This window comes from Cylas formicarius, unplaced genomic scaffold (assembly GCF_029955315.1).
Source record: "Cylas formicarius isolate icCylForm1 unplaced genomic scaffold, icCylForm1.1 PGA_scaffold_4__25_contigs__length_36172078, whole genome shotgun sequence".
Lineage (NCBI taxonomy): Eukaryota > Metazoa > Arthropoda > Insecta > Coleoptera > Brentidae > Cylas > Cylas formicarius.
Window position 1 is genome coordinate 28,389,802 of NW_026844334.1, and position 61,076 is coordinate 28,450,877.

Genomic DNA, 61,076 nt, shown 5'->3' on the forward strand with positions numbered 1-61,076 from the left:
GTCCCGAAAAATGTAAAATTCAATACATGGATACGGACAGTTTCATTTATAATATCAAATGTTATGACGCATATGAAAGCGTTATTAAGGCCGATTTAACAAAATTTGACACGTCTGATTATCCTAATGACAATCCCTATAATATACCGCAAATCAACAAAAAGGTTTTGGGGTTGATGAAGGATGAGACTAATGGCACCATCATTAGTCATTATGCGGGGTTAAGGTCGAAAATGTATACTTTCAAAATTTTAACGGGTTCGGTAGTTAAAAAGTCAAAGGGTATTCAGTACAATATTGTAAAAAATAAAATTTCATTTGATGACTACGTAGAATGCTTAACAAATTTTAGGGAAAAGTACGCCACTCAACGAACCATTCGTTCATACACTCACAATGTATTTAGCATCGAACAAACAAAAGTTGCCTTGAGTCCTTTAGACGATAAACGTTATCTTTTGCCGAATTCATATGAAACGCTTCCGTGGGGACATTATAAAGTGCCGTAATTATTTTTTAATATATTTTTGTTACAGATTATGGTCAAACAACTTACATTAGAAAGCCTTTGTATTATAACAATTTGCGAAAATATTAGGTGTAGTGCTGATTTTTTGCTTGAGTCACCTTTGCCTTGGAAACTAACGATACTAATATTTAAATATTATTCGAAATATAGATGGAAGTACCTTAAACAATTAGCGCTCCAGTCTGATGGTAATTCTTTATTAAATTTAGAATTCATTCTGTTGAATAAGACATTTGGATCGTCTTACAGAAATAGCATTTTGGCAACTCCAACCATTGATTTTGACGGAGAATCCGCTTACTGTTTATGGGTCAGTTATTACAGGATAAAATATTCGGAAATTTTAGTTTGTAAATCTTGTCACTTTATATTTCAAGTAGTTAAAAAATTTAAAAAGAAAAATTTTAGACTTTTATTGGATCACTATCATTTACAGCTGGATATAAATAATTTGAATGATGTATATCACGATAAACAATTTTGGTGTCAAAGCTGCTTTGAAGAAGTTTTGTTCACTGTAGAAACTGAAGATGAATGTAATTTAATGCTTCACGATGAGAGGAAATATGGAAAAAAGTTACGCTTTTCTGATAGTCCATTGAACTATTAATACTGTGGTTTTATTATAACATATGTAACTGTAGATAAGACTTTTATGTATTGATTGTATTCCATTGTATTGCAACAAGAATAAACATGTATATATTTAGACGCTATTTTCTTTTTTACCACCACCACAACACCGCATAATAATTACACAGAAGTTTGTAATTGTATAATTTATTTATTATATACATTATTACTATTTTACAATTTCGTTAAATGCTAAATTATTAAATTGTTCTAGTTTTCTTTTGCACTCTTGAGCTTGCATCCGCGCCACTTGCAAGTCTGTATTAAAAAGCGCAATTTGTGTTTCAATTTCGTTGATATTGCACTCTAATCCCGACAACTGAGACGCCAAGTTTCTTTTTAAATTGAATGCCTCACAAATGACACTTTTTTCTCTACCGTCCGTGAACACTTCGAGCCAATCAGCGGATGACGTTGGAGCTGCAAACGCTTCACTTGTGGTAGTTTTCTTCTTCTTCTTGCGGGATACGACCGACGCACTTTGTTTTCGTTTGGTCGCAGATTTTTTGGTTTGTTGCTCTACAGGAACGAAGCTGGACGGGAGCACTTCTGATGAAGGAAATTGCAACTCGAAATTTTCCAATAAATTATACAATTCGTTGGATGTCACAATTTTCTCTTGAGCCATCATATACACGTATTTATGTCAGAACTTCTAAATCGAGACTAAATTTATTTCAAAACGTCTACGTTGTCTACCCACGAATCGTGCGACTTATCCAATCCCAACCAGCGCACGAGAACCATATTGCCTCGTCTGCGCAACACCTTTTCGACGAGATATAAGTCCGGGTTAACTGTCTTCTGCAATTCTTCTTCATAAAATCCGCCCATTATGGGTTTACCCTGCATATCTTGAAGCAAATACGTTACGGGGTTAGTAACCCGTACTTTAACAATTTTAAACAATTCCGTGGTCCAATTCGGTGTATAACCTTTGTTGAAAACGTGCTTGACTTTGCTGATTCTAACGATGTCGCCGACTTTAAGTTTACGAGGACCGAATATTTTTATGCTACTATACGCGGTTTTCAAAATTCTCTTTTCGTTGCTCTTACTCACATCGATGGGTTTCGTACCCGTCGTTCTATGTTTTGTGTTCAACTCCAACCATTGATTTTGACGGAGAATCCGCTTACTGTTTATGGGTCAGTTATTACAGGATAAAATATTCGGAAATTTTAGTTTGTAAATCTTGTCACTTTATATTTCAACTAGTTAAAAAATTTAAAAAGAAAAATTTTAGACTTTTATTGGATCACTATCATTTACAGCTGGATATAAATAATTTGAATGATGTATATCACGATAAACAATTTTGGTGTCAAAGCTGCTTTGAAGAAGTTTTGTTCACTGTAGAAACTGAAGATGAATGTAATTTAATGCTTCACGATGAGAGGAAATATGGAAAAAAGTTACGCTTTTCTGATAGTCCATTGAACTATTAATACTGTGGTTTTATTATAACATATGTAACTGTAGATAAGACTTTTATGTATTGATTGTATTCCATTGTATTGCAACAAGAATAAACATGTATATATTTAGACGCTATTTTCTTTTTTACCACCACCACAACACCGCATAATAATTACACAGAAGTTTGTAATTGTATAATTTATTTATTATATACATTATTACTATTTTACAATTTCGTTAAATGCTAAATTATTAAATTGTTCTAGTTTTCTTTTGCACTCTTGAGCTTGCATCCGCGCCACTTGCAAGTCTGTATTAAAAAGCGCAATTATGCGGGGTTAAGGTCGAAAATGTATACTTTCAAAATTTTAACGGGTTCGGTAGTTAAAAAGTCAAAGGGTATTCAGTACAATATTGTAAAAAATAAAATTTCATTTGATGACTACGTAGAATGCTTAACAAATTTTAGGGAAAAGTACGCCACTCAACGAACCATTCGTTCATACACTCACAATGTATTTAGCATCGAACAAACAAAAGTTGCCTTGAGTCCTTTAGACGATAAACGTTATCTTTTGCCGAATTCATATGAAACGCTTCCGTGGGGACATTATAAAGTGCCGTAATTATTTTTTAATATATTTTTGTTACAGATTATGGTCAAACAACTTACATTAGAAAGCCTTTGTATTATAACAATTTGCGAAAATATTAGGTGTAGTGCTGATTTTTTGCTTGAGTCACCTTTGCCTTGGAAACTAACGATACTAATATTTAAATATTATTCGAAATATAGATGGAAGTACCTTAAACAATTAGCGCTCCAGTCTGATGGCAATTCTTTATTAAATTTAGAATTCATTCTGTTGAATAAGAGATTTGGATCGTCTTACAGAAATAGCATTTTGGCAACTCCAACCATTGATTTTGACGGAGAATCCGCTTACTGTTTATGGGTCAGTTATTACAGGATAAAATATTCGGAAATTTTAGTTTGTAAATCTTGTCACTTTATATTTCAAGTAGTTAAAAAATTTAAAAAGAAAAATAATCAGCACTACACCTAATATTTTCGCAAATTGTTATAATACAAAGGCTTTCTAATGTAAGTTGTTTGACCATAATCTGTAACAAAAATATATTAAAAAATAATTACGGCACTTTATAATGTCCCCACGGAAGCGTTTCATATGAATTCGGCAAAAGATAACGTTTATCGTCTAAAGGACTCAAGGCAACTTTTGTTTGTTCGATGCTAAATACATTGTGAGTGTATGAACGAATGGTTCGTTGAGTGGCGTACTTTTCCCTAAAATTTGTTAAGCATTCTACGTAGTCATCAAATGAAATTTTATTTTTTACAATATTGTACTGAATACCCTTTGACTTTTTAACTACCGAACCCGTTAAAATTTTGAAAGTATACATTTTCGACCTTAACCCCGCATAATGACTAATGATGGTGCCATTAGTCTCATCCTTCATCAACCCCAAAACCTTTTTGTTGATTTGCGGTATATTATAGGGATTGTCATTAGGATAATCAGACGTGTCAAATTTTGTTAAATCGGCCTTAATAACGCTTTCATATGCGTCATAACATTTGATATTATAAATGAAACTGTCCGTATCCATGTATTGAATTTTACATTTTTCGGGACCCAAATTTGGAAGCATGTAATTATAATGAAACTCGTACATGGTCGTTTTCGACAAATCCAATATGGACATTCCAATATAAAGTGGCTTATTAAAGCAAAGTTCCGATTTTTTTAATTCTATAAGCAACAAATTGTTATCAAGTATGGTTCTACTGTGAAATCTAGGACTAGAAATTAAATTTTTCGCACCGTAGCGACCATCCCACGCTTTAACAAATTTAACAATACGATGCTTGCGAATGTTTTCCATTGTTTTACCGTAAGCGGCATTATTAAACAATTTGTATAAATTTATACCAAATTTTGTCTTTGCTTGGGTTCTTAATTTATTATTATGATCGATATAACATTTCAACCAACGAGATTGGTTAAATTTTAATATTTTGTGAATTTTCTTTAGTACGAGACCGTTTTTGAGAGCCTGTTTTAAATTGCGATAGTGTATGACGTATTTTTCTTTATTATACAAAGTAGTCATTAGTTTTGGTAACTTTGAATTGGGGGGCACTCGATGTTCGGCACAAAATGGAAAATCTCTATGTGTGTCATGTAATTTCTGCGGGTATTCCAGGTCTACCTCTAGGATATATCCTTGGGAAGATTCATCTGGAATGTTCATGACATTAAATGAATCAATCTCTTGATGAGACATCCAGTCGAATCCTCCGTAAGGAAGAGGCTCGCACATGGCCTTGCCATAGAGGTTATTGACGTCAAAGTACATGATATAGGAATCATCCCTGGATGAATCGTAGTTGGGCATATATTTATTGTTGGCCTCCGCATATCTACCAACACACACCGAAATTCCACCTCGTATAGCCCGCTCGATAAACATAATTTGGTCAATGTCGCGCAAAAGTTCTAAACGACATTTTGTGAATCTAAGCATGCAATCCCATGTATACCCGGGCATACTGAAATACCACGCCGGATCCAAAACGTGTGTTGCCATACAAGTTTTTCGAAAATTTTCGAATATATCTGCCAGAAGAATAACGTCGGTTTTTAAATACAAATCTGAATACTCGCCTAAATTTTTTATTTCAAACGACTGCCAAACACTTTGTGCGTGGGAATATTTTTCTTCACTAATATTGCTTTCACTTAATTTATTATAGAATTCTTCAATCGGGGGTAAAGTTGTTTCATTTAATTTGTCTATATGGTCGATGTAATCGTAACAAAAAATACCTTTTTGCGACAGTAAATTTAATTTTGATTCGTCGAGATCGGAAAATTCTTTTCTTAAAATATATAGTTCATTTTTATCCATACTGGAAACTAAATTATCCAGAGATGCTCCCAAAAATCTAAACGAATCTATAAATCTAAATTTTATGTTATAATCAGGTTCGAAATATGTAAAAGAGATGTATTTTTCCTTATTAACCGGAACTATGGATACATAGCTTTTTTTTGCTAAAACCGGAAGCAGGAAGTGGCTATCGTATCCAGAAAGGTTCTGGAATACTACGGGCACTACAAATATTTTTTTAAAATTTAAATTACAAGCCTGATGGGCAAAACCTCTAAATTTACCAGTAAAATGATCATGGTCACGAACAATAACATCTTCTTTTAAAAAAGGTTTTTCACAAATATGACAATGACTCGACCTTTGATCTAGACTAATTTCACTATCCATTGGTATAATATCCTTAAATTTTGAACGAACAAATTTTGATAAATTAGATATTTCCTCCACGAACCAATCAATACAATCTAGACCACGATAACTTTTGAAAAATGATATTGAATCATCATAAGAACATTTAAAGTAATATGCAGCACTGTAAGCTTCGTGCTTTTGGTATTTCGAGGTTTTATCTGAAATTTTCAAATTTACTTTTCTCAATTGACTCTCAAAATCGGCGTAAATTACAAACGGAGTCCTTTGTTTATATATATGGTTTCGAAATTCAACGTAATCATATTTGGGAAAAGACACTTTATACTCATTGAAACTGGAACATATTGTTTCGTGGTCATGTAGACGAGTTTCGTTATTGAAATAATTCAAACACCTATCGCAAATGTATTTCTTGTGATTATATTTACTGAGCTGTGAGGAAACTAATCGAGACAAATTTTTAATGTAACAATAGTGATATTTTATTTCTTCATAATCATTATCTTGCGGATCAGGATCAAAATCATTAACTTTTGGATAATATTTATTTTGTATTAACAACAAATTTGAATGTTTTTCGCGTTTTTCTTTTGTTAATCGTGCAGGTAACACGGAATAAAAACTAGTTTTTTCATTTTTATTAAGCTCTAAGATATAAACATTGATGGAAATATCATTGTCTTTTTCAAATTTGCTTATTTTATTCATTTCCATAGGTGTTTGTAAATTTTCAGTTTTCAAAACACTTTTGTAGTATGGATATGAAGAGGGTAAATACTGACGAAAACGTGCTGGAAAGAGTCCGCATACAACTGACCAATAAAAACACGCTTGATCGTCATTTCTAATGTTAATACAAGCCCTTTTATTCGCAATTTCTTTAGGCAACTCAACGAAGGATGACCCGTTACCCATTTCAAATTTATTAATGTTAATCTCTAAATAAATAATATTATTTAAAGCCCACCCGGAATCACGTTCCTGAAACTCTGACATTTGATTTAAAATTTTATCTTGCACATTTTCAACAAACCAATCATTCAATTCTGTTCCTAAATCAACTACAGCATTTCCGGTACTCAGATATTTAACATCAACTTCGCCTTGGACATCATTTTTTGCCTTAATAAATTCACCGCAAAATGTGGTATTTACTTTCAGCAATAAAAATTTCTTTAAAATTTGACTAATTTTTTGTTGAAATATTGGACGAGAATCGTTTAAAAATTGAATTAAATCTTTATGAAGTAAATTAATTATGACACCAGTCTGAACTCTTCCCTGGAAACACGACGCTACCGATTCCCATACAACCATTTCATTTGTGTTTGTCTCGCGGCTACTACTTTGTAATCCCAATCCAAAATGCTTATGTTGATAATTAAGAATAATTTTTCTAATAGCTTTCAGATGTTGAATTGTAGTTTGTAATTTTCTTTTTAACCCAATAGAGAAATCCTTTTCGTTAGAAACGATTTGGTTGCAAGATTCAATATTTTTATTTAGTCTCCTAAGCCACACATCACTATCTCTAAGAGTGAACTTGTCGGAAATATGCTTTTTTAATTTTTGTAAGGTTAAAATTAAGATTTGCGCTCTATGAATGATCTGCTTTACGCGCATCGTGGTTTATTAAATATATAACAGTAAATAAGACTTACCCTGTATAATATGTTGATTAATTTTGAATTATTTTGAATTTCTTTAAAGAGTTGGGCTTTCCAATATCTTTGGATCCCTCGTAGACCAGTTTGTACTGCCCCGACGCAAAGTGTTCTAGTCTCGGACGGAAAGCTTCTGTCACGCGAGTAGGAAGAAATACTACGGAATTTTCTAATTGCAGCAACACGGAATTGCCAAATTTTGTATTAACAATTTTGGCTCTAGTAATTTTAAACGGAACGCCTATCGGCAATTCATGCAGTTTGACAATCGGCTGCTCAAAATCACCTTCTGCAAGACAGGTTTGATTCAGTTGACTTAAGTCCATCTATAAATTATTATTAATTATTTTATCTCAAAATTAAAAAAATAAAAAAAACTTACGCTTAAGATTGCTGCTATTCTATTTGCGGTTACGGGTTGAGAGTACTAAGATGATCTTTAGGACCTTTATAAAATAATAACAAATGTTAAAGAATTAAAATAAAACAATAAAAAAGGTACTTACTGCTTTTTTGTACGAACACCAAACCACTAAGTTAGCTTCCACGTTGCACGAATAATACCAAAAACAACTACTGACAAAACAGAGAAAAATGAGATGTATTTATACGGTGCGAGAATACTTTCTAAAAGTTAACAAACGAAGACACCTCCACATGCGTTGCAACAAATTTTTCCCATTACGTTAATCCCACGGAGCAAATATAAAGGGGGCAATTAATTATTATTCTCAACAAGCAAAACAACTCGACATTTAGACTCGGCGCGTTTTGAAATTCCACATCCCATACGGAGATTGTAAAAAATGAAAGCAAGTTGGCCTTGATCTTTTGCGGCAACATACGTTCGTCCAACGTCCGAAACGGTTGCGTTCCCGTGTGAAAGCGTGTTGACCCTGAGACTCCTACCTGCACGGTTGTCTGGCGACAACATCGCGTCTATTCAAATCGGCGTTGGTGCTTGTGGGTAGAAGACCTTTCGACTTTTAATTCAACCATGGAAGGGAGTGCATGTGTATAAATACGTTGCATGTGTATTATAGACTATATTCAGTGCAATGAATACAGAAGTGCGATGTCCATTTCCCTACGACCCTACAACTGGTAAGTTTTATATTTTAATTACCTTTATACAGTGCGCGTCTTTTCTTGTGGGTTTCAGTTTGGGTTATCACTTTTTTGGTTAGTTTCTACCTGTTTTAAAATATGATACTCATCTTTTTTACGTTGCATAATAACCGATTTAAATTGAGTGTTTTTAATAGCTTTTAAATGACAGTGAATGGAAAAGGGAATTTTGGCTTTTAAAAAATAAACAATTTTTAAATTTGTTTCAAAAATGTGCGTTTTATGGGGAAAACGCGAAATATGTTTTATTTTTTGTACTAAAAAATTGCAGTTTGCCTTTTTGACAATAATAATCGAATTAAATTGAGCGTTTTTAATATCTTTTAAATGACAGTGAATAGGGAATTTTGGCTTTTAAAAAATAAACAATTTTTTAAAAATTATTTGATGACCCCCCACTTACTGAAAGTTTTGTTTCAAAAATGTGCGTTTTATGGGGAAAACGCGAAATATATACATATTTTTGTTTATTTTTTGTACTAAAAAATTACAGTTTGCCCTTTTGACAATAATACACGTACATTTAAATGACAGTGAATTGAAACGTGAATTTTGGTATGCGCGTATAACTTAAAAAACAATTTTTAAAATTATTTGATAACCCCCCTTTTTGGAAGTTTTGTTTAAAAAAAAAAAAATGTGTGTTTTATAGGAAACGCTACATATCATACTTTGTTTTGTTCTAGAAAAAATCGCGGTTTGTCCGTATGACAAGTCGCATATTATGTTGGCGCATCGCTTAGGGCGTCACATATTCAAATCACACAAAGAGTACCGGGGGTTAGAATTCCCGGTACGACATGAAACGACAAGGGAACATCACCAGCAGCAGGAGCAACCCGGTGGATCAAAAGAAACAAAGGAGCAGCAGGAGTACCCGGGTGGGTGGTCGACGGAGTGGGACGGCGAGGAGTGCACTTCGTATTTAGATTTCCTCCGGGAACGGGAAGAAGAACAACGCAAGGAACAGGAACAATGGGATGGTCGACTGAATCGACATAAAAAGAAGAAGAAACTCCTCGCCAGACCAATTTTATAAATAAAATAAAATAAAATGTATTAAAATTCAAGTTTATTTAATTATCCTCCCGATCCACCGCGTCACCGCGCCGCACCGTCACCGCCCTCTACCGGGGGGGCCTACGACGGTCGGAGCGCGCGACATCTAGCAGCGACGGGCGGAACCGGGGCAAAACAGGACGCTACACAAGCGCGCGACATCTAGCAGCGACGGGCGGAACCGGGGCAAAACAGGACACTACACAAGCTGGGTGGGGGGCGGAGCGCACTCTGGTAGACAGGGGGGACACTAGGACGCCACGCGCGGGGGGCCCCCGCTGCGGGGGGGTTAGGAAATTGAGGTTATGTACGGTTTCTGTTGCTTATATCGGCACTATACATCTACTGAGGGTCCTTGGAACACCCGTGCTCTCGTTGGAGCACCCGTATCTCCTTGAAGCCCCGTACTCGCCTTAGAGCACCCGTACCCCCTTTAGGAGGGCTCGCGTTTCGGAGGCTTCTGGATTGACGTATTCGGGGAGGATCCAAACTTCGAAGTTCCTGTGTTCTCTGGATATTGGAGCACATTTGAATCATTGCTTGACTAAAGGCTCACTTGATAGATCTGCGCGAGGTCAGACACCCCCTGTAGACTGCACTCTTCGGGAATAAACGAGGTGACGTCCAGTTCGATGTAAGCGCTACGCGAGATATTGTTAGGCATACCCTTTTTTTTGTTTTCCGTTTTTGTTACGCTCGGTAATTTAATCGATACCTTTTTTGCTATACCGACACGGAAATTCAATAATCATGTAGTTTTACTCTCGAAAATTTGTGTACAAATGCTTTGAAAAGTTATGTATAATTATTTGCGGGAAGTTGACGTACCGGTAATACTGAGTATGATCGTGGTCGAATTTTTTTTATTTTAATAATTACCTATATTGCCCCTGTAAGCCTGTGTTGACCTTTTTTTTTTCCTTTGTGTATTTCTATTATTTTGGGAATTTCGTATTAAACGGGCTGTCAACTTGTTGCGGGGACGGCAATTGAATTTTGCGGAGTTTAGGTCGGTATGTCGCGGATTTGTAGTTTCTCATTATCGACGCGTAATAAATAACGTGGACCAGTTTTCATCTGTCTTCTTTTTTTGTCCCCTTAACCTTCACGACTATCTTTTATCGATTGCACCAATTTAAATTTAATGGTAGTTAGTTAATGTTCGCTTTTTTTTGTAAAACATCGGGTTCCTCACACCATCTGAGAGACTGGAAGGTCTGCTACTTCCTGGCGCCCTAAGGATAAATAGTGCTATATTTTCTTTATTATTCGTGGACCCCCCCCCCCCATCGCTCCAGAACTCTGAGCACTACGGGTAACTAATTTGCAAGCACCCAGCGACCCAGTTTTGCAAGAAATTCAATCTTTTTTCTTTATCTATTCATTTATTTACCCTTTTTTTTCTTTTTTTTCCCTTTTCTGACCAGTATTTCGCGTTGATTTTATATACGAGAGATGTCGCGCGTTAATAGTTCAGGTTTTGGTCGAAAGATGTCACCCGTAGACATTCCAGATTCTCAAGCAACCCTTTAATTTATTTCAGCCAGTATCCGAGAGATGTCGCGCATTAATAGTTCAGATTTGGGTCGCCAGATGTCACCCCTAGGTATTACAGATTCCCAACCAACCCTTTCATTTAGTTTGACGAGAGCTGTCGCTCATTAATAGCTCAGGTTTTGATAGCCAGATGTCACCCTTAGTGGGGTAGGGGGTAGTTTTTGTGCTTGTGCTTTTTTTTTGCAATTTTTTTTCACCCCCTGTACTCTACGTCGCGAGCCCGGCCGACGGCGTCCCGTTTATATCGCGGGGCGAGATGCTTAGGTCACCGAGGTCGAGCGTAATCTACGTAAATAATAAACGCTGTTAACGTTTTGTTATAGTAATGACCGGATCCCCGACCCGAATAGGTTTCGTATCTCTAGATGCGATTCGCGGTTCGTTTTTTTTTTGCTGATTAAATAATAAGTTGCAGCGAAAAAGGCGGGACAATTAGGCCGCCCGAGTCGCGCATAATTAAATTATTTGTTGTCAATTATTTTTTAAGAAATGAACTATAGTGCCCACACGGCACGTCGCAAATACGCCGCTTAAGCGAGCGGGAGGCGAACCCCGCCGTCGCGTTTATATCGCGGAACGAGATGACCAGGTCACCCAAGTCGCGCGTAATCTGTGTAAATAATAAGACGCTGTGAATGTTTGGCGATAGCAATTATATTACGCCTCATCTTCATAATTAAGTAAAACGTAGTACCTTCCACTTCGTGTTCAAACTACACGCATTTTAAAGATATCGATTTTTTTGTGTTCCCTGCACTCCGCTACCATCGGTCCGTTATCCCGGCGTGTTATTCTTTCATTGCGTGTCAAACTGCATGCGTCTCGCGTGGTTTGCTCGGCCGAGCGTTTCGCGTTGCGTAGTTACGAACGTATAGTGTTTTTCTGTATCCGGTATCCAGAGGAAGAGGAGGATAATGTTAATTTAAAAATAATTAATTGTTTTACGTTAAGAACTGACTGATTTAGAAGCCACGCAGGTGCAGAAACATGACGACCAATCTGATAAGCGGCATCGACGGCACGACGATGTGGCCAAATCCGCTAAACAGGGTCACGGTGATGTTGACAAATTTTCCGATCAAAGGCACGAGGTTGTTGCCAAATCTCAAAAAAGTTTTGAGTGTGATGGTCCCAGCCGCCGCCATGGTACGTGGTTTCGTAGCCAAGTTCCAGTTTGCGTAAAAACTGCGATGAGAGGTCCGAGGACGAGACCTCTCTAGCATCGTTGGCAAAGCTTTTACGGCGCGATCATCATACAGAGCGAGATTCTGTTGCTTTCTTTGTTAGTTCATATACGCGCGAGGACGATTCTGGTTCTTCTCGAATTCGAGAGGATCATGTAATTTGTGACCAAGCATCATTTATCACTGGCGATCGAAGCTCTGAATCTGATAGTGACATCAGTATGGATCAGGAGGTATTATTCCTTTTGAAAAGAATGTTATTCAGGCGTCTAACTTGAGTCCATCAATTCCAAAAAACCTTTCAAAAATATGGTCCGGAATTTCAAAAAAGGGACTTGGTGACGAGGAAAGGCAAGAGTTAATTAGGAAATTTCCTCACCCGGGGAACTACATTTCCCTAGCTCCCCCTAAGCTTGGTAGTAGGCAGTAGTTCGAAGGTACAAAATGTTGTGTGATATCCAGGTGGAGATTAGCGCAGCCATATCGGCTATTGGTTTGACGGTTACTAACCTTCTAAAATCAAGGGGGTGGGGTGTAGCACCCATTCTGCAACTAGGCGAATCTGGGCGGTTGTGATTTATTACACCAAGAGACGCTTTCTCGTAGAGAGCTCGTAGCCCTGAACTTTAACAGGAGTCTAAAGAATGATGAATGATGAATGAATGGCTGTTTCGAAAGGGCCTAGAGGACAGGCTCATATCCTAAGCGTCCTTTAAACCCTAAGAGTTCGCCTCGGAAAATCCGACGGTTTCACAAAACACAGTGAAATCGCTGGTCGACTCAGATTTTGTTATCAAGTCTGGTCATGTCTAAAGACAAGTGTGTTTTGTCTTGGATTCAGGGCATCAAAATACCTTTCGCACGACCGCCATTGCAATTTTGTGCATCACGTGAGCTTAAATAGAGTTTACGTGAACAAAAACTGATCCAAGATTCAATTTGTGACCTTTTAGAGAATGGCGCTATAGTCAAGTTAAATCTTGTAAAGAACAATTTATGTCGGAAATATTCCTTACTCCAAAACTAACCAAAACCAGATGGTTCACAGAGGTTTAACCTAAATCTCAAAACATCTTAATGAATATATAAATGCTAACCACTTCAAAATAGAGGATCATAAAATTGCTATAAAACTAATAAATACACATTGTTTCATGGCAACACTGGATCTTAAAGATGCCTATTTTTTAATGTCGGCTAACAAGGCAGATGGGGAATACCTATGGTTTCGGCTAAGTAAATCACTATATGAATTACATTCAGGTTAAATTGTGCTCGTCTAATTCTTACAAAACTAATGAAACCTATCTTAAGCTTTTTAAGGGAAAAAGGATTTATCTCTGTGTTATATCTAGATCACCTTTTATTATTAGGAAACACATTTTAGGAGTGTGAACGTAACGCAGAAAACTGTTAAAATATGGGAATTTTTAGGGTTTATTATAAACTTTTCTAAAAGCACTTATATCCCTTACCAGATTTGCACCTTCTTAGGTTTTACCTAAAACCTAGTTAATATGACGCAGCTTAAAAAACAAAAAATTATCAAGCTTTCTATAAAACGTTTAGAACGTAAAAAATGCAGAATCAGGGAATTTGCTCACTTTATTGGTGTTTTGATCTCGGCTTGTCCGGCAGTTATGTACGGATGTTTATACAGAAAAAAATTTGAAATAGTAAAAGCAATTTCGCTTATAAAATCTCGGGGAGACTTTCCCTCCGTTGATATTCACTCTGACGCGTCGACAATTGGTTGGGCCAGTTACTGTGAGGAAAAAAGGGCTCATGGTTTCTGGAACAAGGGCGAAATGGAGGAACATATAAACTATCTAGAACTCCTGGCTGCATTTTTTGCTATAAAATACTTTGCCAGTAGCATTTCTAATTGTAATATTTATGCCGGATAGAAAACACTACAACAAAAGCAACTCGAATGGGTTCCGTTCGTTATCCTAAACTTAACTCATTAGCAAGAAAAATATGGCAATGATGCGAAAAAAGGAAAATTTGTGTAGATGCATCGTATACTAAATCTCTGGATAATATTGAGGCAGACAAGGAATCTAGTCAGTAGGAAACTGAAACCGACGGGGAGTTAAATAATGAGGCATTTCAAAAAATATTGACTTATTTGCTTCAAGAGTTAATAAAATATGTAAATTGTTTATTTATAGGCTCAGAGATCCAAAATGTTATGGGGTAGATGCATTTACAATTAACTGGTCAACTTTTTATATTACATTGTTTGCATAAGATAATTGAAGATAAAGCAAAGGACATTTCCGGTGTAGTGCTTGTTAGTAAATTAATTCATTTTACCCCAAGTAAAGATTTACTTCTCTCTTATGATAGGGCTGCTCACCCATATACCTATTTAAAAAAAATTTCGATTTATTTTCACTTTAACAGAAAAAGTAAACAATATTTAGTGACTATAACTACAAGTAAACTTATCTTGTTTCTAATTATCATTATTTATACCTTTATTGATCAACAGTACAATACACCACTTACAGATCAAATATCTTAAAAATATTAATATCATTACCCTAAACATAATAAAACATAGTAATACTACCGTTACCCTGCAAAACTTATCCCTACCAAAAGCGAACGAAGTTTGTGTGAAAACTAGTATTTTTTAAATAAAGGAAGTTGGTAGCAGAAGTCTTATCCGGCAAGGATTGCAGTTAGGCGGAGTACCTGACATATCACTGGATATTTGTGTGGCTTCTATTACCAGTGGTACCATTAAGTAATATAATCCCTATTTAAAATTTTGGTGAGAGTTTTCCAAGCAAGAAAATCTAAATGTATTTTCAGTGTCTGTACTAGATGCCTTAACATTTTTCACATTGTTTTTTAATAAAGGCGCTTCTTACGGGACCTTGAACTCATACAGATGTGGAATAGCTCAAATAGCAACATTATATTTTGCTATTGATTTTAGGCTAAAAAGATTTTTTGAGGGAGTCTTTAATTTGCGTCCCAACAAAACCAAATACAGCTCTACTTGGGATCCGCATAATGTTATTTTGTTCATCTGAACCGTGTCCGTGTAAATTAAATTATTATTATTAATAACATTTCCTTACAAAAATTAATTTATGTTAGCAGCACTATTAGCGTTTAGTACCGGACAAAGGGTTCAGACGTTGGCTGGTATTGAAATCTCTAATATAGAGATAGCTGACGATGGCGTCACCATTTAAATCACTAAACGACTCAAAACGTCTGGTTTAAATAGATTACAGTCAACTCTAGTTTTGCCATTTTATAAGGCAGATTCTTCATTATGTGTGGCTAGGTGTTTAATGCAATATTTAAAGAAAACGCAAAAATTAAGAAACTCCCAGTGCAATTCACTATTTACCACTTTTAAAAAGCCTTTTAAAAATGCAAAACCTAACTCCATTAGTAGATGGAGTAGACAGTTGTCAAATGTAGTGGTGTTGATAAATCCATATTTACTGCCCATAGTACACGGCATGCAGCCATATCCGCCGCGGCTCGTAAGGGAGCAAGTATGGATATAATTAGGTTGGCAACAGGTTGGACTGAAAAGTCAAAAACATTTGCTAATTTCTATCGACGCCCTTTTTTAAAAAAGTCAAATTTTGCAGAGACTGTTCTGGGCTCTTAATATCTAATTACTCTTTAGATGTATTTCGGTTTAAGTTACAAAGGTAGCCTTTTGTTTACTATTGAACAATCGTTTATTACCATGCTTTTGTGATAATTTCGTTTCATCCAAGAATAGACTATATATTTATAATTGTTGCAAATTTCTTTAATCATCTACGTTTTACTTAATTATGAAGACGAGGCGTAATATAATTAACAGATCAAACGAACTTACCTGAAGTGAAGTTCGATCTGAATTATATGAAGCCTCGTCGAAATAATTAAGTTCCTCCCAACCCATAACCCTAGGCATACAATTATAAACACTTGGTTTGCTTTAAAAGAATGAGGTAAGACGCCGGGATGACGGACCGATGGTAGCGGAGTGCAGGAAACAAAAAAAAATCGATATCTATAAAATGCGTGTAGTTTGAACACGAATGGAAGGTACTAGGTTTTACTTAATTATTTGGACGAGGCTTCATATAATGCAAATCGAACTTCACTACAGGTAAGTTCGTTTGATCTGTTAATTATAGCGAAGATACAGAAGCGGCGTAAACAACTAATCGTTTTGCGATCAGCCAGAAAAAAATGATAGACCGATATATTTAGGAATTAAACGAAAAAATGCGTAAACCAAACACGGGTTACTAATAAAATTATTTATTGATTATATATATTTACATTTCAATATAAATTCACAGCGTTAAAAAGCCGGTGCTTTTTTGACGTAATTTTTTCAATATCTTCTCTTTCGAGAAAAATTTGCGATCGCCCATTTTTTAACAGCCTCAAATCACAAAGCTCTTCTTCGTTCCAATACATCTCCTCTTCGTTTAGAAAATTTAGAAAATCCAAGAACTCTTCTAGTTGAAAATCCATATGTTCGTCTCTGCTGGTGAAACGAACGCCAGTGTTGCAAATTTCGAACAGCATATTTTCGTCGATCTTAACAACGGCAGTGAACACTTTTTTTTTGCTGCGTTAAGTTCACTTTTCGAGTCACAGTCGATTTAAGAGTTTCGGAATATATGCGAACAATTTATACATTCATGTAGCCCTAATTGCGAAGATGGGCGGAGCATTGAATTTTTGCCAACTTGTATAGGCACTTTGATAATAAAAGGAAACAAGTACACGTCATTAGATACAGTGGAATTGACATCTTTTGGAGGTCTGACCCAAAATTTTCTTCCTTATCGCTGCGGTAGTTGCTATTATTGCAAAACAATCGTTTGCCATTCGCCGTGGTCGCCGAAACTGCGATCAAAGAAAACCAAACGGACTTTGCAATTTAGGTACTGAGCGGTGACGTTTGGTAACTCCAAAAATTTGTAGCTTATCTTAACCGTCATGGGATATAGCTGACTCCATTCTTCCGGTCAAACGCCAGGGATTTTGTCAATTTTAAAACAAACGTACTCTTCGATCACCCCATCGGGTTTATTTACATAGAACATATTTTGTACCACCGCTACTAATAAAACATATCTCGTAAGGCGCACATACAAAATCTACCACGCATATGAAATGTGCGCTGAGGCCGATCCAATTCAAATTTGAGCGGTATCAGCCAACTGTTGTCAAATTTTTCAATATTTCAATATTAACAATCAAAAAATCAAAAAAATAATGTCCGCTGTTTCAACCAACCGCCTAATCAATTCGTCGATAAGGTTATATTCTATAAGACGTGTACTATATTTTAATCCGTGGTGAAAACGCTCGAGCCAACGTACGCTTCGCTTATCAATATGAGTCAGCGTTAAAAAATCTCTTTGCGGTTTCATAATGTAGTGGGCCATTTGATTTCCGTGATAAATTGAAATTTCGTTTGCGACGAAACATTCACCGTCCTTTAGATTAAACCCTTGTATATCTAGCGCCACGATCCGTTTTAAAGTCCTTTACATTTGTTTTACGATTTTAGTGAGCGGATTGTAATCAAATTCTTTGTCATGTAAAATGAGACAATAAACCGATGTATCCTTTTTGATATTAGCGCCAGTTTCAAATTCAATTCGTATTACCACCGAACCGGTTAGTAAAGACTCTCTTTGATGAGAACAATCGATGTGTGTAATGGGATATTTTTATTTGAAATGCTGCGGTGTGCAAATTGGTTCGTTGGACATTCCGTAATAAGAATGCCTAAAGTTGGCAAACATCATACAAAGTAGAATACTTGTTTTCTTTAAAATTTAGATTTAAATACTTTTATCTTAGTTAAATCGACGTCATCAAATTGACTCATATCCTTTTCTACTTGATCTTTCCTATTTTCGTGGAATGCGATAATGATATGACGTGGAGTATCTAGTTTATTTGTTGTTTTTACGGGCTAAGTGTGAGTTGTGGTTTCGGACAGAGATGAATATTCAATAATTTCCCAATATCTGAAATCGATTGTTATCACCTTATTAGACTCCATGATTTTCGTTAGAGCAAGTTCTTCAGCAATATTTGTTAATATATCTTTTTAAGCGAAACTAGTTGTTTCGGGAGTTGCGGTTTTTGGTTCATTGTCGTCTATAAATATCACCTCGTCTAAATTTAATACAATTTTTTGATAATCTTCGAAGAATCCAGAACGCATTTTCAACGGAATAGAGACATTAAATTTTCCGTGGTCATGTTGGTGTTATAAGAAAGATGAGATTTTAGCGTTGACGCCAAACCAGCGTTCCTCACTGCGTCCACGGTGACGCCATTAAGTTCGTACCGAATCGCTCTGAAGAGAAAAGCAATTCCATTGTTAATAAATCTCAATTTTCCTCTGTACTTGTTATCTTCATTAGTAAGGACACTTTCGACAAATTTTCACAGGGTCAAGTGAAGGAATCTAGTTCCTGAATAGGTATGCGTATTTCATCGTTATAGTCGAATTTTGAAGAAACAAATAGTTGATAGGTATGAAACTCTGAACTTACGATGGAGTTGTCGATATAGAGTCATTTTAAGAGCACTTGGAATCCCAATGATTTCTAAAAGTTGCGGTTTATGCGTGTTAAATATTTGCCGTTTCTAATGGCACTGGATTTGCGAACGATATTTCTCTTTTTATAGTTTTTTGGTGACTGATGGTTTCCTTATAACCAACAAACAACCAAGCAATATATATCTATATATCTATATATATATATATATATATATATATATATATATATATATATATATATATATATATATATATATATATATATATATATATATATATATATATTTTTTTTCCAGTCGTTTTATTTCAAAAGTTTGCGAGGACGCTCGTGGCCAGATCTAAATTAGGTTCAAAAATATCTAGGCAAAAGCTCTCGAAAGATCCAAAACGTCTAAAGGGACAGGTTTCGATAGTTCCGAAACAGATATGACCCGGTAAATATTATCGCTTCTTTTAACGGCAACATGTATTACGTTGTTGGCATAAATTTCCCTGTAATACGATAAGCATTTCCGGTGAATATCTTAATTAACCGGAAGAAACGTTAACGAATATTTGCATTATTTTAAATTTATTATCGTGAAAGGAAATGATGTTATTATTAAGTGACCGCCGCCGAAGTCAGTCTTCATTGTATGGATTTTTTTTTTAATTCCTTGCAGAAAAATAATGAGAATATTGCGACCGCTCGTTCAGCTGAAAAGACCACCTCGCGAGACACGGGCATTGTCGCGTAGCAGTACAAATTTGTGACGTTTGCAGCGGGATATACAAGTCCAAGGGGGCCCTCCGACGTCATCAACGAGAGAAATATGAGGTCCGTATGGAGCTATTCGGAAATTTCCTCTTGCAGACGAAGGAACAAGAGGAGGTCAAGTCCTTCAATGCCAAATATCTTCTGGTGAGCGGTAACACCGATCTGGAGGAGCTGTACGTCCAGTTCCGCGACATCCTTACTGTTAAAGCTTCCGAATTTCAGGAAAGGGACAGCGGTATGATTCATAAAAATGTGTGCTATTTGGCAACTATTTTTTTCTTTTTTTTACAGGCTGGGCGATGCAAAAACTCCTCTAAAGCCGTCGTCCTATATTAGCTTGCCCAAGGAAATGGAAGCCAAGAAACCAGTTTTGAACGTGCAAAACACGGACGAAAAATGCTTTATGTGGTCGGTCTTGGCTGCTCTCCACCCAATCGAACGAACAAATAACGCCAACAGGGTCAGTAACTATGTAGAGTTTCAGAACGAGCTGGACTTTACAGGTATCGATTTTCCCGTTAAACTAAGGGACATACCCATATTTGAAACACTCAATGTTTATGACCTCGAGAGAGTCTATAATGAAGGCCGTATAGATCATGATGATGAGATCGTTGATCCTTTGCACTTTACCGAATTTCGTAAAGAGAGGTACGTAAACCTCTTATTAATTAGTAACGATTATAGAGATAATCATTATTGTTTAATAAGAAGTATGTCTCGGCTGATTTCAAAACAATTAACAAATTGGCGTAAAGCAAAGTTCTTGTACGACGGGCGTTTGGTTTATTTTTATAATGAAGAAAAACTGAAGCGCCACATTTCCATCAAACTTCCGACCACCGGATTGCGCAAGAATAAATACGGTAAAGATGTTCCCGCGAATAAGCTAAAATTTGAGAATTTGAAAAGAAATTAAAATTGACTTTTGTGGTGTACGCGGACTTTGAAACAATCATGACTCCTTTAGAGGTGGAAGGCGAACAGAATCCCGACAAATCGTTTACCGTCAAAACTCATATTCACGAGCCTTACTCTTTCGCCTACTTTGTCAAATGTGACTTTGACGATTCTCAGTCTGTTTTTAAACAGTACAGAGGTCGAGACGCGCACAATGAATGGGTGGAGAGCGACCGCAAAGCGCTCTACAACAAGTTCGTGAAAACTTCCGTGCCCATGACCGCTCTGTTATTTGAACAAGAGATCGGGTTTCGAAACGCCGCGGCGTGTCACATTTGCGAGAAGCCCTTTGACCGAGAAGACGAAAAAGTAAGAGATTATAGTCATATGACCTGCTAATTTCGCTTGCAACTTGAACTTCAAACTTCCGTTACACATTTCCTTTACGAAACATGTCTTACTGGATAACATGGAGTCGGAGGAAGGAGGCAAGGGAAAAAGGGTATTTTTAAAACTCCGATTTTTAGATTCGTTTCGATTTATGGCGTCCAGCTTGGACAAATTGAGTCGAAATTTAAACGATAGTCAATGTCGCGAAGTCAAACATTTTTTGACAAATGAACAAGAATTTCAACTTATTCCACAGAAATGCGTTTTTCCATATATGTACCTAGATTCTTTTTCAAAATTAGACTAAACCAAACTACCATCGCACGAATACTTTTATGACTCCATGCGAAAAAGCATCATAACCATGAAGGATTACAAGCGTGCCTGGACGGTGTGGAATTTGTTGAAATATATAGGCGAATATTCCGATATTTATTTAAAATCCGACATTTTACTTTTAGTCGATATTTTTGAAAACTTCAGAGAGGTGTGTCCGAAAAGGTACGATCTGAACCCTAGTCAGTTTTATACGACTCCGAGTCTATCTTGGACGAGCGCCCTTAAGGCGACAAAGGTCGAACTGGACTTGTTGACCGACGCTGACATGATACATTTCTTGAAGCACGGTATCCGCGGAGGAGTCAGTCAGTGTAGTATAAGAAAGGCCGCGGCTAATAATACATTTTTACCTAATTACGACCCTTCCAAACCTACCTCTTACGTCATGTATTTGGACGCTACTAATTTATACGGGGCGGCCATGTCACAATACCCCCCAACGGGAAACTTCAAGTGGTTGGAGAAGGGTAAAATTCAAAATTTAGACATTAAGAGTATCCACAACGATTCACGAAGTATATTTGGATTATCCGGAAGTATTGCATGACGCACACAACGAACTGACTTTTTGCCCGGAATCCATCGTTTCGCCAATCGCAAAAACCAAAATTAAAAACTTATTCAAAATTTAAACAACAAACGTAATTATGTATTGCATTATAGAAATAAGCAAAGGCTTGAAGCCTGTTCGGATCCACCGGGTTCTTGCTTTCGATCAATCTCCCTGGCTAAAACAATACATAGACTTGAATACGGCAATGCGCAATCAAGCCAAAAATAAGTTTGAAAAAGATTTTTTCAAACTTATGAATAACGCATTGTTTGGAAAAACGATGGAAAACGTCGACGAAAGGGTGGACGTGCGGCTCGTTTCCCATTGGGAAAATATTGGTAAAAAATTCGGGGCAGAGGCGTTAATCGTGAGACCTAATTTTAAAAATGTCGCCATATTTAGCGAAAATCTAGTAGCTCTCCAAATGAAGAGGACTAAAGTCATATATGATGAGCCTATTTACGCCAGATTTTGCATTTTAGATATATCCAAGACTCTCATATACGACTTTTTTTACGGCTATCTCAAAGCCAAGTACGGCGACAAAGCCGTCTTACTCTACACAGGCACCGACAGTCTCGTTGTCCAAATTTTTTGCGAAAATTTCTACGATCACATGAAAGAGAATTTGGACAGATTCGATACGTCCAATTACTCGGACAACAACCATCACGCCATTTCCGTAAAAAGACCAAGGGCGTTCCCTACTCGGCTACTCAGCGCTAACTTAGTCTCGAGAACTATAACGCGCTGTCGACGAAGAAGGCACGCTAATCTTGCGTCAAATGTCTTCGTTTCCCTCCCATTTGCATGATATGTACGTCGAACGGAAAAATAAGGTGGCAAACTAATATGGTCGATTCGTTTAGATGATGGTGGTTTAGATTAGGGATATAGTTTTATATAATATTATTGTTTAATTTATGTATGTATCTATTGATGCCCATATATGTTATTTATATATGCATATCGTTCGCCTATATTTATTAATATTTGTCTATCCTGATGGGGTTTTGTGAGTGCCATTAAATGTCTTCTTCGCTGCAGATTTTTATTTAATCCGCGAAAAAACCATCAAACCGCGAGTAGAAGAGAGAGGAAACATGTTCGGCTCGGGGATCCCGTCATTGCTATCGTAAAACATTAACAGCGTCTGAGTGTATTGTTTACATAGATTATGCGGGTTTCTTTTAGAAATCTATAAGCGACGGTGTATATGTGCCTCATTTAGCTCAGCCCCCCTCAAACAATAGAGGTACAAAGTAAAATGCGAGCCAGTTTCAGTCAAACTCTGAAGAAGCCAACAGGATGGTTGGCAAAACTTTAGCAAGTAGGAGTCAACAAAAACCGACGCAGGAGGAATCCAGTAGTTTTATAAAAAGTAAAAAATATGGTGTTCCATGTAAAATTTTGGTTATCGGAGGAGTGTCGATAATGGCTTCATGGCTAGGCAAAACCATCGTGAAGACAAAGAGTCTCCCTGAAACAAGCCTCTGGATATGCTGAATTTTTTTTATTGTTAATTGACGCTTCTTACTCGTGGATTCTCCAGCGCGATCCATTTGTTCCGGTCTTAAGATGTTAGTAAACAGTTTTGTAGATAGCAGATTATTATTATTAAGAGTGCTTCCTTTGTAATACAGAAAGAATTGTCTGTTCGCGGAACGGTTGAAGGACTTCCAACTTACCCACTTAAATCGGCCAAGTTGGGGGGATTAAAATCACTCGCCCTTTTATTCAGGGCGGTCATCCTGTTCGCCTATGGAAAGGTAAGCAGACAATAAACGGTGCTATTGAAATTACGTTATATAATCTCACTTTTCTGTGGGGCCCTATTTTTCGCTCATAATTGATTCATCATCATATAGAGTTTCCATTTTAAAAATAAAACTTCATATAAAAGTGTTAACTTTTGAGATAGAGAGTTTCCGTAAGTAAAATATATTTTTTTAATATTTGCAATATCACTCTAGATATTTTGATGAAATTATGTGCTTTTGTAGGGATTTCACCTGTCCATTTTGACAGACATTGATGGTACACTCCTGATTTCTCTTAAAATTAAAATTTTCGTTGAAAAAAATAAAAAGCTCTTCTATGCATGGTCATAACAATATCGTTAATATGACACTATGCAGAGAATTATTATCATTATTATTTTTTACTTATGTAATTGTCTGTTTTATTAAAATACTTCAAAAAATCAAAGTGCAAATACGAAGTACGTAAATTCTGAGGTATATTTTTGAAATCTTTATAAAGAGCCTGTGTCTGCAAGAATTATAAATTTGGTTGACGAGGTGTTTGTTTCACAGTTGTTTGACAACAGTTTGTAAATTCATTTCTTCGCGTCTTATTAATTCGGGCATTGTTATTTAAAAAAAGAATGATCTAGTTTACTAATGCGGAGTGGGCAGATAAGTATTTTCTGTATGGGGGTAAATAATCATTGAGAAGGGGCCCATCGAGCCATAAGAACTCCAGAAATTTAACAAGCAGTTTTAAGTTCTATTGATGAAAATCATGAACTAAGTAGAAAAAAATGGAAATAATCTCAATATCTCGCAAGTATTGGTTTGGAAAATTTTGGACGATTACTTTACAGAGGTTTTCCCTTGCATGTTAATTTTTGTCAATGGCTCTTGGAAAAAATTGCCTATTATCACTTGTTTGGCCAAGAAATACTGTTTGCAGATGAAGCTAACTTTTTTAGAAATGCAATAAGAAATTCCCACAATAACCACATTTGGGCCGATAAAAAACCCCAGAAAGGCTATATGGCCATAATTATCACCGATTTTTAGAAAAGGATTTGCCAATATTGCTAGAAGTACCATATTTAATTAGGAACAGAATATGGTTCATACATGTCGACGCGCCTGTCTAGGTATCCACACTTAAATTAGTTTGGACTTTTTCTTATGAGGGCATCTTAAAAGTCAGGTTTATGGTACCCCAGAAGAGTTAAATGATCGTATTGAGAGCTTCGTGCGATTTAATAAGAAGCAGTGCAGATATACTTCAAACAGTGTACGGCAATATGGGGAAAAGAGCTGAAGCGTGTATCTTTCAAGTTAAAGAACACTTTCAGCAACTTATCTTGTTTCTATGTTCTACTTTTTTTCAAAAAGTTTGTTATTATTCAAAGAAACTTCCACGGGCTACTGTAATACTTTTTATAAAACTTCTGGATTCCTCCTGCGTCCGTTTTTATTTAGTCGAACTAGCTATTTTACTCTCTACCTGCTTTTATATTGTTTGAGAGGACGGAGCTAAATGAGGGGCATAAACACCGTCTCGGATGACTGTTTCCCATATTGGTGACAAGTAAAGACCTGAGTCGCAGTTAAGATTGTTAGGTTGCTTATAGATTTCTATAGACTCTCGGATTTTTCGTTGGTAGAAGAATTGATTACATTAAAGAATTTTAGTGTTATCGAACAACTTCCATAAATATATTGGCGACGACTGGTGATAGTGCTGAACCGATAGCTTTGACGTTGATATGAAAAATATGTAGCAGACAAGCATTTTTCAATTAAGGTGAGAATTTTTGGTTCCAGATTCTCGGATTTTAATATATCTGAAATGATGGCGAGAGTTTCAGGAATAGGAACTTTAGTAAATAAGGATTCTACGTCGAAACTAACCAGAATATATTGTGTATCTAATGTAATGATTGTTATTTGTTCAATTAAGTGAAAGGAATTAAGCACAAAACTGTCAGTTTTCCCAGTAAAGGGCTTTAATAAGGAAGCTAGATATTTCGCGAGAGAATATGTTGGAGAACCAATGGTGCTGACAATAGGTTGATGGGGTAATCCTGGTTTGTGAATCTTTGGGAGTCCGTAGAGACGAGTTATGAGGGGTGACAGATATTTTCAAGGAGTCTGATAGAGAAGAATCCTTAATGATAGATTTAAGATTGCGTTCCATAGATGATGTAGGATCTTTTTTACGTTGACGATATGATCCGACCTTTTTGTCAGCACCATTGGTTCCCCAACATATTCTCCAGCGAAATATCTAGCTTCCTTATTAAAACCCTTTACTGGAAAAACTGACAGTTTCGTACTTAATTCCTTTCACTTCATTGAACAAATCAAAAGCATTACATTAGATACACAAGATTTCTGGTTAGTTTGGACCTAGAATCCCCCTTTACTAATATTTCTATTCCTGATACTCTCACAATCATTTCAGATATAGTAAAATACAAGAATCTGGAACCAAACCACCTTAATCGAAAAATGCTTGCCTGAAACATATTTTTCATATAACGGTCAAATTTTTGAACAAACATCGGGAACAGTTATGGGTTCTCCACTATCACCACTCATCACGAATATCTTTATGCAGGCCTTTGAGAAGAAAACTTTCGACACCTTTCATCTAAAACCAAAATTATGGAACCGCTACATCGATGACACTTTTGTTATTTGGCCTCATGGCCAGGAATCCCTAGTAGATTTCCTTAGACATTTAAACTCTATACACCCTAACATACCATTGAAATAGAAATTAATAACAACCTCCCATTCTTAGACATTCTTATCAATAGAAAGTCAGACCTAACATGGGATCATTTTGTTTACATAAAACCAACCCACACATCACCATCCAGCCCAAAAACCATCGGTTATCAACTCTCTTGTTTACAGAGCCGTAAAACTATCTCAGGCCGAGTCATTGAACGCAGAATTAAAACACCTTACTTCTGCTCTTCACTCTAATAATTTCCAGATTAAAGCCTTCCATCACAAAATATACTTCACCATAACTTCCAATAGCAATGAAGCCGAAAGCAAACCCATACTTGCCACTGTTGTCCTTCCTTACATTCAAAACATCAATGACCACATAAGTTCTAAAGAAATTTATCACTTAACCAAAAATATCTCAACATCTTCAATTCGTCAAAGACAAAATTCCATTTGAGATGCCAGGAGTTTACAGTATTCCAAAGAATAAATTGGAGAAACCAAAAATATCAACTAGGCTCAAAGAACATGAAAGAGCCTTAAGACTAAGACAAAGAAAGTCATCAGCAGTTGCCGAACACAATTCTTGCAATTCTACCAACGAAAAATCCAAGAGTCCATAGCAATCTATAAGCAACTTAACAATCTTAACCGCGACTCAGGTCTTCACCTGTCACCAATATGGGAATCAGTCATCCCCTCATTTAGCTCCACCCCTTCAACATATGAAACGAATAAAAGAGTTTTTTCTGACATTATCAAAGAGCGCGACATTTTTAATAGATTGCTCACTTCATTGGTAGCAACCCTACTTGTGCCGCCACTCTTTTGCACACTCCATTCTTGGTTTTTGCACTGATCAAGCGCACAATGTTGTCCTTCCTTGGATGTAGATCCACTATCCAATATAAGTTGAACGTTGCCTTCTTTCATCGATCGCCGACGCGAATATTCGAGCCGTTGTCGAAATACCACTTGCTTCCTTGCAGCACTTGTTGGATGTATTCTTTTCTCCAACGTTTTACATAATTGACATAATTAAGTGTCCTAATCTGATCACTTCGAGGTGTCTAGAATCGGATGACATTGAGACTAGGGGTCTGAAGGTCATTATCGCCTCGATTTGGGTAGTTAGATTGTAAAACTCTTCATAATTTAATCAAATACCTTTTAATACACGTTTTAAGTGACGTTTACATGACTTCACTGCGGTTTCGTGAAATTCACCAAAATGTGGAGATCTTGCCGGCACGAAGTGGAAGGAAAGACCTAATTTTGGATATCTGTGGAATTAATTATATTTTCTAGTGATATCAGTTTGTTGTCAGATATAATAAAGTTTGAGGCATTATCGCCGCAATTTTTTTATATAGTCATAGCTAACCATAGCCTCAATTTACAACGGACAAATTTTATTCAACGCACGTTATGTACTTTTGTTATTACCGAAGTTCACAGTAACCACTGATGATGCCGTCGTAGTTCGGAAACGTACTCCTTGTGCCAGCGCTTCCAAAAACTTTGAAGAAGCTGCTGAAACCGCTGGTTTTTTTATACGATTTTCCTTGAAATCGATCAGGTCCGGTTCAGGTAATGCCATCATGGCTCTCCCAATCAGAAAATGACCTGGTGTCAACGGTAATAGATCTTCTGGACTTGAATACAATGGACTGATAGGCCTCGAGTTAAATATCGCTTCAATTTGGTTTAACACTGTAGTAAAATCTTCGTGGTCCAGATGCGTATTGCCGATAATGCGTTTCAAATAGTATTTAAAACTCTGGACATCAGCCTCCTAAATTCCCCCAAGATTTGGCTCTCTTGGAGGGATAAAATGGCAGTCTACTCCTTCAATAGTTAGTTCATACTTTATTTTTTCAGAATGAGATTTAAAAAATGCTCTTAACTCAGAATTGGCCCCTGCAAAAGCGGTACCATTGTCTGAAAAAGTATTTAAAAGTCGCCCTCGGTTAGCGCTAAATCGTTTTAAGTCGACTAATAATGCGACAAACTTGAAACTAAATCGAGATTCAAACATTCGGCTAAATCCTCGAATTTTCTGTCCTTTATTTTTACTTGATATTTTCGATTATCTATTGCCATTTGCAATAAACACCTGGTAGCAATGTATGGCGATGATGCCGAACCATATGTTAAGACGTTTAATTTGTAGGATACTACCTATGCCGATTTTTGATATGATCTATCAGATTCAAAACCTAAGTGTGTTTCCTAAAGTTTAAAAGAATACTAAATAAAGTGTTTTGTACCGTTGGACCAGAATATTGGACATCGTTAAGAGCGTCTATTGGCACAGATCTGTTATATGCTACTCTTAATTTAGTCGTAATACTTTCTGTTTTTATAACTGCATGATGACTTAAATAATAAGCGTTGGAGACGGAAAATTTATTAACGTTCTGTCTTTTGAATTGCCTAGATTGTTTAAATTGTCTTTAAATGGAATTTTAACAATAAAATGTCAGTCGTCACGACGTTTTGCGTGTTTATTAAAATGTGACTTACAAACATCATTGACCTTGGGTGTTTCAGTACATTCCTCGATCTCCGTAAATTTCACTAAGTTATCATTTATTTCCGAGTTTATTTCATCATGAATCGACAAACAAGAAACCAGTTCTTTGCGCAAAGGAGTGTTAATTTCGCCCCCTATAATCCAACCTAAACCATTACACCACATAAAATGTCCATCTGACATAGAATTCGCCAGTGTTATGTCCCTAGGAATTTTTAACTTGGTGGGATTAAAACTACGTACCGATATCGACTGTGTAATTTTCGACAGAATCAACCAATTAATTTCTTTTGAATATCCCCTGCTCTGCAAATTTAACTTGATTTTGGTTTTGTAACTAGAAAATAGAATTGCTATTCCTTACGCCAGTAACCGCAGGATGTATATATTGCCTCTCGGCATTAATTTATTGACAAAAAATTTCAGTTATAAAATTCGATTATGATCTAGCATCTAATAAAATTGTAGTTTTGTGATTAGAATTATTGACTGTTACTAAAACTGATGCCGTTGTTAACAACTCGTAATTGCCACAATTCTCGAAATTTTACATTGTTTGAGCTTGCTTTGCGATTACTACATTCCGTTCCTATTTCGCGCCCTCACTCGTTTTTTGTCCGGCATCGCTTTTTTCCGCTAGCCGCGCAAGCCTTTGCTGCAGTTTCCCGCCGCCCCATTCCAAACTGGGCCCACTATGCTTGTGATCGGCCAGACTTGAATAGAATAGAATTGACCACCCTTTTGTACGTTAACCTAATGCTTCTCAACTACAAATGTTTCTGTTAAATGTATCGAGAAGGTTACGCAAATAAAGCTCAGACATAATTAAAAACATTCCTATTACTTTCATATATTTGCTCTATCATTAACAACGCGATCTTGTAGTTCGATCCTGTTACTTTTATTGGTTCGATCATTTCAAGGTGCGCGAGTTATAGGCCCAAGCCAGTCCTGTACACAGGCTTATCTTCAATAGTAATTAAGATATCATTTTGAGCTTAGCTTAAGAATTGTAACAAATAAACAGTCAGTTAATATTCTGTACGTCTAGAAATAAGACCTATATTCAAAATAAACGTTTTTAAAAAAAGTTTCTGTACTTTCGAAACATAATTGGCGCTACGAACAGGATAGTGTCCACGTTCAGTTCGAATTTTTATTCGTTAAGGCACTATTCAGGAGCGGGTCTTTATCGGCACAAATTCAATTCGAACGTTGATCCAGTTGTAAAGTACGGCTCCATTGACCAATTGCGTTAAGAGCAAGAGGAACTTCAGCAGGAAAAGCCACCTTTCTGGAAAGTATCCAGACGACGAGTACCTGTTTCGGCCCGACAACGACAGTTTGGTGTTACCAGTACAAAGAGAGAAGTTTTAATGGACGTTGCCTTGATTTCGTTAATGTAAGTAATTATCCAAATTGCCTTATGTCAGATTTGAAAAAACGTTTAGCTAAGAATTTAAGGGAACACGCTACACAACTTAATTTATATAACCCTAGTGAATTAAAAACAAACTACTTTAAATATTGAAACTAAAAACTTACATAATCTTTTTGAAAATATTTCGATTGACAATGAGACAAATAATTCGAAAATTTCTAGTAATATTAATAGTAACGATACCACAATGAATGTTGAATCATTTGCCAATCTTCTACCCCAATTTGATGGTTATTCTAACCACTTGGAACATTTTATAGTAACAATTTTTATAACACATTTTTTAATACTAGTGAAACTCAAAAGAAATATGTCCTAACAACTATTAGATCGAAATTAGTTGGTGAAGCCTTTAATCTTTTGTACTGTCGTTCGGATATTACTGACTGGGATAAGTTGAAAACTGCCTTGAGGCATAAATTCAGAGATCCGATTAGTTTTCTAGTTTCATTACATGAATTAACTTATTTTAATAAAAACAGACAAGAAAGTTTAATCGATTTTGTCGTTAGAATAAAAATATTTATGCAAAGAATATTTGCAAAAATTCAATCAGAAGAGTCAGGGATTTCGTTTACAAACAGAAAAAACGGCAATAGTGACTTTAATCAGCAATTCACTCGACAGAGTAAAATCTTACTTATTAACTAGTAATCCGACAACTTTAGATCAGGCTATTGCATGCATAAATAATTATAATGTTATAGAATCGCAAATAAATTTACGAAACCCACACCGATCAAATCATAATATGAATAATCAACTAACCAAAATTTAATGATAACTTTGGAAATCATACGACAATGCCTAATATATCTACTAATTCGTTTGCAAATCAGTCTTTTGCTAATACACCTTCCATTACCCTTTTTCCCAGACAACCAATTAACATTCAACCACGTCCAATCCAACAAAAATTTCCCGCTAATATTCCTGCCTTTCATCAACCAAAACCAACTAATGTTTTCGCCCCTCAAAAGAATGTAACCTATCCTAAACCTACGCCTATGTCTTCGGTTAACTCTGCCATACCTAATAATTATGGTAGTACATGTACTGTCTCAATGAAAACATATCGTCCTCAAAATAATTCTAATGCCTTTCCTCAGCAAGGGTATAATCACTTGCAAAATGTAGGGACCACAAAATAAATACATCGCTCAAGAACTAACTAATCTTGAATGTACTGACCCCAATTTATTGCAGGAAGAAATCAACTATTCTGAATACGACTATATAACGATTCATATTCCCCTAATTTAAAAGAACTTTTGAATGACGTACCAGAAGAAAATGATGGAAATTTTCACGAATGCCTATCAACAGGAGTCGACCTAACCAATATAATGCGTCAAATTGAACTACCATATATTTACCTCCCTAAGTTAAAAATTACTGTTTTAATAGACTCAGGTGCTAGTGATTCCATTATTAATCCCAATATATCAAACCAATTTCCAGATAATATATTTTATGAACCTTTCGAAATAACAAGTTGTAAACAAAAATTTCAAGAAGACACAAATCTAAATTTTCCCTTGTTTCAAGAATTGGGAATTAATAACAATATAAAACTTCGAATAGTTAATTGGCATAATAACTTTGATGCTCTAATAGGAACCAAAGAGTTATTAGATATGAAAGCTATAATAAACTATGATGAAAAAACATTAAAATTGGGTAATCGAATAATCTCATTTTTTATGGCCTACAATAAACCAACTGAACTTGATTTTTCTAACAAAAAAATTCTCAAAATTCCAGTAACTCAAAGGGAAGGAACGTTACTTTTGCCATCTTTTCAAATAAATAATTACACAATTCCAGATACTCTAATTAATATTAAAGACGGCAATTGCTCAATTCCAAACCCTTTTCCCGAAATACAAATAAATTTGAATGAACGTATTAAAGTTATACTTGAAGAAGAATTTGAAATTTTACCTTCTAACTCAATAGATGAAAACAAAAAGAATTTCAACTTAGACAAGCAATTTCGCTTAGACCATTTAAATGACTTAGAGCGATCAAAAATTAGGACTTTATGCCATCAATTTAAAGATGTTATGTATAGAAATGATTCTAACCTAACGCTTACAACGAAGACCAAGCATGAAATAAGTTTGACTAACGACCGCCCAATTTATACTAAATCGTTTAGACACCCGCCGTCTATGCAAATCGAAATTCAAAAGCAAATTCAAAAATTATTGGATAATAAAATAGACCATCTATATTCCCTTATTCTGCACCAGTTTGGATTGTACCAAAAAAGGCTGATGCATCCGGAGAACGAAAATATAGAATGGTCATAGACTATCGTAATTTAAATGATCCCACAATAGAAGAAAAATATCCACTGCCACGGATAGAAGAAACATTAGATAATCTAGGGAAATGTACATATTTTACCACGTTAGATTTAGCTCAAGGTTTTCACCAAATAGGAATGGATCCGGATTCAGTCGAGAAAACTGCTTTTACCGTAAATAATGGACACTTTGAATACCTAAGGATACCATTTGGTCTAAAAAACGCTCCAGCGACCTTTCAGCGTATGATGGATGAAATCCTTAGAGATTATATATATATATATATATATATATATATATATATATATATATATATATATATATATATATATATATATATATATATATATATATATATATATATATATATATACAAGTTCTGTTTTGTCTACATGGACGATGTCGTTATATTTTCGAAATCTCTACCCGAACATTTAGATCATATTCGAAAAATATTTAAAAAATTCCGTGAAGTCAATTTAAAACTGCAACTTGACAAATCAGAATTTCTATCAAAAGAAGTTATCTTCCTTGGTCATATTATAACTCCTGAAGGAATAAAACCTAACCCTTCGAAAATAAGCGTTATTAGGAATTATCCAATAACGAAATCGCAGAAGGAAATTAAAGCATTTTTACGCTTAATTGGATACTATCGGAGATTTATAAAGAATTTTTCAAAAATCACATTTCCATTAACCAAATGTCTTCGAAAAGGAAGTATAATAAAACCTGACCATCCGATTATATTGAAGCATTTAAGAAATGTAAAGAAATAATTACTAATTCGCCAGTCTTAGTATATCCTGATTTTTCAAAGAACTTTAAATTAACTACAGACGCATCTAACCAAGTAATAGGAAGTGTTTTATCTCAGGAAGATCATCCCGTAGCATATTATTCAAGAACATTGAACTCTGCAGAAAAAAATTATTCGACGACAGAGAAGGAATTACTTGCTATATTAGATTCAGCAAAACATTTCAGGCCCTATTTGTATGGAAAAAGATGTACCGTAGAAACAGACCACAATCCACTACTTTGGCTATCAAAACTAAAAGAACCCAATTCGCGATTAGTAAGATGGCGTCTAAAACTCGAGGAATTTGATTTTGACGTAAAATACAAAAACGGTAAAGAAAATACTGTAGCGGATGCTCTGTCACGCATAGAAGTTAATTTCAACGAAACTGATTCTCTTGCACCCAACACATCACGTGACACTGCTAATTTGCAAGATTTCGAGAACGAGAAATCTCCCAAGAAGATAATTTATCGCAAACGTCATTACATTCTAATAGAGAACCAGATGGTAAAAGGTTACCCATATCCGAATCACCCGTAAACTACGCATCCCGACGACTTATTTTAATGCATGGACAACATTTTAAGAAATACATTACCAGACCATTTGAGAAACTTCATATATTTGTACAGATTCCCAAGGAAAATGAAAATGAGTATTTATTACAAGTAATAAAAGAATTATCTTACAACCGTTTATATTAAAGATCAAGAATTCGAAGTTGTATTCAAAAAACTAATAAAAACACAACTTTCTAATAATGTAAAAAATCTGTATTTCATACAAATATCTACAAGACCTTACAGACCCACAAGTACAACATGAACTAATCGAAAATTATCATAAAAATAATCATAACGGTATAACTGAAACTTATAATCAGTTAAAAGAAAAATACTATTAGCCCAAACTCAAAGACCATATTACCGCCATAATAAATAAATGCGAAATTTGCCTACAAAATAAATATGAACGAAACCCTTATAAAATCCCATATGAAGGTCCCCTTCTTGCGGAAAAACCATTTAAGACTATTCATTTAGATATCTTCCAATTTTCCCAAACAATGTTTCTCACTATATTGGACTCATTTAGTAAATATGCACAAGTATATTACGTTAAAGACAAGAATGCAACTACAATACTGAGTAAATTGAGACATTTCATATCACATCACAATACCGCCTCAACTGATAATGGTTCTGAATTTAAAAATAATGTTTTTAAAGAATTTTGTAATTTATTTAATATAGATATTCATTATACAACCACTAATAATTCTACATCGAATAGTCCTGTTGAACGATTACATTCGACATTAATAGAGAAATTAAAAATATTAAAACTTAAAGATCCTGAGGAAACCGTAGACAATTTGATGAGATCGGTTGTTTTAAATTACAATCAAAGTATTCTACAGGCTTATCTCCTTTTAATATACTTTATGGTCCATATTATAACGAACCAAATATTAATAATGACATAACGATATATGAACAATTTAACGAAAAACGTAAGCAAGAAGTGAATATCTTTCATCAGAAAATTTATGAAAAAACTTATGAGAAGCAAAAATCTAGGACCGAAAAACAAAATCCGAACCCTGATTTATTACCTGAAATTACTAAGAATCAAATTATTTATAAAAAAAGCGATCGTCGAAACAAAGCTCTCACTGCTTATATTCCTATTAAAGTGACAAAAAGAAATAAAAATATTTTAGAAGGACAATTAAAAACCAACAAGCATACAAGGGTACATTTACGAAAAATTAAAAGATTAAGAAAAAATCCTTCTTTACAGGCTTGTGATGCTGGTCCAAGTTCGACCAATGAAAATCCTGCCATTACCGAATAATGGGTATTACGCAGAAGGAATTGGGCACAGTTTAGTTTTAGAAACTTACCATACAATGTATATTTCATTTAATCTAAGTACCATTCGAAATACTTTAACTAACCTATATATTAACCAATTAATTATAGAAAATCATTTAACAAAATCATTTCCTAACAACTACAATTTAAGATTTCAACTATAAAACTCATTTAATCAACTTAATAATGCATTTAACAATTCATATAAAATAAAGCATGCTGAAAATAATGAGAGAAAACGAAAAGGTTTATTTAACTTTTTAGGCTCTTTAATAAAATTTAGAACAGGTAATTTAGATCAAAACGACTTAAGCGATATTAACAGTTCTTTGGAAAATTTAAAATTTAATGAAATTAAAACGATGCATAAAATAAATCAATTAAGTTCATTTGCTGGACATATTACGGAAAAGCTTCATCACGACATTTTAGTTGTTTATAATAATAGTCAAATACTGAAAACAGCAATTAGTAATGTTTGCAATCTGTTAGACTTATCTATACAAATACAAGATCATTCTCTCCAAATATTCATAGTTGATTCTTATATAAATAAATTAGTAAACGTAATTACTTTCGCTATCATTATTAAACTGGACATTGGAATATTTAATTTGAGTGATTTCAAACAAATTTGGACCTTTATGAAATTTCATTATTGTTCTTATCAGTTGTGGCCCCTAAAGCAAACAATAGGGCAATTTTAATTAAGATACCATTATTCACAAAAGACTTATGTACATTAAATATTGTTTACCCGATTCCTTCGAACAACAAACTAGTCTTGCTACCACCAAGTAAATATATGTGTAATGACTCTTGGTTCGAAGAATGTAAAAACGTTAATAATCAATGGCTTTGTGAAAAGGAAATTATTAACTCTTGTAGTCTTAAAAATTGTATGTATGCTAAAGTAATTAATAATTACGATGTTGTAATTTTTACTCAAAATCAGAACTTATTACACTGTACCACGAATGCTATAGAAATAATAGAAAATTGCAATTCTATTTCAAAACAATATATAGATAATTGTAATATAATTCAAAGTGATTGCGATATTATCATAGGAACTAAAAGATTTTCGAATATTGTTTATAACCTTAGTGTCAAATTCAACAAACTAAGTTCCATATTTGGTTCTCCACCAAATGCTAATAAAATTATACGTTTCAACTAAACCATCTGAAGGAGCCAATAAAAATACAAGACGATTTACTAGAGCCAATTGAATATAAAAATTTTAATACTGAAACTGTAACTCATTACTCTATAACAACTTGTATTATTTTTATTATTGTAATTCGCAATGTAATAATTTATAGAAAACATATTCGTAACTCAATATCTAGGAAAACTCTTCAAAACATAATCAACGAGGACGTTGAAAATTCTTCAGGAGGGAGGAGTTATAGGCCCAAGCCAGTCCTGTATGATGACACATAATCCAAAGGACCCCATAAGTAAACAGGCTTATCTTCAATAGTAATTAAGATATCGTCATTTTGAGTTTAGCTTAAGAATTGTAACAAATACATAGTCAGTTAATATTCTGTACGTCTAGAAATAAGACCTATATTCTAAATAAACGTTTTTAAAAAGAAGTTTCTGTACTTCCGAAACATAATTTGCGTGTAATTAGTAGAATTTTTGTAGCGTATCCAGTGACGGATTTTTATCTAAAATGCATCGCGATATTCTAAATATTTGTTAAATGGTCCCGGAAATTTTGGTAACTTTAATTCCGGTAACTTTATTGAAAAGGCAAACCCTAAGTTTTGTGGATTATTTATTTGCGAATCTGAATTAATAGTTGTTGCATTGGAAATTCCAGCGAAATATGCGGCTTCAAATAGTTTTGCTTAGTTTTCTTTCGATATATTCGGCTTGCTGGTCTGCAACCGATATACCAATATCTTCATTACTTTCAAGGACGTATTCTATATCATTCTCATACGTGAAAATTTATCAAATAGTGGATGCGCCCTTTCTAATCTCGAATTTAACTCATTTAATTTGTGTTTGTCAGTAGCTTGGAGATCTAGAGCTTCAAGGAATTTTTTTGAATCCTGTCAAGCTAGACTTTACTTGACTGACTTGACCGCTGTTTTTAAGGATTTTTTATCTGCCGATTCCTAATAATATCCTGGGTCGACAAGACCAAAAATAGGTGCCAGTTTCTTCAAAGTATTATAAAAAGTATAATCATGAGGCACTGGTTCTGCAGAATATAACTTTATTGGAAAACAGAGAAAACTTAATACACAATTCTTCGACGCCGGTCAGTTCCTTTAAATTTTACGTGACGATTGAAAATGAGAGGAAGATAAAAACAGAGAGCGAAAATAACCAAGAGAGTTTACGTCTTTTTGTTATACTTTATAACGGAATGTCCAGGCTTCAAGAATGAGCTGTACATTAGCGCCATCTGTTTACTTTACCAACACACATATTTCAAAACAATCGGGATATTCTACACCCACGCTGTATCATACGTGACAGTATTTAAATAAAAACGTTTTTCTATTCCTGTCTTTAAAATACCTAATTACACACCGATCTAGCGTGCACATCAGTTTCGTTTCCCACGGATCCGAGTCAGTTCGGACATTTCCGGGATTTTACCGCACGGGTTTGGGAGCAATCGGATGTTTTCGGAGATATTTCCCACACCTTGAATTTTGACGTTTGTCAATTCTAAAACTCAATTCAAAAACTAACGGTCGTAGAAAAAGTATAGTATGTAATATTTTCGGTAAACTTTTCAAGTCACTTTATTAATTATGCAGTTTTTAGACCAAAATATAACACATTTTCACCTAATAATTCTAAAGACCTGTAGTTTTTAAATAATATGTGTGAAAGATGTCTTCAAGATTCGTGAGATTCCTTGTTTGTTGTAGTTAAATCTATTATTTCTTTTAAATGTCAATTAATGATAACTTTTTTGGTTTTGGTAATGTCTTTCCAGGAGAGCCCTAGCAGTGCCGTAATTGGCATTTGTGGGAGTTCAATAACTAATTATATTTTTCGGTTCGCCTTTAAGAGAAGTTTCTAAGTAATAAAACCTTTGTACATCGGATAAAACACTGCTATTGTGAAAAATCCCTTCAAACAAATTGTTTGCAAGATCGAACTATGTATGTTATGGAATATGATCGGCTTGCTTGGGTGTGACTTCTTGAGTTCACACTTGGGTTTCTCACCTATGTTTTATTTTTATATGATATAGGAATTTGTTTTCTAAACTAGTACGTTGATGACCTTATAATCTATCAATTCGGAGTTTTGTGTCAACCATATTCTTTTTAGCTTTTTTAGCTAGCCTTCGGAACGAACTTAATTTCACAATTCATTGTCTTTCTAAATCTCCTCTTATACGTTGCATGAGATTATATAATAATATTGTCAAAAGTGATAGCTGTATTGACTTACTTAATACTAATTTAAGATGCTTAATACAAATTTAAGAGCCTTTAAATAACTTATTATTGAGATTGCTCTTCGCGTATTCGACTTTCTTATCGGTCCTTAGGGTTATATATTTTTTCAATAGTGTTATTTGTTATTTTAGCGTTGTTTGAGTACCTCCGCCAAATGTAATTGTTCTTTGTTTCTAAGTCGCGTTCCTCTATAATTGGTCTGCCCGAAATAAATAAATGCAGTTAGTTATTTCTTATTGTCATTGTTATATAATTACGTTTTTTTTACTAAATAATGTAGAAAATATTTATAGTCAGCAAATTAAATTTATAAAAATAGTTTGTTATTTACAAAATTCAAAAAAAAAAAATATGAAAATGGGATTTTTTATTAGATGATTCTTTTTATTATCTAACCCTAACGGTCTCAAATTTCTAAAATTATTCGTTTAACTCAAAATTATGGATATTTTTCACAAAATGATGAAAAAATGTTTTTGATAAAATTTTTATTGAATAACTTTTGTGTTAGTTAACTCGATAATCGATTTATATTATTTATACAACAATTCGCAAAGTGACAGTAGTGACTACAAGTGTAGTGTAGTGCCCGATTTTTTTTTCTTCTATGCCTTCATGGTCAATAGCCAAATAGGCAACCTCATACAAAGTCACCCTTAAATAAGTCTTGGACATTGCAATTTGGGACATCCGTTATGTACGCAGTTTTCGGTTTGAATTTGGCTTTAGTTTTTTATGGCGATAAGATCTCTCTTAAGAAAATTATTTTTTTTTATTAAACCTTTCCGTAACATTTTACTTTTCACATCAGCTAATTCCGCAGATTGAATTAATATCAAAACACATTTTATGCGGTGCTAAACACACTTTATTTAATAATAAGTTATTGGTGTCGTAGTGACGAATCAGCGCAATTTTGTTTCCAAACATTTAATCAAGTTTCCATGTCAGTTCGCCACATACAGTGCAGCGGGATCCAAAAATTGATATGGCCAACGTGATATTTTTTCTGCTTTTTGCCGGTAAGATTAAAGTTTAATATAATATATATATATATATATATATATATATATATATATATATATATATATATATATATATATATATATATATATATATATATATATATATATATATATATATATATATATATATATATATATATATATATATATATATATATATAACTTAATTCCAAATCATACATGGTGATTCAGTGTTTAAGGCACAAACTGAAATGGGTGACAGATCTCATCATTTTATGCTAAGAAGTCCATATAAACATGCGTCCGATCGATCAGTGGAAAGTTACCGGGGGTACCACAATTTTTTCTTTTCAATAAAATATCTTGCTAACTTTTAAAGATACCAACTTGAAATTTGGCGTGATTAATACCAGACGATCATCATTGAAAAAAATAATAAATCCACACGGTAATACATTTCTGGCTCTAGAGGCTTCTTTATCTCCCTCCTGACATCCTTCAGTTAGCAAATTGGGTGCCTCGTTCAATTTAAATTTGATTTTTTTTTTCGAGAAACAAAACCGTTTTCGAGATGAATAAACGTATTCGTTCTAAAAAATGTTAGTTGTTAGTTTGGTTTCCCCGAAAAAAAATGCAAATTGAGCGAGCCACCCAATGTGCTAACTAGAAACTGTCAGATGCGTACTACTAAAACGTTTTGGAAAGGAGAGGATAAAGAAGCCTGTACTACCAAAAACATATCATCCTGTAGATTTCAAAAATCTTTAAAATGATAATATTTCAAGATTACAAAACTTTGATCCCTGTACCTTCGTTACTGGTGGAGATAGTCATGTTCATATATTTTTTTTTTCTTAAAATGATGAAATCTATCACATATTTAATTTTGGGTCTCGAAACCCGAATCACGCTACGTACAGGGTGTTTCTGTAAAGCCAACGAGGTACGACATTAGGGAAATGGACGATCCTAGAAAAAAATATTTTTTTAAGTAAGATGGTCACCAGGAGAGGCAATTATTATCTTGGATTTAAAAAACTTTATTTAAACAAAAATTAAATAGTTAAAATATTTACAATCTTAAAGCTGACAAAATTTCAAATATTTTTCAATGCTGTTTATGCATTTAATAAACTTGGAACCGTTAAAAAGGACTTTTCCTTAACTATCCATCGTGCTATGAGTGATGCGGTTGTGATTCCTTAGGTGGAATTTTCTGATATAATTGCAAAATGAACAATTCTTTTAAAAAATGCAAAGGTATTAGTTTTAACGTCATTAAACAGACAACCAACAACCCAGTGAAAACCGCATCTCAATATCTTTATCCTAACCTAAAATGTGAATAAAAGTACTTAAGACCTAAGAAAAGTTGGATTTTGGGAAAATTTTTCACTTGACGGGTAAAACGCCAATTTAATATTTAAGATGCCAAATGATATTTAAAATCAAAATAAAATGTTATTGTGTTTTTATTACTATAACACATTTGAAGAGCGCCATATTGCTCCGACATTTCTACGTTTTCACATGCCGAGACGTTTTGAAATATTTAGTAATATCATTCATTCTTTAATTAATAATTCGGTTAAGTCAACTCAAGTCAAACTAATCAATTGTTAAACACTAAAAAAATTTTTTCGTTATCGAAGTATTTAAAGTAGTAAAATGTGTATTGAATTATTAAATATTTTTCCTCATTCTTTATGCATCGATTTCTTTTAAATACAATGAGTTTAAATAAGACAATTTCAATGCAATAAATATTTAACAAACTTAAAATGATTACCATGGTAGTCTATCAAGATTTGACAAGCATCTGAGAACGAGATAAAAGACGCATTTGGTCAGACACAAACAAGATTTGTTTTTATGGCAATCAGAAATAGGATGTTTAATTCACTTTTTTAATGGTTTCTACATTTTGGTTGTGGGTCGATAGTTAATGAAATTAATTAATCCCAACAAATGATTGGGTGATTAATTCTAATGTTTAATGAAAAAATAAGTGATAATACTAAATATTTGTAATTTTTTAATTAGCAGAAATTATATAAAAAGTAAAAAACATTAACATCTTATTTTGATTTTAAATATTATTTGGTATTATAAATCATGCGTTTTCATATTATTTAGTAAATTCGCAATAATTAGACATCAATAGCAACTAGTAAAGTAGATTTTTTCCTAAAATACAACCTTTTTTTAGTTCTTTAATTCATATTGTAGGTTAGAATAAAGAACTTGAGAGGCGGTTTTAACTGGGTTATTGGATGCTTATTTGGCTCTCTAATGACATTAAAAAAAACTCGAATCTTAGCATTTGCTCTTTTTTGCGATTATGTCAGATTTGAATTTATCTTCACTTTAAAATAGTACGTACTTTAAGACACTTAACAACAGAAGTTCTTGTAGAAGCCGAGTTTTAAAATTCAAGACAGAATTGCACCCCTTGGTGGCCATTACAAAAATTCGAAAATTCCAGTATTATGTTTTGGCCGATTTACTTATTTGTTTTTAGTTTCCCAAAAGTTATTTTTATTTTCCTTGCTTTTTTTTTTCGTTTATAGCACTTCATATCAAAACACGTATTTTTAGATAGATTTTTAATTGACTCGATCATGTCGTGAGAAATACTCCGTAATGAAATTTAGAAAAATGTTGATATGCGAATTTTTCTGACGTTCAGTCCAATGTTTTTAATATTAATGTAATTATTTTAAATTCAGCTCTGCAGTGGAAAAAATAAAACAACATTTACAATTTCTTTCCGTGAAATTTAAATCAAGTGGAACTATGTTTCACTCAATATATGTTGTTCTATATTGTATATCCATGAGATTATATACATAATAACAATAAAAATTGAAAATATTTAAGTTAGGCGATACAAAATGTGAAACAGTCAAAATAAGGACGTTTCTGTAGAGTTCGATTTTTTTCGCCATGTTTCGCCGTCATGCATTTTTGCAATTTTGCATATTCATAGCAAGTCACCTTTTTTACCTTGCTAATTTCGAGAAAGTGGGTTATTTCCATTAACAAATGACATTTATCTATTTTTCCGTTAACATTTTTAATATTCGTTTTTTTTTTGCTGTATTTTTTAAATTTTAGTGCGACTAAAATAAGGTAATTAATGCCAAATATATACCAAAGGCAAAAATGGATAGATATCGCCAATTCCAACTTGAAATCATTAAAATTATTTACAAAATTCTGGATTCCTCCTGCGTTGGTTGTTGAAAAGAAACATTTAAACTCTATACACCATTGAAGTAGAAATGTATATTCTAATCAGACTGATTATCATTCTGTTTACAGAAAACCTACGCGCACAGACCGATACCTTAATACATTGTTACATCACCATCTGGCCCAAAAATCATCGGTTATCTGTAATGAAACTGTTTAGGCGAGTCACTGAACCCAGAATTGAAATACCTTACATGTGCTCTTCTATCCAATAATTTCCACATAAGAGATATTAAGCGTTCCATCACAAAATACATTTCACCACAACCTCCCAATAGCAATGAAACCGAAAGCAATCCCACACTTGCAACTGTTGTCCTTCCTTATATTCAAAACATCATTGACCATATATCAAAAGTTCTAAAGAAATATAACGTCAAAACCAGATTTACCTCTTGTCCAAAAATCTCTCAACATCTTCAATCCGTCAAAGACAAAATTCCATTTGAGATGTCAGGAGTTTACAGCGTTCCATGCATATGCGGCAAAGAATACATTGGATGGACGAAAAATATCAACTAGGCTCAAAGAACATGAAAGAGCCTTAAGGCTAGGACAAATAAACTCGTCAGTAGTTGCCGAACACAATCACGAAACCGGATTTCAAATTTTCTTCGATAAAACTAGAATTCTAGCATGTAATCAGTTCTTCTACCAACGGAAAGTTCTAGAATCTTTAGAAATCTACAAGCAACCTAACAATTTTAACCGCGACCAATACGGAAATAAGTCATCCGAGACAATGTTCTTGCCCCTCCGTTAGCTCCGCTCCCTTCAAACAATATATAAAGAGGTACAGAGTAGAATGCGAACCGATTTCAATTCGCTGTGGAAGTTCTTTGTCAAATCATTAAAAAAAATTATTTATTTATTATTTATTTATTGTTAGTAAAGCAGGTACATCTATGATACAAATTGTTTTGTAATTAAACTTCTTATTTTCAGCTACGAAATATTGTTTAGTAGAATCACTACTGATAAAAACTGACCAAGGAGAGCAAAAGTCAGTTTCATTAGATGTTCAGTTTGGCAGACAAAAAAGAGATATTTTAAATGATTACGTTTTGCAGAAGAAGAAATCATCGGAACAAAAACCCGCGACAAAAATGGATATTCGAGCACTCACAAAACCACTAAATTTAGAATCTATAAAATCAAAATGGAAATCTTCAGCACGAACTAATTTAAAACAAGGGACTCTGAGGTAAGGCATATAATGAAAGTAAAATAGCTTCTACTCCTTTCTGTAATATACCCAATTATTCACCGATCGTGCGTGCAGAAAGTGTCACTTTACCACATGAGTTTCTTGTCTCACAGATCCGAGCCGCTTCGGTCATTTCCGGGATATTACCGCACGGGTTTGGGAGCAATCGGGTGTTTTCGGGGATTTTACCACACGGTTTGAATTCTGACGGCTATGTCAGTCAATGTATTCATGTTGTTTTTCAAAAATGTACCCCAAAACTAACGATCGTAGAAAAAGTATAGTATGCAACACGTTTGGCAAACTTTTTAGATCTTGTATATGTATATCATTCGTGAAGTTTTAATTGACACTTTGAATTCTACATTTATGTTATAAAGTTTATTCAAAATCAAATTCATATTGTGAAATGCTGAGCAAGAATACGAAAAATTCAAATATTTGTTTGAATCAATAGCTCATATCCGCCCCAATAAATAATGGAAAAGTTAGAAAGTTACACTTTTAAAACGAACGAAATTTTACAAATAAAATAATTTATTTCTTAATGCAATAACTCTTCTCTAATTCAAATTTTAAAATTTTTGTTCTGAAACTTTGCACTAAAAAACCATCCCAAAATGCAAAATCGTTCCCCTCGACGGCATTTAAACAACTTGGACCATGAAAATTAGAGTACATTTTTGCGCAACGCAAGCTAACATTCGTCTATTACAGCTGAAGAATATGAGTTGAAGAAGAGAAGCTGGGCTGGCACTTGAGTCGTAACAACTGACACATTTTGTTAGTTTTTCTGCTTCTTTTCCTACTTATACAATCGCAAATGATTCTGATGAAAAACGCTAGATGAATATTGTGTTAATGCAGGAAATGTGGGTTAGTTTTGACAACACGACTGCGAGACTCGATCAACCAAATTACTTAGTACATAAAAAGAACTGATAGTAATTTTCGGATTGGCTTGTATAAAGGAATTGTAAATCTTTTGCCGATGAAGGGATATTGAAAACTATGACCACTTCTTGTAAATGGTTTTCTGTAGTTATTAAGTTTATAGTCTGAGATTTTCGTTTTGCCAAAGAAGGCAGAAGTAGTTGTCGTGTTTAGTCGTCACTAAAAAACGGAGGTTCTCTTTGAGAATTGCATAACAAGCTATTACACTGGATTTAAACGTAATGAAAAATTACGATACTTTTTGCGCACTCTTTGTTCATTATCCTAGTTCCAAAACAGTGGTGGCGACTAATCCACATCAGACCACAAACGTAACACGCAGTAACATTATTTATTTATTTGTCAAGCTGTATAGTATTATTAATAAATTACAATTTAGTGAAAAACAATAACAGTGGCAAAAAGGATTGAGCCTCATTTATAGAAACCGGTCGCACAAGCTTCAAGCACGTGTGGCGCAACCCTGTATTTATCAAATCGATAAAAATGAAATGCGAGAGGCAAATTGTGTAACTGAGAGGCCCCTCATATGACCGGGCAAGAATTTCTAAATTCGAACTGCATGATTTTTGAAAAGCAGCCGTTCTGTGCTTAGGAACCCTGAAGTCATTAACATTTCTAGTGCCATGCCATTAGTCATATTCAGTATATGATTGCTATTTAAATATATGATTACGAAATGGGATATTCTAAGAAAAACGCAAATAAGAGTTTGGAACTTTCTGTATAGCATGAGCTGTGCAAGTATTTAGTGAGCTCCGATAAACGACATCCGCGTCATCAAACAAAAACAAGATCAGATTACCGCACAAATAGTATTTAGTGGTAGCGGGCATTTTTTTTTAAATCGTACAGCTATTTTAAACGCATATAAGCAATTTTTGGTTTGTTATTAATATGTGATAAGAAGCATAAAATTTATCAGTAATTACTCCTAAATTCTTAGCCTCGGTAACGATGGGTAAAAATCCATCATTTATAGAAGTTTCAAAACTCCCCGTTATTTTATCGTCAATATTTTTATTATTTTTATAAAAATAGACGACTACTTCTCCAACGAAATTTGTTTTCACTTATCTGTCATACCGTATTATAATTATTTCGCGCGTTGATCGCTACTGATTGCCGCACGGTACTGTCCCTCGCAGCCGGTCCCTACAAGTCACATTGGGCTGCCTTGTTTCGTCATGGTGAAGTTATTACGCACACCTTACTGTATCTTACATATATCGAGTTGGTGAACTATGCGTCACATTATTACCAAATAGAAGAACACAAACGTTAGATGTATTGTATTTGAAGTTATTGTCTATAGGTTAGACAGATACACGATTCAAGTCAAGATCGAAGTTTATTGGAGAACGTTTTAAGTTGGAAAAGAATTATAAATTTGGGAATCATCGGCATATTGTTGCTTCACTGAATATTTCATACATCTTCTACATAAAGACTAAACGATAAATGTCCTAAAATCGAACCTTCAGGCACTCCAGTGGTAATTGAGCTACAGTTAGATTTTTCTAGATTAATTTGATTTCTGACTTCAACACAATGCGATCTATTGCGCAGATATGGACTTAACAGATTCAGCTGAGAAACCGAAATAATGAAATTTTTCCAACAAAATATTGTGATTAATGGTGTGGAAAGCTTTACTAAAATCGAAAAGCGCCAAATAGGTTGCTTCCTTCCTATCTTCATTGCGGCGCATGTCATTCAATAAATTAAATGACTGCTAGTTGTACTAAAATGTGATTTACACCCTCATCGAATTAATGTTTTTGGGCAAATTTACAAAAGTATACATTTGTTGGTAGATGTGCCTCTATTATTTTTGAAAAAAACTGGAAGTATACTGGTTCGCCTTAGATTTTTTGGCTCACTGGGGTTTCATATTTTAGCTACTGGTTTTTTAATGACCTATTTCCAAAAATTATGAAAATAATTAGCCAAGATACAGCTTTAATAATATTTATTAAAGGATTCACAGAGTATGGAAGACAGAGCTTGACACCTTTTCTAGAAATGCCGTCTTCTGTTCTGTTAACACTCTGTAAAAATTCATCTTTTCTAATTAAACTAAAATTTAGATTATATATAATATTTGGATGCACATTTCAGTTGTATTAACCATTTTAGTGCACGATTCGAAATACTTATTAAGTACTTTTGTTTCGATAAAGATTAAGTAAGTCGTTTTGCCTCGTCCTAAAAATCCTTTCCTTAAATTGCCGCAAGTTCTTTAAAGTAAGAAATCTTCTTCCTAATAAGTGCATGCTTACTACTTAGTACTAGGTTCCTTGTAGGCTTGATATCTAGCTGGCGTTTCATTTTTAATATATTTTAGATGCGCAAACTGCCTTTTTTTCATTTAAACTTTAATATTATCGGTTTTCCACGGACTATAGTGATTGATCAAATAAATTATATTATTATTTAGAATTTTTAATTTGCGGGCTATATTTTCAGTATTAAAAATTAAATTCCATTGTAACTGTATTGTGTCCGAGTGAAGTTGTTCAAGATTTATATCATCATAATTACGGAATTGATAATTTTGGGGCTACTTTGTTTTTTCAAAAGGTTTAAGGTTACCTGTGATATAATTTTTCTAAAAATAATGTTATGTATCTATCGCAACAATGCGTAAAATAATAAAACTGTATCTCCCTCTGGTATATTTGTACTTTTACAACATTTTCCTAGTCTCTGTGTTTTCCGATTTATTCATACAATTAGACCGTATTTTTTCTAATGGAATTTTTTCTACAGTTCTCCGTTTTCTCATAAATTAATACAACGTTCTTATTTTATATGGCAATCATAGTTGGCTATGGTCTCAAAAAATGCCCTTGTCGGGTCCTTTTCAGTTATATAGATTTGTTGGTATTTATGATGAGGAAAGGCAGAAATATAATGCATTTTTTGTATATTTATTAGTAGGCCATGCATAATATGTTCAAAAAGATTAGAAACTTTTAAAATAATTTAATAAACACTGGAACCTTAAAAAAGACAAGGCCAATTTAAAAAATAACTTAAGTGAAAAATATGAAACCTAAGAACCATTTAATATTTTAATTTTAATTTTAGATATTATTTTTAATATTTAATTTTAACATTTTTGGTTATTCAAAAACCAAACTTATAGTTATTTTAATTTAATAAGCAAATCATAATAAATATTAGAATACAAAATATTAAAATTCAAACTTTTACATTAATTACATTGAAATATTTTAAAGTAAATGTTCAAATTGGGGGCCGCCCTCTTCAATACACTGTATGCATCTTTTTCGTACTGAATGGCAACTATTCACTTACTCTGTAAGATTCATGGAAGCAAACGCTTCTCGAGTGACTTCCTCTAACTCCGCTTTGGTTTGGAAAATTTTATCTTTACTTTACTTTTAATCTTCCTCATAAAAAAATCTAGAAGAGTCAAATCGCATCTCGTAGGCCACTAGAATGGGGCCTCTAATTTCAATCCAACATTGTCCAAATTCTTCAACAACACATGTTCTCAAAATATTTATATAACCATCCGCCATCACATTTTCATTAAAAAAATAAGGACCCACAAATCCACCTGGGAAAATTCCTAATCATACCGACATCCCCTTTATCTATTGGTGGACTTTTCTGGTATCTGGTATCATAACTTTAGTTTTTCCAGCATTTGTTGCGTCAGCTAGTGCCCGGGAGGATTTAGTTGGATTTTCCAATACTTCTATAATTATATCCAATTCCTGGATTTCCTGTTTTTTATTGAAGTGGTTTTGATTTTGCCTCGACGTTTTAAAACTTCTAAAATTGGTTTAATTATTTTATAAAATTCGAAATTTTCGCTTGTCTGGTTGGTGCCGCGTCCTTAGCTGACATTAACGGGTATGTACACGGCTTGCTAATACATAATCCAAAAATGCCCTATATTTCCGCCTTTTTTCATCACAGATTCCAACAAATCTATATGGCTAAAAAGAGCTCGACACGAACATTTAAAATTAGTATTCATTTATGAGAAAACGGAGAACTGTAGAAAAAATCTGAGTACGCAACTGCATTTGCCTTAAAAATGTCACTCTAATGGTTTTATCCGAATCCAAAATTTTTATAAATTAAAAAGTTATGGCCAATTTTTAAAAGGGATGAAGAAAAAACGCCGAAAAACGAATGAAAAACGCCGGCTATTTTAACCAATAAATGTTTCTGAAAAATCAAATTCTTGAGATGTAAGTGAAGTTTGCTTTATTTAGTTCAGAAATATGTTTTTTCTGTTAAAACACTCTAATTACGACCACCCTGTACAGGCGACACTGCGACAAATTTCATGACCCTTTTGATTTTTGAGATAAGAGATGTATTTGGAAGCATTCCATTTTCGGAAACTTCTCGTATCTTGGTTATTATAAAGCTCATTGGAAAAGTAGAAACCAGATTTGTTATCAGCTTTTTGCGCAGTGGCATACTAAATATTTTCTGTCCTTAATTATTTTAGAGAAATAAGGCAAACTTATTTTTTTATAAATGGGTCACCCTGTATATTTTTAGATAATACGATTGAGTTCGTCAGGAGCATCTCAAAAATATATAAAGCTCTGTGGTTGTTTTTAATATCAAGACTTAATATTTAAATTTTGAGAAAGAAACGTTTTTTAGAAATTCTTTCAAAACTGGATTTAGTTTATAATCTAACATCATTATGAACTTCCATTTTCCCATATTTGCTAAGTCATTGGCTTTCTTCGTTTACACTTTAGCATTATATTATTTCTTTATTCATGCATAATTTTCTGGACAGTCTTTAAACTGATTCCTAGTGCTTTCCCTACTATTTCTAGGATATTCGTTGGTGATTTTCATTTTAAAAAATGTTTATCAAATTTAAAACCATTATTTTTGCTTCGGGATGCAAAAAAACGAAAATTACTTTTTATCTTTCACCACTTAAAAATTTCAAAGTCTCCAAAACTGACAGCTGTAAGTTAAAAATGTTTAAATCCTCTTCAAGTTATAAGCTTATACTTACTTATATCATACATTTTGGTTGAACAGTACAATTAAACAAGGTATATGAAAAACAAACGCAAAAGTTTGTCATTGACCGGCAAAATAATTCCGGTTTTGACAATCTACCTAATTATTCCATAGGGCCCAAGATATTTAGATTATTTTGCAAATTACATTGTGCCAGTAGTATCCCACACAAAACTAACCCCAAAACTAAATTTATTGAATTTCTCAGGACATTTCAAAATGTATTAAAATAACCACTGTATTGGCATTTTTCATGAAACAAATATGTCAGTAATGTCTACACTGAAACTCAAAATTAGTAGCAATAGCTATTTTTACTAGAGTGGCCGGACAAAAAAAAAACATTACTTGTATGCTAATAGTATATTATGCAACAAGTATTGCAAACCGCATTTGAGTCACGAATTTATTGGGCACGAGCGGATGCGTGTGTGCCCTTAATACTTAAAATTAGCCGAGCGAATGCTTAATGAATGAGTGGCCTAAAACGTTTACCAAACGTGTTGCATACTATGCTTTTTCTACTATCGTTAGTTTTTGGGTATATTTTTACAAAACATTTTAGTTTAGTTTAGTTTACTTAGTTTGTAATACATTCATTGACATCACCGTCAGAATTGACAAACATGAGCCGTGTGGTAATATTTCCGAAAATATCTGAAGTGACTCGGATTCATGGGAAACGAAACTGACGTGGTAAAACAACACTTTCCGCACGCTAGATCGGTGCTTAGTTGTATTTTAGAGAAGGGAGTAGAACAACAAAACTCCCTTTTTTCAAAAAACAAATCCAATGAAAACATTGTAGTGAAGCTTGCCTATTTTTCTTCACCTTTGAAAGAAAACTTACTTTTTTCACTTGTGAATTGATTTGATTTTGTCATCATTTTTAATGAATTTTAATTAAATTGTGCTTATAGATTGAAGGACTTTGAAAGGCGTATTAAAGAGCTTAAAATAAATGCCAATCCCAGATTACGCCTTCAAGCTCGAAACGATTTTCCACCTGTCGATATCAATGGCATCGAAAAAATGAAAACGAAGAAGGAAGAAATGGAAAACTTGGTAAACAAAGCACGGTTGAAACTGGCCTTATTAAAGAGCAACTACAGCAGCAACGGAAAGAATCGTCTTGGAGCTTCGAAATTTTCTATGGAAGCTAAGAACGAAACAGTCGGCGATAAGAACGTAGTTGAGGCATCCACTAATGTACCTGCTATTGTAGTGGGACACTCAACTACTATGAAGGAACCCGATTCATCTCAAACAGTGAATGAAAATGTTACCAAAAGTAATTTGCCATTTAACGGATCACATGCTATCACATTCGGAATAGATGCATTAAAAAATAGACAACAACAGACAGTCGCAAAAATTAAAGATAAAATAAAGGGAGTCAAAGGCAAAGGAACATTAAAAGAATTTGGAATTATAAGCGACAATAATGATATTCCTAAGAAATAGTTCTAACATAGTTAATTAAAATTTATTTAGTGTATTTAGAATACCTGATGCTTAATTATTTAGCAATTTCTTAGTATTGAGGAAATACAGGTCAAACAATTTTGGCCGTTTTTTTACCAGATTATTTTTATATTGTGTAGTTCGTCTGATTTAGTTTTGATTTTGTTTACCAGTTCTCGTCGCCGATCGACCCTAATGCGAGGTCGTTTAGATTCGAATACGTCCAAGAAATTAATTTTATAATTAATTTATTAATTATTGGCCAAATTTGTTAAAGCTTTCGGGGTCATTTGATGAACTGTTATTCTGATTCTGGTCTAAAAGCCGTCATCGTTTGTAACTGCTTCCCAACGCTTCGCTAGCACAAATGGCAAACTTCTTCATCTCAAATGTTGAACGTAGACAGACAAATATTCCCGCGCAGGTTGTACTTATGCCGATGGATGGTTCAGCATCTGCTTCGAGACTCGTTTCACTTCGATTGATTCTTTCTGCTTCGGTAGATCTTGAGATATCGATTTGCAATGCTCGGGCATTCCTAAGGATTGGATTCCAGATCGCATTGAGCTTCAGGTTCTACTTCTTCGATTTATTGAAGTTTTTGCTCTTTGAAGGCCAATGAGAAGTGATATTGTTTTCTTAAAAAAAAATAGATAACCGCGAGTTAAATAACACGACCGACGGAGTACGTTTTAAAAAAGGTTTATTTTCGAAAAAACAGGGCTTTTCTTAAAACTAAAAACAAACAATTAATGTGAACAGCGAAGGGGTTTGACACTACATTAATCTTACACGGGAAATGGTGACAGTCGAATTTATATGGCTGAATCGTTAATTCAGTGTCTATTCAGCAAGATGCGCCCGGTCTAGGGATATCCTCCCTTAGATTCTTCAACGTCCTCGTTGATGATCCTTTCCAGGGTTTTGACAGGGATGGTCTCTAGGAGTCTATGTTTTCTCCATTGGTAGAGCATGATGCTGGAACTAGCCACAATAGTGAGAAAATTAAACAGTAATATTTTTGGTTTTGGTGAACCAATCCTTCGATTTTTATCAGCTCTATAAGGTCCTTTTGAGTAAGGGTTGGATCCTCTAAGTTTTTCATTTGTAGATTTATAATGAAGTTGCTTGGTTGAAGATTCGTTGTTTCCGGATACTGAATGGATATATTAGTTATTCCCAGGGAATGCTTTTTGTTGTTGGCTCTGGATCAGACAGCAACCTTGAAGACGTTCTTTTTGAACTGGAAGCAGATTTCGTATACTAGTTTCGACATCTTTGCACAGAACAGTAAAGAATTTTTAAATGTGATAATATGCACAACTGGTCCGAACACAACCATCTTCAATTAACCATTTGGCAATGTTTATACCACAGGTTATTTCAATATTATTTACTAGGGCTAATTAACATTTTCGAATCGTTGTTGGGTATCGGATACATAATTTGTAAGGCGCAAACATTTCTTTAGAAACTAGGTATTTTAATTACAAGAATTGCCATTTCACTCGTAGTTACCAAACCGGTTTTACAAATTATAGTTAATTCAGAAATGTGATTAATAGATCATAGGGCATTTTTAGGGTAATGCAATTTTAGGTATTTCCAAATTTCCTTTATCTCGTCAGAGGTTAAATATTTCGAGATGTAAGGTTTGTAAGTGCACAAATGAAAATAGTCTTACCAGATTTTCTAAAAAATTATTAAGGTTACTTATTTGCACTTGTTGATAATGCAAAAGTAAAACTAGATTAATTTGTTCATTTTCTTTGAGAAGTTCGGACCTAATAATGTTGGTATTTTGATTTATAAGTTCTACATTTCGTTTGAACTTACTCATTATATTTCCAGCAAAAGAACTTACATATTGAATTTAGTCGATTTTGCTTAAGTATTTCTACATTTTGCATAATCGTTTCCATGTCATTAGTATCGAGATTTCCGGTGATGAACTTAATACCCTGCCAAGAAAGTTCATTAATCCTCTTTTCTTACGGTTGTTAAACTCATAAATGTTGAGCTTTGTATAAGTATGGTAAGTGACATTTAATGCCCTATATACGTGATGGAACTGTTTCCTTGTAAAATTATTATTTGTTCGTTTACTACTTCTCTAAAATCAATACATTATTAAGTAAATGGGATAATAAATTTTTAAAATTAGTAATTTTTTTCTAAGGCTTTTAATTTTTCGTATATGCGCAGAGGTTGTTTCTGTTTTTGGAAATGTTCATTAATTTGTTTTCATCGACGTTGGTCGTTTTTGTCGGTATGTACTGAGGATTCATTTTATTTCTAACAGTCGTTTTCTTTTAGATTATTTCATCACGGTGTAAGTTTGGAGGTGTTTCACGGTTTTTATTTTGTTTTTTGGTGTTATGAGATTGTTTTTTCGTTTTCGTTGTATTGTTCGAATAACGTGAAATCATTGTTTATATTAGGTTCGTTAAAATAGCGGCCATAAAGTATCCATTTGTGGAGTGAATACTTTGATTATAAATGAGGACTGTGGAAATCATTAGATTCAGGGGAGTCTCTTCCGGATTTTTAGTTTTCTTAATTTCTGAAGTATAGTAGAATGAAGTTTTTAAACGGGGCTAATTGAAGAAGAGTTACCGGGCGTTGTATAGTTTTCGATTTCGATGTTAAAAAGTTGACAAAATTCCTTAAACAGATTATTTTGAAATTTTTTCCTTGGTCTGAAACAATTTTTTGCGGCGCGTTGCGATGCGCAAAGAAATGTCTAAGATTGATAAGAATTTTTATCCGAGATAAAATATGCAGAGCAGTGGGCCTTCGTATTTATTCTGTAGGCAAATCTCGCACTTGTAAGTTTTGGTCAATAATATTTTTGTTTGAGATTATGATACGTTTCAGTTACGTCACTATGATTGCTCTGGTGACACTTGGAAATAATGTCTTTTTGTTGCTCAGGGTTGGTTACGTCTGTATTGTAAGAATTTGATAGAAGGAGTTTAGCTGAAGCGTTTAAATTTGCGGAGACTATTCTTTAGAATTGGACTTCAAGTTCGTGATTGGGAATAAAAATAGTAAAATTGTCAGCAGGTTTTATTATTTCTTTTATTATTTTCTGGATGTGCTCACTACTGTCCTCTTAATATATGAACGAAGTGGTAATTTTTCTGAAAAAGCTTGGAGAATTTATGTTTGTTTATATTCTTAGCTATAGTCGATGACTACGCGATTTGTAGCGAAATTTAAGGGTTGGGTAGTAGCGTTGACGGTGTCGGTTGTTGTATCATTATATTTTTCTTTAAGAACGAAATTGGCGAAATCGAAGTCACTAGGATTGGCGACTGCATCGTCGACGTTAGGGACATTTGATCGGGCGTTGGTTGCATCATTGGTTTGATGTTAAGGTCTATACGAGAGAGTGTGTCGGCTATGACTTTATCCTTACCTTTTTTGTATTTAATTTCAAAGTTGAACTCTTCTAGTTTTAATTACCATCTTATTAACCTAGTATTAGGTTCCTCAATTTTCGATAACCATATCGACAATTGATTGCTTGAACCATGATCGCTTTCTATTAGAAATTTTGAACCAGAAAGTTAGCAACGAATATGTTTAATGGATTCGACAATAGCGAGAAGTTCTTTTTCCGTGGTACTATAATTTTTCTCGGGGGAGTTTGGGGTGCGAGAGTAATAAGGTATGGGACGATCATTTTGGGATAAGACGCTGCCCATATTAGAGGCATCAGTAGTTAATTTGAAGGGTTTTGAAAAGTCAGGATACTGAAGGATAGGAGAGTTACTAATAAGTTCCTTGCTTTTTAAACATGCCTCTTTGTAATGTTGGTTTCCAATACAATTTTCACTTCCCTTACGAAGACATTTTGTCCTGGAAATATAATTTTGGAGAAGTTTTTAATGAAACGGCGGTAGTATTCTACTAATCCTAAAAATGCCTTAATTTATTTTTGTGATTTTGGTATGGGGTATATTTGAATGGCTTCAATTTTTTAAGGGTTAGATTTTATATCTTCAGCGGTCATGATGTGTCCCAAAAATGCAACTACTTTGCACAAAAACTCGGATTGGGCGGGTTGAATTTTCAGATTGACTTCTTTGAATTTTTTTGAAGATTTTTCAGATATTATATATATATGTTCGAAAAGGCATTTTGAAAATATGACAACATCGCCAAGTAGATGAAACAAAATTGGTATAGATAGTCCCGCAATATCTCATCCATCATCCTTTGGAAAGTGGTAGGGGCATTGACCAGACTAAAATGCATACGTAGGTACTCGTAGTGTCCATTGTTAACAGTAAAGGTGTTTTTTTCAATTGAGTTGGGATCCATTTTAATTATGTTGAACCCTTGGGCAAGATCGAGTGTGGTAAAGTAAGTACATTTACTCAGATTATCAACGATCTCTTCGATGCGAGGTAAAGTTTTTTACCTCCAAGGTAACACTATCGAGGCCACGATAGTCTATGACCATGCGATATTTGCGTTTCCCAGAGTTTCTTCGGGACAATCCGGATGGGTACAGGATATGGGGAAATAGAGGGTCGAGTAGTTTCTGGATTTGGAGTTGAATTTCAAGGTTCATACTTGGTGGGTGTCTAAAGGATTTTACATAGACTGGACGTTCGTTTTTTGTTCGAATGACGTGTTTAGTTTGGCTTGTAAAAGTAAGATCGCAATCCTCGTGATACATAATATTATATTAATATTTGTGGCATATGGGCAAGAGTTTTGGTTTTTCTAAAGGCGATAGTTGATCAAGCCTTAGTTGACTTTCAGGATTAAATTTCGATGGGCGATCGAACGTGGGATTTAATAACTCGAATTGGTCCTGAGGAATAACCCTAACCCTTTGGTGGAAATTAATCGAAACGTTTGCTACCGGGTTTCGAATTTTGCCAAATCCGCCATTTAATTCGACTAAAGAATTAGGAACTACGTGTTCATTAATATGGAACGAAGGAAGAAGAGCAGTTTCATTTTCAAATTAACTGATATTATTAAAGATTTACTATTAAAATTGTTGATCGGTTGAGGTATTGGTTTGTATTGCAAGGGAAAATGGAATTTTAGGTAATATTTTGTAAAGTATTTTATTTTCGTAATCAATCAATGCATTTAATTTTTTCAGATCCTTGGTACCTATAAGCGCGTCGAATTGTTTATGCTAATTTAGGAAGATTAAAATTTAAATTAATTCCTAGTTCTTGTAATAGAGGAATTTTTAAATTTTTATCCTCCTTGTATACTTGTTTACATGCCGTAACTTCAAAGGGTTCAATAAATTGATTTGGTGGATATAATTTGGCTGTTTTTGGCGCAAATTATTGAGTCAGAAGCGCCAGAATCAATGAGGTACCGTGATTTGTTTTTCAGGAAGGTAAAAGTAAGGAAGTTCGATTTGTTCGGCTATGTTTAAGTTAATTCTGTCTGCGAGGCTACATCCTGAAAATTTTCGGGAATTTCCTCGTTATTTTCGGCATTATCGAAATCGGAATTTGGGTCAGAAAGGGTGTAGAAATGATGACGGGGTTCGCCAATATAAATCTGGGAATGATCATAATGGTCAGTATTTTGAAAGAGTTCCTAAGTTTGATAGATTGGAGTTCGGTTATAATCTGGGCGAAGTTCTTGAGAAACAAGGTTTCTCTGTCATGTTGTCCTTTGGAAGAAATTAATGCATCGTGGAAGTCGACATTGGTACGGGTTCGTCTTGTCGGGTGTTTCCGTGTTGCACTGTTATAGGTTTCGCTCGCATACCAAACACTTGGGCGTTCGTGGGAAAATGTCTAGTCAGGTTTAAATATTAATCGGTTGACTGGGAAAAGGTTTTGGCTTAAAAACGGTTTAAAATTATTGTTACCATTATTTTGCCTAGGTGACAGCGCTTGCACGCTTGAATTACTATTTGTAAAGTTAACCTGAGACTATCATATTATAGTTTACTACGTGTGTAGAAGCGTCGTCAAGCGTCAGGGGTCTTTGTAACATAAACAACATTTTTAACATATGCGGAGAATTTGCTGTTAAAATTAGTACCGATGTGCTTTGTACTTGCGTAATTATAATTAGTTTTGAGTTTCGATCTCCTACTTTGCATTGAATCTTTGAAATAACCCTTTGAATAAAAATTTTTAACCTTTCTAAGAAATGCGAAATGTTTTCGCCTTTGTTAATTTTAAAATATTGCAATTGTTGCATTAAAATTAGATAAGTTATAGGATCACCAAATTTTTGGGGTAATGCATTTTTATTAGAAGCCCAAGTAGTTGAATCGGGCCTGACGAGAAGAAAACTTCTAGCATCATCAACTAATTTCGATTTTACTGCGGCTAAAACTACTTTTCTTTGATCTTCGTTAGTATTGAAATATAATGAATAAAATTTGTCGATAGATAAAAATAAAGTTTTCTAAACGATCTTGATCTCCTGAAAATGTAGGTAAAATTGAAGTATGGAATCTAAGGTTTTTTATTTTGTTTTTATTACTTTACTAGTCCATTTCGAAATATTTTCCAAACATTTGGATGCCTTAGAAATTGAATAATGACAATTCAGCAATTACTTACAGTACAATCAAGGCAAGATCCATAAAGCTTGTGCTGCACAACCAAATGAAATCCTAAAAAGGCGTGGCTCAAAGGCTTAACGTTGATCTGCTGCGGGAGCTGGGAATTGCCATTATATAGCTGCTGACAACACGGTAGCGAGCTATGGTCTTCGACTTCCCTCAAGAGTTCTGAGCAGTCCCGTCGCGAGGGTGGAGTCAGTCGGTTTCTTTTTGTTCGGAAAACGCTTTAAGTTTTGACAATCACTTTCGCACAACTAAACTAACCAAAACTAAAAACGAACAATTAATGTGAACTGCGAAGGGCTTTGACACTACCTTAATCGTACACGGGAAATGGTGGCAGTCGATTTTATATGGCTGATTCATTCATTTAGCAAGGTGCGTCCGGTCTAGGTATATTTCTCGAGCACAAATATATCGTTTCGTGTATCGTAGAAACTTCAGTTTCCCGATAATTCATCAATCCACATCAATTTAAATCTAAACTAATACTATAATTTGAGGAAATTGTAATAACAAAGAAAACTATTTTTAACTACACCAACTACGCTAACTACCTATAACAAATTAACTTATAAAAACTTTAATAAAAACAAAAAATTAATCAGATACACTATCAGAGCTGAATCAATTTAATAACCCATTTGGTGAACATGATTCCAGAAGATCTACATCTTCTGAACTAAAACTTTTTTTTAGCTTCATTTTTTTTTCTTAAAATAAATATAACGGGATGCGATGAATCGCAGAGATTGCTAATTACGTCAAGGATTGTTGATCTTCCATCACATTTACGTCAACTGCTCTCTGCATCTACGATACTCTTTGTTTCGCGCCTCTTGCGCTTTTTCGGAGAGCTGTCTAATGGGAAGCCGAAAAGCATTTACAATTGCAGCATCATGTACAAGAATTTTTTGAATGGTGACGAGCATTCTGTACCTAGGGTAGAGAGATATAAAAAGCCTTCTTCTTCTTAAGGTGCCTTATCCAATTGGTGGATATTGGCGAAAATGCTGGCATACTCCTCTGTATCTTGTGTGTCTCTAAAGAGTGCGAGCGCATCGAGATTTGTCCAATTCCTAATGTTTTTCAACCATGAGTGTTTTTTCTACCGAAATATATGATCCAGATAAACAGTTTTTCTTCTTTATATTATTTGAAACAATTCTCTTTCTCTGCTCATTCGGTTTAATACTTAAACATTTGTTGTGTGATCTGCCCAGGGAATTTTGAGTAGTCTTCTAAATATTCACATTTCACAGGCCTCTAATCGATTCAACACGTTGGTCTTTATGGTCCACCATACCATACACCATATAGCAGTATAGAGTAAATGTAACATTTTACAAAGCGATATCGAAGCGTTAAGTTAGGTCCACTGTTGCTTAGCAAGGTTCTCATATTAATGAATGCTGCTCTTTCATGTTCGATCCTGCTATGTATCTCTAAGTCTGGATCTAGAGCTTCAGTTATCCAACTACCGAGACATCTTAACTTGGTGCCTTTTGGATATTCTTGTTTTTTACTCTTATATATAATTGCATGTTTCGTGTTCTGCTGACCACCATTACCTACATCTATATTGATATTCAGTCCCGGTCGTTCTGCCTATTAGTCGTTGTAGCGCTTCTTGGCTGTCGGCTATTATGACTGTATCATTAGTATAGCGAAGGTTATTAACAGTCTGTGCGTCGATTTTGATTCCATTTTCAATGTCTCTTAAGCCTTTATCGAAAATCGCTTCAGAGTAAAGATTAAAAAGGAAGGGGGCAGAATACAGCCCTGTCGTAAACCTTTTTCGATTGGGAAATATGATCTAAATTCCTGTTCTACTCTCACGAACGCTATTTGATTCATATAAAGATTCTTTATGATTTTAAGATCATTCTTAACTATAGAACGTTCTTCGAGCAATCTTATTAATTCTGAATGGTAAATATAGTCGAACGCTTTCTGGTAATCTATAAAGCATAGGAATACATCTTTTTCCTGGTCTCTGCATTTTTGAATTAGGACAGTTAAGCTATAAAGTGCTTCTCTTGTACCAAAATCCTGTCTGAAACCGAACTGTGTGGGGCTTATATCTCGCTAACATCTGTTTATATTCTTGTGTGAATTATCTTTAATAAGAGTTTCAGGACCTGGCTCAGTAAGCCGATCATTCGGAAACGATGGCAACTATTAGCGTTTGGCTTTTTTGGGGTTGGTACAAAGACTGATGGAAGCCCGGACCCATAAATATCATTAAAGAAATCTACCAAGCCGTCTATATTGTCTTCACTCAACATTGTTAGAACCTCTAAGTATATGCCGTCTGGGCCTGGTGCTTTTCCCCATTTGCTTTGTTTGAGTGCCTTTACAACTTCTGACTTCATTATTTTAGTAGAGGGTTCACTTTTATATTCACTTTCAGAGTTTCTTCCAATGTTTTCGGAGTATATTTGCTGTGTATAATTTCTCCATTGTTGAAGTAGATCCTTGGAATCAGTTATTAATTTATTGTCTTTTACAATTATGTTAAAACTACAAGGTTTTGTATGACCTCTTACTTCCTTAACGAGTTTATGTATGCTAAAATGTTCATATTTTTCTTCCAATTTCTCCATTTCTGAGCATCTGTCTAACAGCCCTTGTTTTTTAGCTTTGCGGATCTTTTTCCGTATTTGTTGGTTAATCTTCTGATATTTAGTTCGGTCTTTATTTTTAAAGATCTACGGTTATTCATCTTTGATAATATTT

General features: G+C 34.3%; 3 protein-coding genes across 3 annotated transcripts in view; all 3 read left to right on the forward strand.

Annotated features, from left to right (window-relative positions):
• Positions 1-1,364, forward strand: part of LOC132701315 (uncharacterized) — a 2,986-nt gene extending 1,622 nt beyond the window's left edge. The window contains exons 1-2 of the mRNA XM_060669122.1: positions 1-879; positions 938-1,364. The exon at positions 1-879 is cut by the window's left edge and continues 1,622 nt beyond it. Of these exons, the coding sequence (XP_060525105.1) occupies positions 1-509 (509 nt within the window). The 3' untranslated portion in view covers positions 510-879; positions 938-1,364. The remainder of the gene's footprint in view (positions 880-937) is intronic.
• Positions 1,365-8,449: 7,085 nt separating this feature from the next.
• On the forward strand, positions 8,450-9,906 carry LOC132701349 (uncharacterized). Its single transcript, XM_060669179.1, has 2 exons — positions 8,450-8,643; positions 9,354-9,906. Exons 1-2 carry the CDS (start codon positions 8,598-8,600, stop codon positions 9,704-9,706), a joined length of 399 nt encoding a protein of 132 aa, XP_060525162.1. The 5' UTR covers positions 8,450-8,597; the 3' UTR covers positions 9,707-9,906.
• A 12,345-nt stretch (positions 9,907-22,251) lies between these two features.
• On the forward strand, positions 22,252-51,769 carry LOC132701429 (uncharacterized). Its single transcript, XM_060669309.1, has 4 exons — positions 22,252-22,736; positions 39,818-39,888; positions 44,053-44,311; positions 51,226-51,769. Exons 1-4 carry the CDS (start codon positions 22,252-22,254, stop codon positions 51,767-51,769), a joined length of 1,359 nt encoding a protein of 452 aa, XP_060525292.1.
• Positions 51,770-61,076: the final 9,307 nt, after the last annotated feature.

What these genes read in the sequence shown, in the direction of transcription:
- LOC132701349 (XM_060669179.1), top strand. Translation starts at nt 8,598, where the DNA reads ATGAATACAGAAGTGCGATGTCCATTTCCCTACGACCCTACAACTG. An exon ending in TCCCTACGACCCTACAACTG is followed by an intron (nt 8,644 to 9,353) that starts GTAAGTTTTATA and finishes GTTTTGTTCTAG; the next exon opens with AAAAAATCGCGGTTTGTCCG.
- LOC132701429 (XM_060669309.1), top strand. Translation starts at nt 22,252, where the DNA reads ATGGAAAACGTCGACGAAAGGGTGGACGTGCGGCTCGTTTCCCATTGG. An exon ending in ACGCGCTGTCGACGAAGAAG is followed by an intron (nt 22,737 to 39,817) that starts GCACGCTAATCT and finishes TTTCCATGTCAG; the next exon opens with TTCGCCACATACAGTGCAGC. An exon ending in ATTTTTTCTGCTTTTTGCCG is followed by an intron (nt 39,889 to 44,052) that starts GTAAGATTAAAG and finishes TCTTATTTTCAG; the next exon opens with CTACGAAATATTGTTTAGTA.